A 72,089-nucleotide genomic window follows, 5' to 3' on the forward strand; every position below is an offset into this window, starting at 1 on the left:
CTGCTTTAAATACAATGTACTGAGATGCAAGGCTCATTTTACAACCCATCAAAGCAAATATGAATGTGACTTATGCTAAAATCAATATTTGAGCATATTGTTTGGGATACTGACAGCGTTCCAGTGAATCTGTTACACAACCACCTCTACAATCAATGCTGTCAGCGTGTTGGAAGCAAATGCTACATGAGAGGGGATGGAGGGATGAGGGGGAGCTCTGAAAAAATTGCTAGGTGCTTTGTTGATGTAATTACAACGGATCAGGAAGCTCTTTAGAGCCGTGGAGAATCTTTGGCAGTGCGTGTTTACTACTGGCTGCCATGATTGTTTGTCATGGCTCTTCCAAATACCCATGACAGATGTCTTCAGGCCTCGGCGAGCTTCAGGTGCCGGTATGAATGAAATTTAATGCACAGAATCTCATGTTTGTCAATGAATGTGGTTGAGCTGAGGTTGTTTTAACGGCACCTGCGGGTTAGACTCTCCACTCTGCAGACAGATGTGGCGGGTAGATTCCACTAATCATTTGTGGATGCATCTGCAGATGGGCTGGATGGTCTTTCCCTGCACACTGACGGTGTAGATTGAGAGAGATTCATATTAACGCTTTCTTGTCTGCTCCTGTGGGTTAAAAATATCCAGCTAAAAATCTCAAAGCACAGAGCGTCACATCCATCAGATACTGAACTACTTCAGTCCCTGTGTTGACAATAATTCACCTAACATCCATTCTTTTACCCTGATATGCTTTGCATTGGGTTACCTACCTCATGAAATAATTCTCTGAGTTGTTGTAATGTCATTATTTTCGATATTATTTGCTCAAATACAGTATCACGGCAGCAAAGGCTGAGTGCTCGTGACCTGTTCCTCTAAAATGACCCGTGCCACTGTGCCATTAACACCAAATGTCCTCTAGAGAGCGCAATGGGACAGACAATGAAAGCACCAGTGTTGAGAGGACTCTCACATGAACTCAAAGCCAATGTTTGGGCCACAGTAATGGAAATGATGTGAAAACCAGGCCAGAAGACTTCTCCTGTCCCACATGAGTCTCTTAAACCTGTGACGAGGCTGCTTCTACAGGCCAGATTTCTGTGAGGCTCCCTCTGGAGCTACAAAGACCCTCATCAACGCACTCTTTTAAAGCTCCTGCTAAAAGCCTCCAACTCCTGTTTTTTAGTTTAGTCTCATCTGTTCTCACTGCTCCACTACCATTTCATTATGTTCACCACATTGGTCCAGTTTGAAATATCCCCAGAGGATGAACCCAACTGACTGTACTGATCTTCTGCTGCCACCATGAGGTTGACATTTGTGGTTCTGTGTGAAATATCTCCACAAATATGCATGTATGGCTGTGAAATTTGGTAGAGACAATCAGTAAAAATCCAAACTTGTGCCACCATAAAGTCAAAATGTCTATTTGTCCATCTAATGACATTCCCATCAACCTCACAGTTAGCATGACTACGGTCTCTTGCTCTTATTGGACAGGGTATGTGAAAGTATTTAAAAATGCTGCTCTAATTGCAAGTTTTCCTTTAATGTTGAGCTCTTTAAGATGTGGTTTCTATATGAAAGCTGCTGTTTAAACATCTATTTCTGACTTAAATATCATTAGAGTTCATGAATAGGCTCTGAGAATCTTACCAGTGCACTCAGGTCTATTTCAGGGGATCAATGTGCCTTAATACATTTAACCAAGTCGTGTTGTGAAAAGGAAGTGAGGACCTTACTTTGGATTACTTTGTTTTCATGTCTCTTTTGAGATCTTGATCTCAATGAGACTTCCTGAATAAATAAAGCTTAACACAGGAAAACCACATCAAGAGATTGCAGCGGTCTTTGAAAACTGAGTTGGTGCCACATTTAGCTCATGCTGACAGTGTTCTGTTTTTATGGATGCTATTTTGTCTTACCATTGAGGACAACAGTGGAAATAAACATTTCAACACTTCTACCTTCATGTCTAGCATGGTGAAATCCTTTTTTTCTAACATTGGTTCACCATAAGCATGTCAGTTTATGTTTTACTGCTTTGGCAGAGAACAGTTGGGTTTATCTAAAGTCGCACAAACGAAAATCTCTCCTACTGACTGCTGTTAAAATTGAATGCAGCTTCTGTCAAAGTAACACAAATGAACTTCGGAGACAATATTCTGTGAGAAGATGCTTTTCCACCCTTCAACCTCTGAGGTTATTTGTGGGCATCGAGTAGACTGCCTGTTCACGTTTCCCCGCTAATGTAAATATATATGTAAATACCAGCATGTGTGATCCGGGGACGGGGATAGCCGTGCTACGTCGGGGTGAGATGTCAATCAATGCAGGGATGGAAAAACATGGCTGTGCATTTGATAAGCAGCATACTGCACAGAGCTGGCTGTATTTATGTGTAAATATGAAAACCATCAGCAGAACACACCGTCGGCTGCCACAGATGTAGTGAATTACGAGCCAGCTGAAAAATTCAGGACTTTAATAACTGCTGCCTCAACTATGCATGAGGGGAATAATAAATAAATCCACAGCAAACGTCTTACGAAGATTTAATGTACATTTATTCTTAACACGTGGAACATATAGTATAAAGATTTCATACTGAATAAATGATATTCATTAAGCCAAAAAAAAGGAAAAAAAGAGGAATTTACATCAAGTTTTTAGCTACATCATCTGAAATACAAATATGCAGAATCCGCATCACTGGAAAAAAAATAAACAAAATAAACAAAATTAAAATGGTTTCTTCATCAAGGTCTAGTTTGTCATTTATGAAGGAGCTCAAATGGAACCGCAGACATGATTTTTGTTATATTCTCTACACCCAGACCGGAGACAAACTGAAACTTGAAGTTGTGTTTGTTGGGGGTGGCGTTGGACAGCAGCTAAACACCCCCTGGAGCGCGATACGAGCAGGGTGAGGCGCCTAAGTAACGGAGAGGGTGGGCGTCAAGTAATCACATGGCGTACTTGACGCAGGGAAACTTGTAATCGTCAAAGATTAAAAATGGTGAAGAGCAACAGAAGTTGAGAAAGAGAGAGAAGTGTAATGTACAACATCATATATACACTGCAGCTTGGACTGCATCTAGAGTTGAGGACCAGTCCTAAAGAGGTGACTTTTTAATATAAGGGTCAAGTCATACAATCAAGGGACAAAGAGAAGAGGTCGGGGTGTTGTAGGTTCACCATACTTTGGGGGGAAAGCCGTTTTCTCTCTTGACATTAACTAAAACTGTTTTTAAAAACTACAGTTTGCTGCCAAGCCAGCGTATCTCAGTGTGAAACAGTATTATTACAGTATGTTTACAGTTTTTAAGGTGTACAGTACAGAAAAAAGTCCTACAATCTACTGCACAGGCCTCCCATGACAGATGTCTGTTCACAGCCAATAATGTGGTTCCTGTGGGGCTGAGTATATAGCATCCAAAGTTACAGCAATTATACCACACCACAGTCCGTGAGTCTATGAAGCCTCCAAACATGAACCATAATATTGTTTAGTCCGTGCCCCCTTCCCCCTACCGACCCCCTCAAGGGAGAAAGCGAGCACATGTATCCCCCAAACTCACTGTAAACGAGACAGCAACTTTGGTTACAGTTTTTTCTTTTTTTTTTCTGGAGATTTTTCTTTTCATTAAAAAACAAGTCCTTTCCGCAGGGCAGCGCACTCTGTCCTATGCCTGGGTCCCAATCTGCTCTTCTTTGTCAGTATCTTTCCATTTCAGACGTTTAAAATCCACAGCTACTTCATGATATTCCTTCCTTTAGTGAGAAGCAGGGGTAGAAAGACAGTGGAATCCGAGGTGATTTTGCATAAATTAAAAAACAGGACAGTCAGTTTTACTCTTTTCACTCACACGCAACAGACACGCACACATACAAAAAAAAAAAGGAGGGGGTGACTGGGAACGGAAAGAGGCAGAGCTGAAACCTCCCCACGGCTGTCATGACTGGCCAATCAGAAACAGTACGTCACAGATCACTTGGGACACCAGAGAGTTCATAAGAGGGGACACTGAGATGTCCAGTAGCCGCGACTCATACAAAGTGAACTCCGAGTGGTTTTCCTCCACCTTAGCCAAGGCGTGCAGGGCCCGGGCTGCTCGCCGCATCATGTCCACACTGGTGGGCTCAAACTGAGGTGCGCCCTGCATTTGTAGCAGGGAACTCTGGCTCTGCTGGTACTGTGTGGCAGCTAGGCTGTCCTCCAGGAAGCCCAGCAGGTTACCCACGCTGCCTTTCTGCACAGCAATAGCCCGCGCCGCTAGGCTGTCACCCTGGGCTAAGTTAGCCAACAGGACGACCGCCATTTCCCGGCAAACGGCCACCTTGCGTTCACCGACCAGTCGCACCAGTGAGCCGTACAGCTTCTCCAAGCGGCTGAACGGCGGCGTTGCCAGAATGAGGTCGACGTTGTTGTCCTGGATGCTGAGCTTGCTGAGGGTCTCGAGGACCAGTCTCTGTGGGGAAAGTGAGCCGTGTGGCCCCAGCGTGGGGAAGGGGTCCAGGGCCTCTGCTGAGGGGCAGACGGCCCAGTGGAGCAGGCCATCCAGCAGTGGCAGACATATACTCTCTGGGTAGATAGAAAGGTCCAGCTGGCCCGAGATGTTCGCCAGAGTCACCAGGCAGTTCTCCCTTAACACCTCGAGGCAGTCCCACCACCACTCGTCTCTCTCGCAGCTCACGCCTTCATCTTCCTCTTCCTCCTTCTCGTAGGTGACTGGCGCCTGTTTGCGTTCGGGGTGCCTGTGGTGGAGCAGCACCAGACGGCCCAAAAGCAGCAGGAGCCCTGGGTGTTTCGACATCTCCAGGTCGTTCCCTGGAACGAAGGAGAGGCTGCGCACTATGTTGGAAACGCAGATGCAGCGCCGAGCTAACGAGTCCTGCCAGTCTGACAGAGTGCTGAGCGGCGTTTCGTCCTTGCTGTGAGGCTCGTCCTCCAAGATCTTGACGTTGCGTCGGCTCTGGAGGTCAGGGTTGATGCTGAACAGGTACTTGCCGTTCTCCTTCTGTTCTTCAGCGCCTCCACGAACCGCTTCCTCTGTGACTGACCCTGGCCGGGCAGATAGCACATCATCGATAGTGGCAGTGACAGGTGCACCAATGGGAAGAAGAGGAGGAGGGGTCTTCTCCGCTGGAAACTTCTGAGGTTCAGAAGACTGGGACTGCTGCTGCCGAGCCTTGTCTTCCCCATTGGACTTGGATTTCTCTGGGTTTTCTGTCACAGTCTCAGTCAGCTGGACCTTCTTGCGGCTGTCAGCGGCTGTTGCTGTGCGTTTCCGTTGCTTGAGAAGGTCCATTCGGCTCTCAAAGTGGGTCTGGATGTGTTCGGTCGTGTCGCCACCACCAATGCTCCAGTGTATCAGGCCGCTATCAAAGCTCTGCCGCTGCCCAAGCTTGGACGAGTGGTTCACCAGGAAGGGATTCTTCTTCCGCACCACCTTGATGGGTAGTTTATCAAACTTGCTAGCCTGTTTGGGCTTTTCCGAATGGAGGTTGGGGTCCTGGGAGGACCCTGAGGTAGAGGTATTGGGTTCCTTGATAGAAGACTCCCTTTCCTCCTTCTCTTCCTCATCCTCTGAAGATTTGTGTTTCTGTGAGCTCTCCTCCTCCTGTTTCACCTGGACCAGCGAGGAGGTGTCAGGATTAGCCTTTGTTTCCTCTACCTCCTCATCATCCTCATCCTCTTCGTCCATGTCCACATCCTCGCCCTCAGGCATAGGTATTTCATCATCGGAGTCCTCAGCAGCGTTGGGATCTATGAGGGTGCGCTGGCCGGGATCTCCTACCTCGTACTCCTTTAAGATGCCAAAGATCTCTATGAGGCAGCGTCTGAAGTACTCCACCACCAGCTCCAGGAATCCAGGTAGCTAAGAAGGAGACAAAGAAGAAAGTCACCAAAACAATCCTACATACTCATACACCATGTGACAGGATATGTTAGTTTGTTGTGCTGTGCAGCTTTAGCAGCTATGGCTTACCTGGCACAAGTTAAAAGTAGAAATGCTATTGTCATCATACAGTAAAATGTTTATGGTGTCCAAGGCCCAGGTGCTCTCAGCTAGTAAGCCTGACTTTAGTGACATCATTACTCTCCAAGCCTCAGGAGTGCCTGTGACAAGACAAAAACAGAATGAAAATGAGCCGGCTTGATCATGTTCAGTTATTACAGTTGTGAATGACAGGTAGAAGTTCACTGATCTGTGCCACCAGGATTGGCATCAATCTAAGTCCTAATTACTTATGCCACCTACTCCAAATAAGCAGCTTTTATCTGTTACACAATTCAGTTCAGTTCAGTTTCCCATAGCACAGCCAGGGGTATCAAATGGCAAATTCAGGTCAGGCAGGCAGGCGGTCATTCATTACATATTTAGTGGTGATTAGTACTGGGGCCATTCATTTAGAGAAAAGGTCAAACACAGCCCAGTCTGCTCTGTGTGACACACAGTTCTCAATAAACAGAGTCAATAACCTTATGCCTTAAACAATGTCTTCCCTTCTCATCTCGTCGTTTTACAGCTAATGTTGTATGTCAGTAACTGTACATTGCTCAGTTCATATGCAAATCTATTGAAAGTTCAGAGCAGGGAATGAAATAAAAGTGCTGTACCAATGTCTTTCATGGTGAGCCGTCTGCGGGGCTTCAGGTGGGGTTGAGAGGCCTCCACAGAGCCAGGAGGGAAGGCCACATCTCTCCTGATCATGGGTTGCTGCACGGGGGCCTGGCCGATGTGGGAGGCGGGCACTGGTGGTCCAGCTTTCTGCACCTTAATGCCCGGATGCATGTAGGGTGACTTGCTGGGTGACGTCCTGTTTTCCATGGGCCGGGGCATGGGTGCTGGGCTTGACACCTGAGGAATGTGGTTCTGGGAAGTCTGGTAGGTGGATGGTAGGGGTCTGGTCATTGGAGGTCCAGAACCACCGGGGCCAAACGGCGGCTGCCGCTGGTTTACATGGCTGGGCCATTGGCCCTCATGGTTCATGCGTTGGTCTGACGACATCATCTCCTCTGAGCGGTTCATGCCGTGGTAGCCGGGGCCCTGGCCCGGTACAGGAGGACCCTGTCGGTTGGGATAGTTGGGGTAGCCCATCTCATTGCGGCCCTGCCACATTGGACCCTGGGGGCCATCAGGACCTGAAGGCATGGGGCTCGCCATCATCTGGGGAGGCATTGGAGACTGGGAGTTTGGGCCTGCAGCTGAAGGTCCTCTGTCCCTGCTGAAGGGGAAAGGGAACTGGTTTTGTGGGCCCGGTGGTCTGCGGTCCCCTCCAGGGTATGCGTTATACTGGTTATACATGTCCTGTTGGCCCTGGGGCCCAGAGGACTGGGGTCCTGGCTGCTGCTGACCACTGTAGGGCACGTTGTACATTTCTCCCTCATGGCGCTTGGCTGGAGGACCATACCCTCCATCTACAGGACGCTTGTAGTTCTGTCAGAAGACAAGATTCAGCATTGAGTATCTTTATACAATAATTTTGAGGAAGACCAAAGCTTCCATCTGTTCAGTAGGATCCCACAACAGGTAGGAAAGCTTGCCTTTAATACATAAAAAGTAAACAGACATTATCATGGAAATGCTAAAAAGAGAAGAATCAAGTTGCTGTATGAGCACTGCAAATACCGAACAAATTGTTCTCACCGGTTGCTGCTGTGGATACATTCCTGGCTGTTGATTTGGGTATGGGCCACCAGGGGGAGCTCCTTGGCCAGGGAACTGATTGGTATAGGACTCATGCCTGAAAACAATAACAAAAGTTCACACCACTACATTTCTTCTTTACAGTAAATGCACAGACAGTTGTAGTATGAAACTCCAACGCTGATAATTTTGCAGTTTTTGTAAATGATCATGCTGGCAAAACGCCTTAAAACAACCTCTCTCTTTCTCCTTTAATAAAATCTCAGCATTGAATGGTACTGACCGTTGCTGTGGTGGAGGGCGGCTGGGCGAGTACATCCCTGTGTCGGCTCCAGAAGGCATCATGTTTGGCTGAGGAGCTCCTGGTCCCATACTGCCGTCAGGGCCCATGCCTGGCTCCTGCCTGTAAACCCAATGAACACCCATCAGTTTATCTGACTTTAACTGGATATGCAAGAGGACATTGGAACAGTGCAGGCTGGATCCCAATCTTGTCGACCACTTCGTAACCCTTTTACAATTAATTAGAAAATCATGTTGACAACTGTAGAATAATACAGGATGTTCACCTTCGGTCATATCCGTAAGGGTACTGTTGCCTCTGGCCCATCTGCATGTTGCCCATAGGGCCTGGTGGGCCTCTGTTATACTGTTCTCCCATTCCACTGTTGGGGCCTGGTTGCATGAACTGCTCTCCAGCTTAAAACAGAAAAACAGATCATCGTTAGCTTCAGCTCTTAAGAGAAGTCCCACAGCGTCTTACTTGCTGATTTTGCTGTCGCTCACCTTTCCTCATGCCACCAAAGGGGTCCTTGTTGGACTCATAGGGACCCATTCGACCCATCATCTCTGGGCCACCCATCCCAGGCTGGTAGCCCTGTGAGTTGGGAGTCATGGCGTTCCTTCTTGAAAAGGCTGGGTCACCGCCATCAGCAAAGGGGTCCTGCAGATTAACGCTACTCCTATAGGAGGACAGGAGGCTTGTTAGTGAAATAGAGATTTTTTTGGTTCATAGATCATATTATATTATATATTCCCAATATATTTTGGACTCATACATCGTTTGTTTCAAAATTCTTGTTAATTCCTCGTTCTGAAGGTGTTGATGTCTTACGCTTTCTAACTAGCACCCAAAAAGATACAAATTCATGAAATGAGAGATGCGAATTGAGTTGTATTACTTATATCTGGCATGACAGTTTTTTGTTTGTTTTTTTTTAAGTATTATCAATTTTCTTTTACGATCTCCAGACTTTCAAAACAGTGTGTGAACCATGTGCAGTAGATGCATCTACTGTATTTATTCAGTAGTTTTTTGGGTAACAGTCATATTTCATGTAGTTTTCATTTCTGAGTGTGAAGGATCTCCGTCATCCAGTTCAAGGCTATCCAAGGAAGGCGGAATCAAGGGCAACTGGACTTTGTTGTAGAAACTTATAAACAATTGCCTCTCATCTAAGGGGCTTCTTCATTTCTATGGGACTGGTGGGGAGTCCCAGGTATTTAACCTCTGTGGGGTTTTTATCTGTGGGGGTCACTTGTGTTGTCACAGTGTTTTCCAAACCCCAAATGCATAGTTTTTTTTATACTTTCCTCATAGATTTAGTCCTCTTTAACACTTATTGACAAGCTGGTTGGCTGTGCATATATCTTAACATTATCTACCATGACATTCTTTGAAGCATATTTTCTTGATTGTTCTATTTCTCTATTTGATCCTAATTCTCCAGAGGGATCAGTTTCATTTCATTGTGACGACTCCTGGTATTGTTAAAATCACAGGGACATGACTTTGCTTCTACGTTTTACCTGACACCAGGCATCGGAGGCATTTGCGTGTGCGGGGTGGAGGCTGGGGTGGGGGGCTTCAGGTCTCCCCCCTCTGCCATTGAACTACTTGTGGACTGTGGAGTCTGGGGTCCTTGCAGAGATCCAGAGCCAGCTGCAAAACAAGTATATACACACTCAGAACTGGGAAATGACAATAAAGTCGGTTTGTACAATGTTGTTGTTGTTTTTTATATCAGTGAATTCAAAGCACATCCTCTATTCCTCCCTGTACTGCAGGAATAAAGGCGAGAGTTGATAGTGGATAGGCTGAGCACTGCTGGGGGCTTTCAGGAACACATGCTGCTTTTGGCAATCCTAAATCCCATTAAGAAATTCCTGAGCGCTGCACAGAGGAACACAGTTTGTGTCAAGCTGACTGGCTTTTGAGTGCACAGCCAGCGAAAATGTTGAATCTTCCAGCTCATCACAGCATGCCAATCCCCCACCCACTCAACCCCACTTCCAACCACCCTCCTCCTCAACCACTGACAGCTCTTGGAGTCACCAGAGCTGCCTTCTCATATGAACTCTGAACAATGTCTGGAGAATCGGGTCCGGACATGGTCCAAAGTTGCCCATTCACACATGTAGCACACAAAAGGAAATAGAGTGTTTGAGTTTAGGTGAGGGGTTTGGCACCTTGGTAGAGCGTACAGATGGAAGGAGGAGGAAGGACTCATCTGTAATGTTGGCTTTTTTGAGTTGATATCAATACGACATGCATTTGAACGTATCTGCAATATCCTGGAAAGCAAGATACAGGCAAGCAGAAAAGAGTACAAAACACCTACACTCAATGCAATGTCACCAACATCATCAACACGCCCACTCGCTCGCTGTCAATTCTCCAACGATGACCTGCTCTATTCACACATGGGCTCAATCAGACATTATACTTTGTAATAGGAGAGCTGACAGGCTTAAGTCCAGTTCGTGTCCTGTTCACCTGACTCGGACATTTGCCTTTACACACACATCTCGTCCGGGTGATGTCATGAGAAGTTTAGAGGAACATTACATGTGCGAATGTGGCTCAGGAAGCAATAATCTAAACCTTGACTCTGACAGATTACTGCCTGACCTGTAGAGACAAGAGACGGCAAATTGTGTATCTGTGCATGAGAGTGAGTAATTGTTTGTTTATGGTGTGTGTGTGTGTGTCAGTGAGAGAGACATAGTAGCGCTCATCCTTAACCTCAGCTCAGGACTGCTCACTATTAGCACGCCAGTCTGATGACTCACAGGTTCCCATTCATTAAACTGGCACACACACGCACGCACGCACGCACACACATGCACACAAGGGTCACTGGCAGGTCACATTTATTCACATTTTCTCACATCACCCTCTTGCCTCTCTCGCTCTCAGACAGACACACACATTAATCGCCCCCCCCCCCCCCCCTCCTCCCTCTGGGCAGGGATTTCCCTCTACTAAAGATGAAGGGAGGAAAGGGGAGGGGGGAGGGGGAGGATCTCGTGAGGATGGAAAAAAAAAAGCATGGTAGAAACAGTCAGAGAGGGAGAGAGAGAGAGAGACAGAGAGAGAGAGAGAGGAAAAATCGCGTGATTTTTAAGCACACACATACACACACATTCAAGCCTCTTCCCCCCATTCATCATTTCTGGCTCAGTACTAATCTCCAGGGAGTGTTGCCTTGCCTCTGTAGCCCTGGGCCAGGCACCAGGCGGCGAGGACACGCCACTGACGGGGCATCGCTATCGCCAAATCACCTCCCGCCCTACCCCCCCTCCCCTCGTTCCCATCTCTTCCTTCGTACTAACTAGAGGGCTGATGCCAGCTGACAAGCACCCTGATGTCTCCTGTAACAACACCACGGCGCTGACTCAGTGCCCCATGTCTGACAGCCTGGGTCTCGGCCAGACTGAAGCAACACGTGGTCGCTACTGGTGTGGTTGCTCCTGGCAGCTAAAACCAGAGTCCCTCCAAAACAAACAGCTTCCAGGCGACATCATCCTGAGACCCCCCCCACTGCATCCCCCCATAACCTCTGACTGACTGCCAGTTTACACACTGACTTTTACCCAACATTGAGAGTTCATTGAAAGATTTGGCACGCTGGTGGCATGTCTGTTCGCACAAAAAATGACCGGGGGAGTCTGAAAGGACAAATCTGTCGTCATGTCCCGTGCAAATGCCAAGGAGTATTCCCCCAAGAGGTGTGTTTGTGGAACTGTCCAGAGGATGCAGTGCACTTCTGTGACTTCCAGCTACACCACCGTCATTTACAACTCCTCCAATATATGCCAAAATAGCAGTGATTTATGGGGGATGGCAGCCCTGTACAGGAGATGACAAACGATGGTCTAAGATCGGCTTTTAACACTGCAATTAATAGGATACAATAAAATACACTAGTTTATAGGGCAGATGATGTGAGGCAAATAGAGCAAGGAGGATGTGATGAATTGCATGGAAACCACACTGTCCCCCAGGGAGAAAGGGAAAATGAAATAAGCTTTCGCTCACTGGATACGAGTGTGATTTAACTCAGTGGGGGAAAGACATGGTGATGAGGTGGTGGAGGATGCCGGTGCTCACCTGGGCTGGGAGGCTGGATCTTCGGCTGGTTCTTTTTGGTGTCCGTGTTGAAAAAGTCCGGGGGCGGGTCCTCGCCACGCTCGATCTTGCACTCGAAGGCATACAAACACTGGATGTACTGTTTCTTGAGCGAACTGGCTGCGCTGCTCGACGTGCCCACGTTCAGGTTGGTGGCCAGCTCCCTCCACTTCTTGTTCTTGTTCACCTGGTGGGTGATAGAGGAAGGAGGAGGCTCAGATAACTGCATATAAAAGCCTTATAGGAATTACAGTGCTGTCTGTTCTAATGTGTGATATTCACATCAAGTTCAGGTGGAATCCAGGCATACCTGGGTGAGGCCGCCAATCTCTTTGACGGACACGTAGAGTCTGAAGAGATCGAGAGGCTTGCGCCCCACTGCAGGCAGGTTGTTCATGCCCATGGCCTTCTCCTCAGCAAACGCCAGGTATCGATCTACCCACATCTTCCTCTCTGGCTCTGGGCCAAGCTCGTACAGACGAGTGATCTTCTCGTTGGTGATCGTGGAGGAGCTCGACTTCTGCAATACAGATGATGAGAGGAAATTGCGAGATGGAAAAAAAAAAAAAAAAAGCTTGAGAGAGCAACAAGAATGTCGTGTGGATTTAGCCCTACCTTTTTGGATTCAGGCTTGGGAGTCCCGTCCACTTTGTTGTTCATCTTCTGAGCAGGGTTCATTTTTTCCATGCCAAACTCCGAACTGGGAGCCATTCCTGGGTTTGTAGGGTTAAAAAGAAGAGCATGACAAATAACGATGAGCAGACGAGAACACCATTTTATGGACAAAACGTCCAGGCCACAATAGTTCTACCACCCCATGATCAAGGCTTCTTTTTAGCTTTTACTCACCAGGGGTGTTGTTGGCCATATTTGCTCCCATTGGGTATGGCCCTGGCCCTCCCTGGTTCATCATGCCGTGCATGCTGTTCATGCCAGGGCCATATGGAGAGCCTGCTCCCATCATGCCCTGGGACATGTTGGGGTAGCCAGGCGGCCTAGAGGAGAAAATGCTTGTTTAGAAAAGAAAGAGCACTTGAGAAAACTCAGACACACCTTGTTAATAAACACACACACACACGCATATACTTAAGGGTTTAAATTTTATGTAAGAATCATTCTTTTCATGCCTTTCTGTTTGATTCTGTAACAAGCCTGTGCTTTTTCTCTGTCTTGCATTTACTGAGTTCAGCTTATTCTGTAGGAAACATCAATTTACGTCATACGATTCTAGCAATTGCCAGGCCCACGAGTGCCTCTCTGTAGGCTGAGCTGGCAGCCTCACTGGGGAAAGATGTGATTCACTGATGTCAGAGACCATCTCCTGCTCTCTCATTCTCTCCACTTTCTCCTTTTCTCTCATAGATAAGCATTTGGTCTACTGCCATCTACTCTGCAGCACACTCGGGCACCGAAACACACAACAGACCGGCTTGCACGTGGGAAGAACCAATCATTTTTCATGGTCACACAACCAGCACATATAAGTGAGGAGACACACGCACACACATTCAGCTAAAAGATGAAAAAAAAAAAGAACTCTTCAGGCTCGAGAGCCTCAATACAATGAGTCGAACTGACCTTTGCCAGTCAGCGGCTCCCTTATGTCTCATTGAGACACTGAAGCAGTAAGTAGCTGTAAGCACCCACCTGTTGTGTATAGAGTTTGTGGGTCCGTGGTGCATGGAGGGGCCGCCGTCCTTCCTGTTCATGCCTGGAGGGGGACACATCCCAGACCCCACCTGAGGAGGCATGCCGGCCATGTTTGAGGCAATCCCAGGACCGTAGGGCCGAGCACCCATCTGCCCTGGGCCTATTCTTCCAGGCGGGATGCTTCCATACGGTGCCCCGCTGCCCTGACCAGGCATGGGGTTCATGGTGCCGGCCATGCTGGGACCGCTGGGGTAGTTGGCATTGGGCATCCCTGTGTAGCCGGGCTGCCTGGGGTAACCTGGAAGGGTCACAGATGGACAGCAATTCTGATATTAGCCATCCCACAGAGTTTGTAAACTGTGTTTCAGTATAAAACAGAGAAATTTGTGGAAGGACTTCTACTCATCTCTCCCTGCTGAGATAAAGAGCTTCAGCAGTCCAGCTCTAAATTTACCTCTGTGCTGCCCGTTCTGACAAGCAGCCCTGATGAAGCGGGCTTTATCTGGCCCTCGCTGTTCGCTGCTATGACTCATCGCAGAACTTCTTCAAAGCCCACAGAAACCATCTGAGGCTTCAAAGTGAAGTGATATAATTTCATAAATATATGAAGTGAGAGGAAACTTCAAAGCCTTTTTTAAATCTGGGCTATCTATGAAATTGTGACAGTCGCAGGACGCCAACTGTAAACTCATTCATAATATTTTTAGGATTTGAAAAAAACTGACGAGCAGAGTGCACCACTTAGCACTGTACTCTCCTCTCGGTTTTGTTAATCAGTGCAGAGGGCCTTTTGATGCAACACCGCTTCCACTTCTGCCCTGAGGCCTCACCTTGTGGACCGTACTGGCCACCCTGAGGCCCGTAGTTTCCCATGGAGTTGTTCTGGGGATAGGTTCCCATCCCACTATGCATCTGGCCTCCCGAAGACTGGCGCGGAGATAAGGCGGAGCCGGGTTGTCCAGGGGACCCGTAAGGGGGCATCTGAGGGTTACGCATGTACGCTGGAGAGAATTGGGAGGGAAAATCATCAGAAACACTACTCTTGACACGGAAAACACCAAAATATCACTTAAAAACCACACATAGGCTCAAACAAACAGTTACATAAACACATGATGACACTATATGAGGAACCTAGCTCTTTACTTCCTCACAAGCACACAATGTACAGCGTGTCTTTCTGCTGTTACCCTCATTTGACCTGGCAAGTAGACTACAAGCACATTCTTATTAAGATACAGCCTGAGGGAGTGTTTACAAGAGGAAGGAATGCATACAAATGCAAACAATTCCTCCTAAACGCTGCTGAGGATGTGGCACACACTCTTGCACTGTGGGCCACAGAACTAAGGAGGGGTGAGGCGTTTTAGAGAGACCTCGATTTGAACCTGACATGTTCAAAAAACCTCCTGAAGCACTCACCCCTCTCCTGGCCCATGGCTGACTGGTTCATGGAAGAGTGCATGATGCTGTCCGACTGGACGCTGGGTGGCCGGGGAGGCATCTGATTACCTGCAGGACAGCAGCAACACAAGGGCTCAGGAACTCGAACAGGGAGTAAATACCATCATACCTTTGGAAATCTAACTCTCTTGGCTTAGTCCTTGCTTGTCCTTTAACGTTTAGAATGTTAATCATCAAAAGACAATAAGCCAATCAAATCCAAACAAAAAATAAAATGAAACAAAGCAAGACTATGAGAGTGACGTCTGCCTGTTATAATCTTCCCCACAACGAGTTGTTGGTGGCATCGTAACTTCTGTTTCTCTGGAGTCGGGATGGTTTACTAGCATCATGTGAGGAGAAAATGTTCCCATCTGGCAAGTCACTTCATGAATTACAAATGTGATCCGTTGTATTTGTGGCTGAGCAAGTGTTGAATTAAAACTCTAAATCTTCCTCCTGTCTGTTTATGGATGTTTCACACAGCATCACCTCTATGTATGAAAAATGGATTCAAATTATTTTTCCAGGTTAGGTGTTTCAGCAGGTATAATTTTTGGAATTGAACACTGTTAACGAGTTCTTAACGTGTTTGGTAATGTATTTCAGCTGCATATTGTACTTCTGACACTGCCGCAAACTGCAACAAACATCTGCCAAAATCTGGCCTACATGAGCAAATATCAGATCAACAACATTTCCAAATTTAGATCTTTCACACGCCATCAAGTGCTCTTAGCAGTCTGTCTTTACCTGGCACAGCAGCAGGGGACAGAGGACCAGTGCGGGAGGGGGTGACGCTCGCAGGAGAGCCCACAGGTGATGGCGATGGCCCGCGTATGCCTGGCAGGTGGGGCGAAGTGTGCGGAGAGAAGGGCGACTGGGCAGGATTGCTCTGCTCACCCTGACTGCTGGACACCCCTGAGGTGCTGACACCCGGGCTCAGGGCCCCCTCTGTACCGGTCGGTAGGTCGTCGATGGAGCCCGACAAATCCTGAAACAGGAGGAGCAACGTGAGTTAATGGTGGTTTTTACAGGGAAAATGAAATTTGTCAGTTAATCAGAATTCAGAGGCATTCTAATGAGCTGAAGCTTTGAGTATCACCGAGTACATTCTCTTTCTTCTCTGAGTGAAAGTATGACATTTGGTATTTAGCCGAAGCTAAATACCTTGCATTTTTTAATGGTTTATGTGCTTTAAAACATCTAATTCATGCACTTAAAATCAACTCATGGCAAGTAATTAAAATATTTTATGCACCATTCCAACTGTTTGTAATGGGATGCGTTACATGGGAAGAATGATGGAGGAAAGGAGAAATTAGGTGGAAAAAACTGAAACACGATATCAAAGGCAAATCGGTCTGTGTGTTGGTGTGTGTAAGCAGGGATGTAAATAAAGCCAAGGTTTGGCACAGACTCTGAAATGTGAAAGAAAACATCTGGGGGAATGTGAATCCTATTCAGGCTTTTTCCTCCACATACTTGAATGAGGAGGGTGAGAGCATTTTATTCTAGAGTCAAAGTCAAAGTCAAGCGAAGTCACATCGAGTGAGTGGAAATCCAAATGGCCACTGATGCGTTACAGCAATCTTTGCTTCTGCTGGGGTGTGTCTGTTATTCTCTCATACAACACTGCCAGCCCTATTATGGTACAAACACACACATTCAGGTGCGATCACTTCTTTTTCCACTTTTTTAAAAATACTCCACATCCCTCCTATAATGCTGATAATGATCCATCTTGGCAAGGAGAACTCTGTGTGGCTTGCAAAGAAAAAGTGGGGGGAAAGAAATATCCGAAGCAAGTCATCTCGGGAGGCAGTTGAAATAATTGGTGCTGGGCACAGGCTCTGGTGCCATGTGGTGTTGTTATTGAGCCTCGCTGGCTGTGACACAAAGACAGCCAGGCAGGCAAGAAGGTAGGAAGGCAGCCGGCGATGATTATGTTTGTGGGAAGGTGAATGTTTACACACTGGCCACTCACGTGGAGCCCATGTGCTTGCTCAGAAATGCAAGCTCATCTGCCAGTCACATCGGAGGAGGGAAAAAAATGGGAGGGAGGGAGGAGGAGGGAGGAAAAAAAAAGCACTCATTGGAAGGTGGCCAACTATTCCCATAGAAATCTCACACTCGCAGGCTGGCTGCAGCCCCGAAGCCGGCGGTTTTGCACTTGAAACAGCGCCCGTTGCTATTTTTGGGATGTGACCTGATGGAGGAACCCCAGAGGGAGTGACAGGAGCAGAACGCTGATTCAGAATCCAACCCCCCCTCCCCTTCCAATCCACCCCCACCCTGTTCCCTCTGCCCTCCCTCCATCTCTTCCTCTCACTTCAGTGACTGCACAAACCCAGGCCTTTCTGACCCGCACAGAACATGTGGCAACTACAAAACCTTGCGAAACCTAGCAGGAGGGCTTTATCTATGAGAATCATACTCTAAAGTGTTTCATTGGCTGATGCCCAATTAATGTTCACAAATGTAAAAACAGGCCAGAACAAGGCAGAAGCATGCTGGGCGAAGGCCACAGAGCGGTGAGATCTTAATGCTCTGGAGCAGAGATCAAACAGCGTGACATTCCTTGCTTAAACAACCGTGGCAGGATCCTTTTTCCAGCAGCCAGAATCGTCAGCTGACCTACATCTCCCCCTCTCGCCAACCGGCACTACCCCACCTCCACTCAGACATCATAAGACCGGTCATCTGACAGTGGGCTCGGCCTGGAGGCTCCGGGCCAGAAGCCAAGATGACCACCCTCAGCTGCTGCCACGGTCAAGACGTCAAACTACCGAGCTCATCGCGTCAGAGATCACTACACACAGCCATGTCCCAGCACAGGTCAGAGGTCGATTCCTGGAGTCAGGCCCAGGAGTCACGTCTCAGCGGGAGGTCGCTGCACAAGACGTACACACTTCAGTCACAAGGCAGAGAGACCTTGAAAGTCTGACAAGGCAGGATCCATCCTGAGGATCAGTTCAGTAAAAGTAAACCAGAAACTCGCCAAGAGACGTAACGTCACTGTCACCTCATTAAGTGTAGACTCTGGCTGGGTATTGAACCGCTGAACATTTTTGGTTCTAAGGGTCAACTGCAAAGTATAAAAGACACTTTTTTTATTTAAATCAGAATTTTTTCCAATTGTAGATTACAGATTTTAATTTAGGAAAAGGTTTTTCTGTAGCTGCCTTTGTGGAGACTGTTATCCATCAGCTGTCTCAGTTTTAACACTGCTGTCTACAACAGCAGGGTCATGTCTTGTGTTTCACTCAGCTGTAAACCGACTACTGTCAGTAACGCTCAAAAACTCTTCAGCTCCAGACCAGTTGACTTGGCACACCTCACTTGGAACAAAGACCACCAAGGCTCACATCATGACAACAAACACAGAGGCAGAGGAGCTGCTTTACACGAAATCACATTACATTTAGAGCAGCTACTGCAGAGGCCATTGCTTAAACTGAACACAAGATTTATTGGGTCAGGATTTGGGTGGCTTACTACATCCATAAAACTATTTCCTGGGGAAACGAATGGTACATGACTACCTGACAGAATATGACCTAGACCTGCAAAATCTTTAGCGGTCAGGAAGAATTACATCAAGCCTTAAAACGCAGCCCAGGGTTGATACCTGTTTTTATTAGGGACAGTTTCGCTGGCGTCATTTTGGATCTGGGTCACGTTAGTAAAGTATCAGAATTTGCTAAACACACAGAATGTAATTTCCACCACTAGCGGTCTCTCAATCAAAACAATGAAAACAAAAGAGGGTCTGATGACATCGTGATGTCACGTGGGATGATGGGAGTTGTTGTCTTCATTGTTAAACAACCACCATGACTGATGATCTATTGTGGCTCAGGCTGAAATATATACTAAAGTTTTACGCATGTTGCATTGAGTCACGATTATTGACTTATTTCTTCACTCTCTGAAGTTTTATCTGGTGTGTCCTGTGTTTCCCAGGAACTTCAAGTAACTCGAGGGGGGTTAAGGGGATATGACGTTGTTGACAAGCAACCAAATGAAACGCACCATTATCTTGAATTAAATTATGGATTTCAATTGTAGCAGCTAAAAATAAGCTAAAGCGGTGGTAGTATGATAGTATCTTAGCAGTTAGCATTGGCATCTAGCAGTTAACATTAGCAGTATAGGTGAATCTAGCTGTATTGTCTTCTTCTGTTCCTCTTAGTAGGTAGCGATTAGCATTTAGCATTAGCTAAATGGTAGCTTCGGAACTGTATTGTCTTCTTCTGTTCCTCTTAGCGGTTAGCATTAGCATTAGCTAAATGGTAGCATCGGTACTGGCCACTACCTGGAGCATCTCTGGGTCAGTTGAACGTGGCAGTGCTGTTTGGATTGTGTAGGAGCAGTGTGAACTGGCACTAGGGGGGGTGACTCTGGGATGCCGGAGTTCACTGCCTAACCTCCTGGAGGTGTAGTGGGACTAAGTAGGCAAAACACCGTTGAAGGGAGGTTTCCACCTGATGACCCCCAGAGACGTGTTAGGAATCACTGCTCTTTGGCAGGTATAGAGGCAGATTAGAGCTCCAAGGTTCTTCACTGAGAATGAATCCTCTTTTTGAGCACAAGCATCTTGTGTTTAAATTAACTATGGATTCCAAAATGTCGAACAAACAAAATCTGTTAAACACAATGTTTGTGGGAGAGTACTCATGACAAAGGGGGTTAGTCCAAATTGGAGTCAACGTGACAATTTTTCTTTCTTTGGTCTTGAAGACTTGCAGACCAGAATTTCTCTGGCTTATTTCATTAGGAAAAGGGAGTTTGTATTTTTTGTTTCTGTCACTACAAAGTGTAGACAGTTGTACCATTCAACATTAAACCATGTTTTTTGCTCCTTACACATAATTGCAAAAAAAAAAACACACAAAAGCATTAAAAAAAAAAAAATATTCGTACTTGCACCTGCCATACCAGCACATACGCAGCACAGAGGGCGAGGCCTCCTGTAAATATCTGACAACTGACAGCTCTTATCCCTCAGCCTGGACGGACACACACACACACACACACACACACACACACACACACACACACACACACACACACACACACACACACACACACACACACACACACACACACACACACACACACACACACAGCAGTCATTGATTTTTCCCAGCTCAATACTGCACAGCACCAGCCTGTTCTGCTGACTGCACAAGCCGGACAGCGAGAGGAGAGGAGAGGAGAGGAAGGAGGAGGAGGAAGAGGAGGAGGAGGGGGGAGGGGAGGTTGGTGATACTGATGCTGCTGTGGCCCTGCTATTCAACACGTTCATTATTAGAGGGCAAATGATAAAGTGGACGTGGATCGGGCGTTAGGAGGAGTTGAGGGACAGCAGGGTGGCTAAGTTTGAGCGTGGGGGTTTATGAGCTCGGAGGAAGGTTACTGCACCATCATCTATGACAATAAGAACACTCGATAACATGAAACTCTTTAAGGGCACGCTATTTTTCTACGTGCAGGAAGAGTGGAAGATTTGCGAGCTGTGTTGTGGAGAGAAGCAGAGAGCTGCAGCTCTTTCTGTGGAGCATCAAGCTCCTCTCTATGGCAGCCATTTTGTGTGTTTCCCAGCACTGCCTAACATGGAACTTGAGAGCTGAGAACTGCAGGACAGTGTTTGTAATGTTTGAGGCTTGAAGAGGGGCAAAAAGGCAGATTTAGACAAAGTGTGGTGTTGAGAATTTAATAAAAAAATCGTAAAATAAATTCAAGAAAATTCCTTACACTGCGATTACTGTTGGTGAAAGTGGAAAATGGTCTTTACTATTCCCATACTCTCCACTGCTGCTCTGAGTGTGCCTGTGCTGTCTCTGAGTCATCTGCTCTGCTCTCCTCTCTGCCGTCCTAATGTATTCCATTTGCAGATTACTTCACTGAATCAATCAAGCCCAACCAGAGCCATTAGTCTGCCAAGCCAGCCGATTTCTTCTTACTCGTTTTTTTTTTTTTTTTGTAGGTTATGAGAAACAGAAAGAGGGAGAAGAGAAGAGAAGCAGCGTAGCGGCCCTGGGATAATGAAACATATCTGGATTGTGTGACCCTGGCCAGTAGTGTGTAACTAGATATGGTGGTGGTGGTGGTGGTGAGGAGAGAGAAAGAGGAGGTGTGGGGGTGGGGGCAGAGTTCATCCCTCAGTCACACACTCTCCCTGACCCGCTCTTCTCTGTCATTCTCAGACCTCAGGGTTTCACCAACCGCCTACTTGGCAGGATTCCTTGTTCTCAGGCCTCCAGATGCTAAACACAATATGCAGGGGGAAAAGAAAGCGCTCGCTCACACCAGCACACATGCTCACACATCCTCTGTGGCGAGGCGATAGCTGAGGAGGAGAGAGTAAGTACGGAGGGGGGGGTGGGAGATAGACAAGAGGTTAAAAAAAAGGCTGCATCTGAAGGGCTGCCATGGTTACTATGATCCACGTGGTTGACACATTAGAGCCGACACAGTCCCTCCCCCTGTTGCTGCCGTCCCTCTGACTGTCGCTCTCCCTCCCTCTCCCTCTCTCTCTCTCTCTCTCTCTCAGCGGCCTCCCTGCGTGCCTGGCAGGGTCACGGTGCAGTCAGCTACTACAAAAGAAGCAGCCCGTCATTGTTACAGGAAACGCAGACGCACCAAAGCCGTGTTCCTCCCCCCGCTGCTCCTGCTCCACCACCGCCGCCATCGCTTTAATTACAGACTCAGCCTCCGGGCCTTTTGCGCTGAGGAGGCCTGGGAGACACACGCGCACACACTGACACAGACACAGATACGCACACACATACTGGACAAACACGCAACAGCGAAACCTTGAACTTCTTCGCCGTCTTTCACAAGTCCCTGATGTTTATGTTTATATGCCGGCGACCCCGTCAGTGATAGCGCTGCAGCGTATCGCATTTACCACTTATTCGGGGCGAAGCGGGCTTTTGATATCCAAACGGGGTCATGGGAAAAGTCATCTCTGCCCTTTTAAGCGTAAGATCAAGTGAGAATTTCTCTGCACATTTTCTAAAGGGGTTTCTCTTCTCTTTTTCCCAGCTCAGCCCCTGAACGTGCTGACTTGACTAAGCTTAGAAGCATATCATCTTCAGACCACAATCACGGCGCTTCTATCTGCACACAGATGACAGATAGACTGCAGGCGCTCAGACAAAATAAAATTTAGCTGCCTAGTCTATGGAACCACCTGTACCGACTCTGCGCAGCCGTACCATGGGATGAAAGGAAATGTTCAGGTGTTGCCCAAGAAGACGGACAGACGGGTGCTGCTGACGCCTCAGCCACCCGCCCAGAGGGTCCCACCTGCATCCGGTGGCCGTGCCGAGTTATGGGGAGCTTCTGGGAAGTCCACAGAAGGCTTGGAGAGAGGCAAATCCAGCCCCGGCTCGAGGTTTGCAGGGCTGAGCTCAACCATAAGGGGGCACTCCCATCCCACTATGAGGGAAGAACTGGAGAAAGGAGGAGAAGCAAGGCCCCTGCCTCATACAGCAGCAGCAGCCATTACAGGGTTTCACATACAGCACAGGCTGATGAGAAACTCTCTATACACAGTTGGAGCAACCTATAGGTGCACAATGCAACTCTCACCCAGTCCACACGATAAAGATAGGATCTGTTGAGAAGATGGTTCAAAAACCACTGAGTGGATGAAATGAGCACGCCTGAGCTCTGTTATTTCATTATCCAAGATGTAGGCAAACAACAAACACGGACAGTGAGAACGCCAGTGGGGTGACACAACGCTCGGCGCCTGGGAGTACCCTGCAGGGGTTAGACATCACGTCTGGAGTATCAGTGCCACAGAAACAATGTCTTCTACCTTCACAGACGAGCTACCTCCAGCTCCCCAGAGATTACCATTACACTACCACTTTATCACCAGCAGCCACGTGGGAAGGATAATAACATGGACAACAAAGTACAAGATAAAAGAGTGAACCAGCATAATTCAGAAAAAAAGAGCCTCGTCCTGCTAAGGCATAAAAAATACAACTCATTTGACAGTGATCAATACTGTTCTGCTTTAGCATTCCTGTGTGATGCAGGCTTGCAGTCAAAAAGAAAATAAAGGCCAACTATGAATCTTAATCAATGAGTAGGGAGTTCTTTTTTAAACGCTCCACATTTTCCTAATTGAGCTTCTCTGTGGGGGTAACAAAAAAGGTTGTGTGCAAGGCACACAAACACTGCAGCAGTCTGTGTGTTGCTAACACAGAGTAGATGAAGGGAGGTGGTGTAGGGGAGGAGGGCGAGGGGGGGCGGTCTGATTGCTGTGAATAATGGGGAGATGGTGTGTGCGTGGGGGGCCTTTTGTAGAGATCACAATAGTAGCAGGGAGTCCCAGGGCAGCGCACAGATGCCCAAGTGAGGCAGGCAGCTGCCCAGCCTGAGGTGAGGGGTGCTGGGATACGGAGGGCGAGGGGGCTGGAGGGGCCTTGGGGTGGGGGTGGTGGTGGTGGTGGGGAGGTTCCAGACCCCTTCAGCCAGTCTGCCTGCTCTCCAGAGCAGCAACACCCCTCCCCTCCTACTGTCACACTCACACACAGCGTGTCTAGGGGGCGCTATCAAAGCAACTGACACCACCAGTAAATTAACCGGGGGGGGGGGGGGTAATATAGAGGTTATTTCATAGAGCGAGAGTTAATTTGATTGTGAGGCCGGTTTTCATCCATCCGGGCTCAGCAGCTTGTTCCAGCGAGAGCGGGAGAAAGCAGAGCACAGACAGTGCTGCAGTCAGCCACAGTCTTTGTGCTGCAAAACTAGCTCAGCCCAGCAGAAATGGAGGCAGAGGGGAGGGGCATGGGAGAGTGTGTGTGCGAGTGTGAGAGTGTGTGAGTGAGCGGAGAGAGCAAGAGGGAGAGGGAGAGTGCTCTGTGTGTGTATGTGTGTGTGTGTGTGCGAGCTCACAAGAGCAAAACAGGGCTTGGGTTTTAGCGGGCTAAGAAACAATTCACTGAAGCAACTGCAAAACAACACACTTTGTCAGCAGATTGAATTTTCTCAAGTACATTAATTAAAAATCACATAGAGGAAAGAAAGGAGTGAGACAGAGAGGGAGCAGGGGAGAGAAACAGACAAGCTGGGAGGAGGGAGGGGGGGGGGTGAGAGCGAGTGAGAGGCACCCTGGAATCTGAATAAGACATGTCCACACAGGAAGCAAGGGCCCCAGAATAGCAACAGGAAACTGGCCCCGGACTCTGAATACTGTCAGCGTCAGAGCCTCGCAAAACAAGGCTGCGCTGCACAGCGTTATGAAAGCTGATTTACTGAGAGAAGAGAGAGAACGAGGAAGGGAAGAGGAGGAGGAGGAGGAGGAGGGGGAGGAGGAGGAGGGTGCAGGCGAGGAAAAGAGAAAACGAGAATTTAAAAAGAGGAACAGGAGAGAGGCAGAGAGAGTGAAATTTTATATATATATAAATATATATTTATATAAACAGAATGAAAGAGAGAAATGCAGCAAAAAACAGTGTAATATTGAAAAAAGGCAAGGAGGGGGTTGGGCTGGGTAGGAGAGGAAAAAAGTGGGCCGGCCTTGTCAGGCTGATTGCTCCAGAGCTATGTCGCAAAAACAAGCTTAGCTGCAGGAGGAGAGCAGAGCTGGGCTGGGCTGAACGGGGAATGGGGATTGCAGGAGGGGGACTCAGAGTTGATCAGTACCAAGACTGGAAGATCCCTCAGTTCCAGATCAGGAGGCTTGGCACATAACATTAAAGGTCATTAAGGGAGAGAAGGGGGGTCTGATGTTGTGCTGTGGGTGGTCCCTGAGCTTTGCAAATGCACTGCAGACTGAATTCATGCAAGGGTGGGGTCCTAATAGGCAGTGATGTGGTAATACATTTAAAGGGGGGGAAACTAGGACAAAACTAGAACCTCCAGTTGACATGGCAAGACCACCACCAAATTAAGAAAAAAGAAGTCAACTGATGTATGCCTTTCATCATGAGACAATATGCTCTGGTTAGAGGCCTCATATCAACCGCAGATTATACTAAAGTTGTGCTTTTAAAGTAGGGCTAAACAGTGGTGCTGAGTCTGTTCCATTGCACCTTTGTTAACAGGCGACTATAGATCCCTGACACAAAGTAAACCCTCGGCCCTTCCTTCAAGTAAAACCACTCCAGATGAAGCCTCTTATTTGGAAAGGGAAGAGCAACAGGAAGATGGAGGACAGAAAAAAAACAAACTCAAGCGTTAGTGTGTGACCAACATGTGACCTTCCTCTCAAGTCTTGAGCACATTCAGACACATCAGAAAAGAGGAGCATCACAGTCAGGGGGCGGTCCTGAGTGGGATTAGCCCCACAGTGGAGAAAGGGTGTACAAAAGACATGGGAGCGGACAAGGAGATTCAAAAAAAAAAAAAAAAAAAAAAAAAAAAGAGAGAGAGAGGGGTGTTGGTGGTGGTCCGGGAGTTATTCTCATTCCCACGAGTTGGAGAGGAAGTGTCACTTCCAGAGTAAGAAAGACTTGGGCTTTTGGATTATCTCCTGTGATGATCTTTCACAACATGAGGGATACTATAACTCTCTTCCTTAAATAAAGACACTGGACTCACTATACCAATTTGTACCTAGAACACTTCATCAAAACATGACTGAAAGCACTGAAAACCTGAGCAGCGCTGAATGTGAAAAGCTATTTCGGTCATCAAAGGGGGACCCCTGTGAGTTTGTATTTCATAAAGTTGTGTGATTTGTGCGGGACAGATTAAAAAAACGAATGGTGAGAATTGAAGGAGCAGAAGCTGAGAGACTTTTAGCCTTTAGCGTGAGGCAAGCTCCACAATCACAGGATCCTACATTTCCCATACTGCAACAGTCATCTTTCATTAGACCTTCCCTGCTACCGAAATTCCCACATCTTTCAAACTCAACACCTCCGGTTTTTAAGGCAAGCTTTGCACTATAAATTTTAAGTGTCAAACTCAAACTGAGATTACCCTGGTGACATCATTATGACATCATGTGGTTTTTATTATTATTTTTTTTATTATTTTGAAAGCTCCCTCCAGTGTCACAGGAGACTCTGTGCAACTGTTTTCACAAGTTGTGCAGTACTCCCTGTGAGGAGTAAAATCTTTCATGTGTGTGGGAGTGCCCCTTTAATCTGCAACTGTGGTTATTCATTATGGACAATAATATGACACATCTGCTAGAGAAAAGCACAAAAAAGTCCCTCCCTTCTCTCCCTCGTCTTAGCTCTTAATTCATTTGCTTTAATGACATTAATATCAGGAAAATTTTAAGAGCACAGAGACATCTACGTTCCAGTTGTATTGCTAATTGCGTTGTACTCACTGCAAGTTGTTTTAGATTAGCATCAGCCACATGACTACACTGTAAAGGTTTTAAGAGATTTCCATGAAGACAACAACAGCTCTGGGGAACTGACAGTGTGGTAAATACTCAACAGTTAAACTGTGCATGTGTGTCCTGGAGCCAGAAACCAGCTCAACCTGCTCAGCTGGTTCCACTATGGCTGCCTGTTTTTTTTTTTTTTTCTCTCATTCCTCCTCCACCTCTTATCGACAGGCCTTTTCTCAAACTGACTGTTGCTTTCCTACCTGCGCCTTCCAGCAGGCGCTCAGCCGCCTGTGTTCCTTTATTCCCACCTCAACGGCAGCTTAACAGACGCTGGGTTTTTAGCACCTGGCTCAAACAGACCCATCTGTGCTCTGGATGAGGTGATGTCTGGCTGGCTCTGTGCTGAAGCTATCTAAAGTAGCTAAATGGCGCTTACCCCTCAGCCACTGTTGGATCACGACTCAAACACATTCTGAGGCAGATGAAAACAAATGCGTCTGTACAAATCACTGCAGGTTCTTGCAAAATAAACACAAGTTAAACCTGTAGATCTGTAATCTGTACCTAACATCCTGTCAGGTAAATTTTAATTTGGAAAACATTCTTCTCTGTTTAACATGAGAAAAGTTCGTTAATTTAGGATTCAACAACACTTCCCTTATATGCAGAGAGGCACAGACACGTACGGGCACTGATCACCTCAGTCAATGACAGGAATAACTGCATCTATTAGGTTTATCAATCGACCAAATGAAAATAAGCAGAACAGAAAATACAATATTTTATCAGCCACACAATAAGGTTGTTTTTTTGTGGTGCACTTGCTTTTTAATGGATAAAAAACCTTGACAGGTAGCTAAAAAATAAACAACAACTGCTACTTGCGGCTGGGTATCATTTGAAAATTTTCAATACCACTGCCAATTAAATATCTGTGATACTATTTTGTAATACTCTACTTTGAAAATCCCGATTTTTATTAATAAACAAAATTAGCAAAAGTGTTTAATTCGGCTTTAAAACAAACAAACAAAAAAAGCCAAGTCAATACAAGATAATTGCCTAAAAAATCAAAACCGTGATTTATTATTAATAAACAAACAAGACTAAAGGGCTAACCAAATCACACACATTTTAAAACATTTTTAAAGTATTTTTGACATCCGTCATGGAACAGACTTGCTTCCATCTTAACAAATATAACGCTGACTGATTCCTCACTGACAATGTTAAATGTAACATTTCACACTGACTCCACCACACGTGCGATACTTGCAAATTTACTTGCAAACTTTTTCTTATTTGGGGTGAATTTGGGGTAAACATGGGACCAAGCAGTGCACCTCAGTGCCAAATGACACTGATGCTGCGGCCTACTGCTAATTCAGACCACATAAACAGATAATCAACAACGTTAGGTTTACTATACATTTTGCAAATAGCAGCCTATCAGAAACTCTTGTGTAAGTTTGGTTAATAAAATAACCTACTTTTCCAATACAACAGATAACACTATTGTATATTTACTCTTAACACCTGTAGGAGTCAATTGAACTGTATTAACACAGGTGGTCAGTTAGCATCATCTAACCTGCAAACAGTGTCATGTCCACCCCGCAGGGCTGCAGAGCGAAGAGGGAGATGAAGAGAAAGGGATCAGTTCATCTCTACCGTAGCCAGATTAATGGCTCTCACAGCCAATCACAAAGCACTGAAAGGGAATCCCCAAGAAGTCGGAGGGAAATAAATAAAAATAGCCCTGGCCTGGCCTGCTCGGCCAATGGCTGAGCCCAAAGAGAGATGTATTAATAAATAAGAGAAATAAATAAAAGAGGAGGGAAACACATCCTGAGGGCATCCCCTACTGGCATAGACAGCACTGCTTCTCATCCCTCCCTCCCTCACACTCGCAGCATCTCCCACTCCAACCAATCACTCACACTATTTGAAGTTATTTGCTTGCACTCCCTCAGCCCCCCCCCCTCCCCTCGCCGCCGACTCCGCTCTCTCACTTTCATTCTCTCTCATTAATGATCTCATTTCTCACTCTCCTTCCCCGAGGCCCAGAATGAGGTTAGCTCCGCAGTCTGACCTATAAACACTGCCATGGAAACTGCAACGTGTTACAGCGAGACACCTCTTTAACAGGGAAGATGAGGGGTGGGGGGGGTGGAGGGGGGGAGGGAGTTCTCTCACCTTTATCTTAGCCAGAGGGCTATCAGACGCCAGATTTGCTTCACTTTCAACAATCCTTTTCCCTGGCAGAAATGTTTTTTTGCCCTCTCAGAATTTTGTGTCTAACAAGTCAGGAGAAACCTGCACTGCTTGAACACGCTTTACTCACTCTTGGCATCTGCTTGTTGTTGTGTGCTTTGTGAATGTTAAAGTCAGAGGCAGCAGAGAACGGGTCCAAATTCAAAAGATGTCAGTAGGAACGTGGATTTTTTTTACTCATGTTACCTGTGCCTCAAACGTTTAAAAATCATTTCAGCCCCAAATTTCAGTCATTAATGTCGTTAATATCCAGGTATTGGATCAAAAAACATATACATGCTATATGCTGACTGGAGAAAAAAGTTCATGTTAGGACAAGTTGGAATTTTGAGCAGAGTTCAGTATCTGAATGCCAGTAATTTAGCAGGCATGTCAACAGACAGCAGTAAACAAACCTGGGAATACAACAGTGTCAGCAGTCCAAAGTACTGAATATTGACCTTACTCTAGTAAAGCATGCAATACCCACAGTAGTTATAGGTCTGAAAAAGCATAAAATGTCCATCACGTTGCTCTGAAAAGGTCGGTGTAGCTGAATTTGTGTTTGGTAGTCAATCAGTTGCACAGTGTGCCCAAAAATCTGACATTTATCCCGAATTTCAATGTATTTTCCCTAGTCAGAGTGCCCTGGTCACACTAATACAAAACTTAGGCTTATGGCTGTGCCCACTACGATGGTTAACTCTAACTGCTGCAGGGTGATAATTGCTGGATTATGCAACAAAGTCAGGTTCCAAGTGATGATGGTCACATGACAGCTTTGAAAATGAACTGACTAAACCCAGCTATGTTTACCAGTGTGAGAGATGGAAAAGAAAGGACAGCGGGAGTTCACTGGGGCTGCACCAAATGTCATGTTTTTTGTTCTTCAAGCTTCAAATGTTTGTCGTCACATTTTATGACATCATCACACCCAAAACAATTAAATAAAAAACTAAAAAATCCTTGAACAATAGCCTCAATTTGAATAAAGTGATTCATTGGATTAAATGTGTTTCATTGGATTAAATGTGCTCCCCTTCATATTTATTCAACTGAGAATTGATTTTGAATCAAGAATAGATTGGGATTAAATATTGACATTATTTGAGATTGCCAGCTCTAACAACTGTGTATTTAGTGGTCCTTCACTGTGGTTGAATTTGGACTAGCATGGGAGTGAGTCACAAATGACTAAGTTTGCTTTCACACTGGCAGTTAAGTCCAAATCCACGAGCGGTTTGCCTACGTACATGACAAAATCGACCCTTCAATGAACATGGGTGCAGATCCAGAAAACAGGTGAGTGAGATCTGGTCTAAAATCTGTAATGGCTGTAATGACACTCGCAGTAGGATGATTTTCTATGGTAGTTCTGTCACATGCTGGTTTCTCAATTTTGACAAGCCCAAGCTACTTACAGTACAACATGACTAATTATTGTCTTTTCTGGCCATGGCTGCAGGAGAGTATGATTACCAACTACTGGACTGACTGCTCATAAGATTGAAAACTACTCAAAAATATCTGACTGACATGTGTCCGCTTTAGTGAGATTTTGGTATGGCTGAGGGTTATGAAATATATATTAACGTGGCAAATAATGGAGGTTGTTGGTGCCCATGGAAACCCAGTGGATGGAACCAGCTACAACAAGCACAGGTCAGATGTTACATGAGAAGACAGAGGGCTCACCGGCAGACTGGATGGCCGGCCCTGCATGCTGTCTTCCTGACTGCTCTTGTTGGAAGCCATGGGTTGGTTGGAAGGAGGAGCGCTGGACTGGGAGCTAAAGGAATCCTGGGAGAGTTCCTGATTATGGGGACAAGAAAGAGATAAGACAATGGATTCCACACATTAAAAAAAAGAAATCCCCAAATTAAGCGCCTTGTTACTGCTTATTGACTCTTTGCAATATACAGCAATTCAACTGCTGACATACATTTAAATAACAGTTCTCCACTGGGCTGGATAAATGCAGTGTGCAAGGAGCAACTTGAACAACTTACTGCATGGCATGTCCATGTCTCTAAAGAAGACAAGGCGAAGGATAATTGGTCGCTAACTTTAGAGCTCTTTGCCAGCAGAGCTCACTGGGCTTCATCCTCATTTTATCTGAAGTGTCTTTCCACCAACAACCTATACTGAACAACAAAGCTTTGCTCCTGTGTAATCTAGGAGTTGTGCTGTGTTTTCTAAACCCCACTGCTCTTTTCATTTACTATTCATTTAACAGGCAGAAGCCTATATATTTAAGTAAATAAATCAACTTTAATTGAGCACCAAGTGAACCCTTTATGGCTTAGGTCAAAGGTTCATTCAAAACTTCCAACAGCTTCTTTGCAATTAAAGCCTTCCAGATATTCAACCCATTTTTGGACTAGTTATTCTAAGTTAAGGAAAACTAAATACAAACTAATTATTCAACTGTCTATTACACAGCAAAGTCAAGTATGACCAAAAGGCATGAAACAATGAAAGGTGACTGTGAAGGTGTTTACTGAAAAGCAGCTGCAGACAGTTTTCAGTTTGTATTAACATTGTGAGGGAGACATGGGCTGCATCGACAGAGCGCGGCTAAAGAACAGCAAAGAGTACAGTAAAGACAAACACAGATGGGCCCGACATGGCACATCAAAGTACAGCGTAAGTGTACTAAAAGTTCTGTGCGGTGTTATTACCTGTGGAGGAGGTGGGAACCTCTGATATGGTGACGGTTGTTGTTGTTGTTGCTGTTGTTGTTGTTGTTGCTGTTGCTGTTGCTGCTGCTGTTGTTGCTGTTGTTGTTGTTGTTGCTGCTGCTGTTGCTGTTGTTGTTGTTGTTGTTGTTGTTGTTGCAGGGGGGGTGTCTGAGAGTAAGGTGATGGTTGACCCTGCTGGCCATGACCTGGAGGTTGCTGGGCTTGAGGAGGTGGACCTCCTGGTTGTTGCTGTTGCTGCTGCTGTTGTTGTTGTTGTTGTTGTTGTTGTTGTTGTTGTGGTGGAGGTGGTGGCCCTTGCTGCTGCTGCGGGGTTTGCTGCTGTGGTGGCTGCCCTGGTCCAGGAGGCTGTGGGTAGCCAGGCTGACCCTGAGGGCCCTGCTGACTTTGAGGACCTGGTCCCTGCTGCTGTTGAGGCTGCTGCTGCTGGGGAGGGATGTAGGGTGGCTGTCCCGGCTGTGACTGTGGGGGCTGGCTATAGGGAGGCTGACCCGGAGTAGGGACGTGGGGACCTTGGGACTGTTGGAAGGGTGGTCCTGACTGCCCATGTTGGCCAGGAGGCTGTGTGGGGTGGCCCTGCTGGGGATACGGAGTTCCAGAGGAGCCCTGGGGTTGGCCAGGGTATGGAGGCTGTTGCTGGCCAGGGAGAGGAGGTGCACCGTGCTGGCCGTAGTAGCTCTGACTCTGCTGGCCGTAGCCACCCGGCCCCTGTTGTCCATAGGCTGAAATCTAGACGTGAACACAGAACGATCAGCCAGGTTCAGCAATAGTTCACGTTAAAAAGAAGAACACTCAGGATATGTGAGTAAATATAACCCAGCACAGCTGAACTGCCTGTGAACATAAACAGCTTTCTGCAGTTGAACTAAGATTTTACTACAGCTTTACTATCCTGAGTCCCTCTGTGGAATATCAATCACTACCTGAATACAGTCTGAGCACTGTCAGGATCCTTTCTTAAGCTGCAAAATTCTATAAAAATAACCAAATATCCAGCCACCTCTTTGATTTTTTTGCCATTCATTCTCAGCGGAGTAATCAGAGCATCTCTTCATCTTACTCACAGATTAAAAGGGAAAGACAACTGCTCTCTGTGCCTGTAAGAGAGAGCAGTGTGTTCCTCGCGATAAACTGATCAGTCAAAGCGCATAAGAAAAACCATCTGAGTGTAAGAATTCAGCCGTGTATCGCTTTAAATTATAGCCGTGAAAATAAAAATCGAGTTTTGACTTCATCTCCTTGAACTTCAATATGAGGCTTTTCATATTCTACCCGATCCTGTGTGCGGAAAGCCTTTCAATACAGCGTTTTCGTTTCATTACCCTCAAGGAGCATGGAAGGAGAAAACCCTGACCTTGTGAGGATACACAGTAATAAAAAAGGAGCGAGAGGAAAAAGAGCCACGTGTTGTTTTGGGAGGGTTCTGAGCTACTCCAGAATTCAAAGAAAATAAGAGATAGTAAAGAATTGCCACACATTTAAAACATCATGAAGTGGCTATATTGTATCAGCCTGACAAAGGGAAGGAAGCAGTTTTCTTCTCTGCAGGGCACTTATCGAGTCCACGGTCAGATACCAGGCAGGCCAGTATGAGATAATCACACCACACAATGGGCACAAGACCACAGACAGCGGACGTGGAAGAAAAGGCTTCACTCTACGGGATTCCCTGCATGCATTGCTCTGTTAAGACGGACTGCCTGGCTGAGAGAGTTCAAGAAGGGTCTTATACCTAGCTATGAGTAAGTAGCTATGACAAACTGGATGTTTTCAATTGGGCAACGCTGTCGGAAAATGCTTCCCACTGTGTCCGTACACACAACTTGAATTTTCCACTACTGCTTTTGAGCATGAAAATAAACAAGACATCTAAATATTGATGGATTGCTCTCTTTGATTCAGTATCTCTAAGAGCTTTTTTCTTCAGTCAATCTTTAGGACAAAATTTTAGTCCTGTTGTTGGGATCATCGTTGGTAAATCGGAGTAAAAATCTTTAGGACTGCAACGATTTGATTCAAATCTGGTCCTTGTCATCATTCTCAACTGAATATATAGAAATGGGTGCTATTTTCTCGCTCTTACTGCAATGAAATGTATTAAGAAATATAACTGGCAGTACAACTGGCAGTCGACTACATTAATTAAGTGCTTTGTAAAGCATGTACAGTGTTATGTTGTTATGTTACAGTCTTACACCTGTATAAGATAATGGGGTAGCTCTCTGTTGTGTTGTTATAAACATTATATGTCCACCATTGGAGAATAGCATCCCTGCTGTTAGTAGCATGGAAAGCCAAACAGTTATCCAGTACAGGCGCAGGTCTTTTTAGACTGATGGTTGGAGGTTTTTTTTTTTCATTTGGCGAGAGTTAGCTGGGAATTTTGTTAACAAATCCAACGCTTGTCTTTTTTGAAGACAAACTACAAGGTAACTCTAGCATGTGCTACATTGTCTGGATGCTGCACTGTGCTCTTGAGTTTGAGTTCCAGTTTTTGCTGTTCCACCAAATATCACTTTAATGTTTAATGCCACCACTAAAACACACAGAGCTTTTGGTACCAGTCTTCAATAAACAGTGTATCATTGATGATGCTCTTCTGTCTCTGCTATAGGGTTTTGGAATTTGGAGATACACTTATCTGTTTTCTTGCTGAGCGCTAGATGGGAAAGTAATACCTCTTTCATATCTGTCTGCTAAATATTTGATGACAGCAAGCAGTCACCTGGCTTAGCTTAGCATAATGACTGGGCACAGGCGGAAATAGTTAGCCTGACTCTGTTGGAAGTTGACCAAATACAAATCTTTGTATAATCCACACACAAAAATCGCAAAAAAGAGTCATTTTATTGAGGTTTATGTGCAGAACAATTACTTAGCCATGAGCAATACCTACAGTTAGCTAAATCCATGAGCTCCACCACACATATCCAGATCATGATTACTCACTATAAACAAGTAAATGGCTTTGAACTCCTGCACCTGACATCCAATGAGTCCAATTCATGTTGTCAGTTTATCTACTGTACACGACCATTTCCACCATTCCCTTAACAGTAAGTCAGACCAAATAAACGCTCTAGTGCCTCAACTAACAGGAATGTAAAAAACGTATCAACTTATGGTCCGGACCTCAAACCACGCCCTGCGCCACGACTATGTACTGCAGACACTCAAAATGGCTCTGTTAAATGTCCTCTCCTAACACAGGAGGTCTTGTGTTTTTAGTAATTTAATGGTTTCACCTGGTTTAGACTTTTTACTCAAAACAGAGATGTGGCATGGGTCTGGTGATCCATCGTTTCCTCTGCTCACCCAGCACAACAGGTTGTGATGGTGGTCTTTTTAAAAACAGTGGCACCCTCTCTGACGTGAGCAGGATGATTAATTCATTCACTGTTTATAATATGCTGCCCTAAAACCTTATCTGGGTTCACATCCGAAACAGTGACTTAATATTTGGTGATTTCAACACTCATGTTGATGATTGTTCAGGTTTGACTTTTTGAACATGACACAATCTTTTAACCTTGGCCAGCACGCCAGACATAACACTGGTCACATGATGCACTTTGAACTAGCTCCATTTTGAGGTTGCCCACATCTCTCATTATAAATGCAGTGTCTTAAATGTTCTATTTCAGATAAGGAAATAATCAGTATATTAAACCAGTATATACAAATTTTTTTGCTGAAAGTCAACCTCCAAGAACTTCTGATCGCCATACTGATCTGGTAAATATCATTCAAAGGTTCATCTCATTTTTCCAGGTGGCACAAATATTGAAGGAGTTAAAAATTGATCACTGGGCTGAAGCTTTTATTTGAGACTCTGGGTAGTAATGTCATTTTTGGTCTTTTATGTCAAACTGTAACTTCAAAGAGAGGTTTGGGCAAGGTTACAGTAAAGACGCAGGGAAAATGATCTAAATCAATAGTTACTGACCTGCTGCCCATACTGCATGCTGCCCATTGCGCCAGGTGTACGGCTCTGCATGCCCATCGGATACCTCTGAGGGCCTGGAGGTCCGTAGCCCTGACCCGGGTAAGAGCCTCCCTGCTGGGGTCCAGGCCCTGTGGGTGGCCCTTGCTGCTGCTGGGAATAGGGGTTGGGTCCTCCATACGGCTGGCCGCGCATCTTCCCTACCTGGTCCATTGGGCTTGGAGGCTGGAGGACACACAGAGAGAACGTTTCAATGAGCTGAAACAGTGGATGGAGGGACTGGCAAAACTGTATGAAAAAGGGTTGTCCTCAGAGATAATTGTCTGCCATTCACTCATGGTTTGGGGGTTGATGATTATGGTGTGTCTTCTGCCCCTATTTGACTTTGCAGTCACACACCCTAACAAGCTATAACAAGCTCTATAATGATGCAACTGATTGCTCAGAATCAGTGATGTGACAGGAAAAAATGAGCAAATGTAGTCCACTTCAAATATAGCCTGAGCTATTTTAGAACCTTTTAGTGGCTTTTCTTGAAAAAAGCATTACTCAGCAATGAACACAAATGATAACTCTACCATTGCAGTGTGTCGTGCAAGCATCATCTCATAAACCAGTCACAGTATAATCAAGTAAATATAGAACAAAAAGCAGAAGGGGGAGGGAAAAACAGTAGTGGATTTACTTTCCTACTAGAAAGGGAAAAAATTGGCCATGAATGAATGAATGAGCCCACTATATCCGCCAGGAGCGTTTCCCTGCCCAGGAGATCATTGTGCCAGTGGGTGGATACTGTTTCGGCGGAGACGTCGGGGAGGGTTTCTATGAAAATAAGCTTAAGGAAGTGGAAGTGTCTGCGGTGGCTGGAGCTGCGCCCACCCCTCAGCTGGAGCCTCGTCAGGATGGAGGCTGGGGTGGTGGTGGTAGTCGGGGGCTGACCTTGGCCGGCTTGGACTCAGGGAGATCCACATGGCCCGGGCAGGCAATGTTACAGGGCCAGACGGCCTTTCTGGCTGGAGAGCCGGGGAGGGAAACGGAGAGCAGAGGAGGAAGAGAAGGGGGGCTGATAATGAGGTAGCCTTGCCTGTCAACAGCTGGAGCCAAGGTCATAAAGTGTCTGATGCTGTGTGTGTACATAAGAGATGAGCTTGGTGGATTCCCCCCAAACACAACACTCCTCCAGAGCAACACAAAATAAATACAATTAAAAAATGGCATTCCAATGAACTATAAATGAACTGGTCATCCCCTGGAAATCTGAAAAAACAAAAAACAAAACTCATACCAGGGCTGTGCGGGTTATCTGCCTTGTTGGCGCAATCTAGTGCCATCAACTCATCACACTGCTGGCAGCCCCTGTGTGCTCCCATCAAACCCACCGCAGCTGCATCTGAAAGCACGAGCCGCAATGGGGGCTTTGAAGTAGCAACACCTCCTGGCCTGCTGACCTCGAGCAGCAGACACAAAGCTTTCATTGCTTCCCACGGTTATTAATCTGTGTGTGTGTTTTTTTTTCCTCCCCCAAAAACCTCTTTTCCTTGGTTAAGGGATACAACCACCGGGGCTATTTATAGCCAGCGAGACGGAGAGGGCAGTCTGCCGAAAATGTAACAGGTCCCAGCTGCACTGCTGTTTGAACCTGGGCCAGGCCTTGCTCTTCCTGGGCTTTAATAAAGCAGCAGGCTTTGGCACTCTATGAATGACAGTGCTGCAATGAGAAAGAGGAGGTCGGGTGGGGGGTGTCTCTGCAGGAGACTGGTGTGTGTGAAGATATATGTATGTGAGTGTGTGTATCGTGGGGGTTCCTGTAGGTGTTTCGGGGGGGAATCAACAGGCTGTTAGGATGGTCAACCAACATTATGCAAGATAACATATTCCACTCCAGGTTTTCCCTCTAGCCTCCCGCAGGCCACACTCTCCTGAGCTCCTTCAGGTTCAGGAGAGTATATGTGTGTGTGTTATGTTGTGTGTGTGTGGAAGGAGGAGGGGAAGGGAGGGTTGGGGGGGGGGTGTTACTACGCTCCCCAGGGTCATTACCAACTGCACCTGGGGGGAAGAGGTAACAGGCCCCGGTAGGCACTCTCCAATGACCTCTATTGCACTTTTAACCTCAGTCTGCAAGGAAGGATACCATACCTGCCTCCCCCCACCTGACATCATGCCATGATCCACACAACAGACTGCTCAAGCCTAAAGATGACTGGTAGAAAATAGTAAAACAGGCAGCACCTTGTTTCTGATTTTCGATCCATATCAGACAGATGTATTTGTCCAATTACGGCAAACAACAACAAAAAATTCACCTTCCCACTAACAAAGCTGGAGCGACTTCTTTCACTGGACAGAAATATGCTATCGCTCTCTCCTAATGAGCTGCTTAAGCAGTTAGGCAGAGCCTCTTGTGTCATCCGTAAAGTGTGCCACTGAGGCCTGAATCACCCGCTAACGTCCTCCAATCCACATGAAAAATGACTCGAATGCTAACAAACTACAGAGCAGCAACACTAAAGGTAAAATCTATTTCTCATTTAGACAAAATCTTCTAGCGATGACCGGGGCCATAAAACAATCAACCTTTTTCCTCACCAATTTCGGTCGATATTTCGCCGGCGGTGAGAATATTTCTACACCAGCTTGAGTACCCGCTTTTCCATTAAGAAGCCTGACAGCTCAGGCCCCGGCTCAGCGGGGAGAGAGCTGGAAAGTACAGCTCAACTACAATCAGGGTTTCCAGCTCCCTGAACCACGTGGAGAATCAGTGCCGACGTCCCCCAAACAAAACACGTGTATCTCTCTCTCTCTCCCCTGTGTCTCATTTAACAACCACTATAAATGGATGGAGATATTGGTCATTTGAGCAGGTGATCAGACAGTAGAGATAAGTGTACACTGTGCTCATGAATGTTAGACAAATATACTGTATACTTTGCAGAAAAATAAATTATATATTAAAAAAATCTATATATATATATATATAAAACGATTAGCCAATAGACAGAGAAGTAACAAGCAACCATTTTGATTACGAATAAACTGTCATCATGCCGAACATACCCCAGCTCCAACTTCTCAATTGTGAGGACTTGCCTTTTTAATTTGTTTTACATCTTTGCAAATTAAATAACCGAAGGTTTTGGACTGTTGGTCGGTTAAATATGGAGGTTGAAAGTCACAGCTGTTTTAGAAAAAAAAATCAGCAGGTAATTCAATAATGAAAATACTAATTTTGACCATAAAATAACGGTCCTTATGCAAGCCAGTGGATGTTTCATTGAGGTGGAATTATCCTTTAAGGCATGGTCTGCCTGCTTCATTGCAAGCTTCATCACTGAAACTTCTACAATCCCCAAAATATTAACTGCAAAAAAAATCCAGTCTCCAATAAAAGAATAATGTGTGATAGGGGTGGGTGGTATTCCGGTTTCATCACCGTCAACAGTGTCAAGTTCTGCCATGATATGCCAGTGCAACACCGTCATTACTGTGCTAAACAAAATTTGCATATTAAAAATAATGTGATTTACTGTGACTGCAAAACATGCAGGTAGAGCACTACAAGTGTTCTCACAGAACTGGTGTTACATCCAGTAACTATTATTTTCCTCGCTCCCTCCGACTCCAGTAACAAGATGCGTAATTTCCGTGTTGAGGCTGCAAGAACCAACACAAAAGTCTTCATCTATTCCCGACATCTGAGAAAGTGAAGACTCAGTTGGTTAACTTGATAGAAATGTCCCCATAACGACAACTACAGGAAAACAAATGAAAAAACAAACAAATGCTGTTGAGATGTTAATCCCATCTCTTGCCTAACTATGTGACTCAATCACATAACATTTACTAATTTACCTACATTATGGGGCAGGTTACGCCTCCCAGAAAACACGCAGGCCTATACATCATTTTCATTCCTATTTGGAGCCAGTAAACACATCTGTTATTTGAATATTTTTTTCATTGTTAAAATATGTTCCCTTACATTGCTAATAGAGTGAAAATAGGCAGAATCATGTGAGCAGATATGAGCAGAGAATCCCAGCCAAAATGGCTGTGACTCCAGTCTAAACCATGCTTAATATTATCTAGTAACACTCAGAACATGTCATAATGGCTTTTAGAATATGTGGTCTGCAGTCCAGTATAAATCCAGGATGCTAAACCTGCTCGAGATGTCTTGTTTTTTTACTTGTCGACCTCATTCGATCATCTGAACACATCTGTGCGCTGCACGCTGGGAGATAGCTGTGGCCAGTCTACTACTCGGGCCTTCATTGATCTGTTTACCAGCATTTTCCTCACATTGCTCAAGTTGTTCACATCTAACACACCATTATACATTTTCCAAGATCCTAGAGAGCTTTGTTTGAAGCCTTTGTGAGTGTGTGTGTGCATGTGTGCTTCAACCACACTACACAACCTCTACTGCATCTTGTGTATAGAGGTCAGGGACTGCCTTGGAAGGCTCTGTTCCTCTTTCTCTTAGTTACAGAATGAGTGGCTCTTTTGAAGGGCACTGCCAAGGCTGGAGCACTGCTGCTGTTGAGTAAAGACCTTGAGCATCTGAATTCATTTTCCCACGTTTAAGACTTATGAGTTAAATCACAACCAAACCATGATTGAAAGTAGTACTACTTTAAATATTGCTGCTACAAGGCAGAGAAAAAAAGAGGTTTTTGGTCTATTTAAATCGAGAAAGTATTTGAAGCTGAAGTAACATGCAAACAAATAATAAACACTTAACACCTAGATTCACTAGGTTTTCCCACCTTTGCAAAACCTTCAATAAAATGGTCAAATTTGTTATTTGTTGTCTTGGAAATCTATGACACCATGACCTGACAACTACCACATGCTGGTGAAATTGGCTTGGGAGTTCTCTGGAACATTGACGTAATTCACTTGAATTACAAGTAAAGGGTTGAAAATGTGCAAAACATCATTTAAGCATCAGCACCACTATCTACATGTGTACGTACTCACAGTTCAAAGCATGCATTAGGTTGATTTAGGCTCACCATGGTTCATTAAGTAAACTATTTTATTGCTTAACAGTTGACATAAACTAGCTATTTTTCTGATTTTATATAATACCCTGTTTAAATGACTTTTTAGTTACTGGTGGTTGCACTGCCTTGACTGGACCAAGCGCATCATTCCCAGAGAGACAACACAAGCTAACAAGCACCTGAATTTTTCATGCAATATTAAGGAAACACTATGGCACATTTTTACTGATGAAAAGAGCAATTAAGTGCAATTGTACTAGTCCATTACCTGTCTAATGTTATCAGGGGTTTTGCTGCTATAGCGTTACCTGGTCTGGTACGCCTAGTAATTTTTGCAAACTTTCATATATATTGCTGGATAACTAACATTACTGAATTAGTATGCTGACATTATGACTCCCCTCTATTGTAGCTAGGGTTAGGCAAAGTTTTAGCATGATCCTGCAATGGCCACTTGTGGAATAGTTCAAAGCTGAATTCATAACATTGACATTTTAATTCTAAATCAACACTGGAGTGGTGCACAGTTTTTTCATCCTGTTAAAGCCCAATGATTCTGCACAGTTGCAAATAAGAATTCAGCTACACTAATATAATTAGCAGTATACTACTTGTAGACTTAGATTTCAGTGGTGGCTGTGGAGGATTGTTTCTGACTCTCGGTGCACCATTTTCAATTAATATTGCAAATGCAAATATTGCAGTGCAATTTGTCCTCAATATATATCCCATATCCCTAAATAAAATTATAAATATTTCCTGAATGCTTATTTTGTATATCATTATAAAGCTCAGGTGACTACAAAAATGACAAGCAGGGAGCTTCCCTGATACATAGGGATCAAAAGGCCACTCATTTGTTTCAGGATATTTTCATTCCAAAAGGTCAAGGTATATTTTGATAGATATAAGATAGCCAGATCATCATTCAGGACACAAAATGTAGACTGAAACAAATATTGAACAGATACTGTGTTCTGTGGTTCAGGCTAATATTTGTTTTCTTAGTTTGGCCATCCTGGCAAAATTAAGGAAATAATAAATAAAAATAGTGTGAATATTCTGTATTTCCTCAAGGATTTAAATTCTAAAACAGACTTCAGAGGCAGATAACTAAAACCCTCATTTTTCCTAAAAGGCCAAAATATTCCTGCCACGCTGTTCCCTTCTCCGTGCAGCTTAAAGCCTTAGAACAAACTTTCCACTAACATCACAAAGTGTCAAACATGCACACTCGATGGCAACTCAGCTCACAACGGTGCACTGTCTCTTTTTTTCTGCTCAGTCATCGAATCAATTTCTGGAGGAAACTCTTCCCCTCCCTTTTCTTCTCTCTTCCATAAAAAAAATAAATAAATAACCACAATTAGCACATGGCTAATCTGCATAGAGGAAAGCCAGAGCACTCTTGGCAGAAGAGGTTGCACTGAGTATATTGTGTCATGACTGGGCTGCTGGTGGATATTGCAACTATTCAAAGCTCTGTGTGTGTGTGTGTGTGTGTGTGTGTGTGTGTGTGTACATGGGGATGGGGACAGGGATTTGTAAGGGGTTGGGGAGAGTGGGATAGGTGGGGGGGTTGTGAGTCTGGAGCAGTGCCTGCGAGCAGAGCTGGAGTGTATGGGGCCGAGCGGAGCAGATGGACCGGGGGGGGGGGGGACAGACGATAAACAACTGCTGCTAATTTAATCCGCCACACGGCCACATGGCCTCGGCTCGGCACACACACCATTGTTCTGCGTTAAAGCCATTCGACACGCAACACACCAGCGCAAATACACGCCGGCTAAGGCCGCCCTCATATGGCGGTGGAGTCACACACATCGCATGTCAAAGACAGACAGGATAACCTAGCCTTTAGCAACAATGTCAACTTTAGGGTTGAGATGTGAGTCTAGGAGCAAGCCAAGTGAATCTGCACACTTAGTTTACTCCACTTTAATGCTGTTGTCCACAGTCACAGTGGGAGCTACCCAGTATGACCGCTCTTTCACTATTTAAGCACTGAACACTTCCACTTCAAAGTGCTTAACCCTTCACTTCGCTCCAGGACAAGCCGCTGTGCTCCTCAGCCACTTTCTCCGCTGACATTTTCCCAGCTGTATGAGGAGCATTGTTGACAACACTTCCTCAGACTTAAACATAGGCGAACTTTAAACTGAATGTACAGGTAGATATTCTATAGAGAACTATAACTAGCGCTTGATATTAATCCTCAATGTCTCTTAAGATTTGAACCCTAGAGTGGCAATTAAGGATTATTTCCATTATGAGTTGATCAGAACACCAGAAAAATGCAAAAAAATAGAATTAAAATGGCCATCGCAATTTGTGACATACAAATTGCTTGCTTTGTCCATCCAATTGTCCAGAGTAGCAGAACGCAGGTATTGTGGCAGCACTCGCACTTAATTTTCTTCTAAATGAAAACCAACCATGGCAGGAAGGGAGTGCAAAAATGACCCCTGAATGCTGCATTTAAAACTGTCTAGCCGTCTTAACCAGCATCTATATAAATAACTACCAACACCAGACCACAACAGCAATGTCACCCATAAGATACTGATGATATGAAAAAGGAACATTCACATTTGGACACTGTGTAAACGTGATTGATCATTCTTTTTAGAATTAATGTCATGGGAGTTAAACACAGAGTGAGAACTTCCCTTTTTCATAAACAGTACAGACATCAAAACTAACAAGGAAAACACACGGCTAGGCCCTAGCAGCAACAGCAGCCATAAAGCATTAAAACAAGCTAAAGTATAGCCAACTGGGGTGAGCAAACAGCTGGGGAAAGTACCAGAGAGGCAAACAAGAAGCCAAGAAACTGGGGAAAAAACACAACCAAAATTCCCACTGCATCAACCTGAGAAGTTCTAAGTTCGATCTGACCGTCGCATGACTCTGGATAAAAGCAAGTGGGACCTGGGTAGGGTGGGGGTGGGTGGCAGCCTGTGCCTGCTGGTGCCATCATCACCAAGAAGAGGCAACAGCACCCTACTCACCCAGATGTTCACCCAGCTGTTCCAAGAGATTCAAAAGATGTTCAGGGAGGAGAGGAAGAAGGGAACTAGAATGACAAAATCATCTTTCGCATCTCTGAGAGCTGAGGGGGGGAACGGGGCTATTTGAGGTTGATAAGAACAACAGAAACAGCATAGACAGGAGTTTAAAAACACCTCTCTGCACCTTTATGATTTCAGGATGGAAAACACTGAAATGTTCCCTCGCATTTCTGAGCACCTCATTCCCAAAGAAAAGCAGCCAAAGGTAACGTCACATATATCAGAGACATCCCTGGGTGAGATCAAATGCAGTTTGACAGCTGATGAATCCTTGAACTTTTTACAGACTTGTGGAGTCTGTCTGTAGCTTCTGTTTTACACGGTTACTCCAGCAATCGTACAAGCACTCAGACTGTTGACTCAGTTATGGTAATGTTGTCTGACAAAACAACAACAACATAAAACCCCAAGCTCCACTTATTAGCTTTTTGAGTTTACATCTTACACTATGGTTTGTTGCCTAGTGACTAAAGTTTCATACTCCGCTCATCTCCAATTTTGGCCGTTCTCACTTCCAATGCTAAATCGGTGGATTATCCCTTTAAAATTAAGGTTGACTTTAACGTCTGGAATGTGGATGTAACATCACAGAGAGACGATCGATTCAAGGACGAAGTTGTACATTCAGCAGAAACATATCTGAGCAATCAAAGTGACAGACGGTAATAACACAGTTCAGCTACAGGTATCAGAAACGTTTTTACTCCTCATGAATTGGCTATATAACTTATACCAACAAGAAAAAAGAAATACCTAGAAAATGTATTTTAGACCACTATTTGTATTTTAATTCTTCCTTGAAAAGAAAGTCAGTTGATTAGTTCTTATTTGACTGTGGCCATTAGCGCATGAAAGTGAGAGTTGACTGGTGAGTAACGACATAGCTGCTAGGTGTTAACTGGTTCCCACCGCTGCATTGACAGGCCCAGTGTACTCTGTTAAAAAAAAATCTCTCGTTAGGTAGATCAGAGCAGCTTGCTAAGACCTCCCAGTTATTTCCTGATATAAAAAAAAGAGGTCTGCCTGATGCTGCCTGGCCTGTCAGTGTGATGTTGAGGTTGGAGGTACAAGAGAGTGAACATTCGCCCTGACTGCAGGCTGTCAACCTGTCAGGCCAAACTTATATTTCCAGGTGACACTGGCTGATTCTCGGGAGTGAAACGAGCCGGAGGGGGGTGGGGGGTTGGAGTGGGAGCTCAGGAAGGCTGAAAGCAGGGCCAGTGGGTATGGTGCACATTGTGGTGACAAATGGTAAAGGGCAAAGCACATGTTCATAGTGTTAACAGTGGAGTAGTAGTAAACTCCAAGTGATGTATGCTGCACCTGCAGACACAGTTTTTTCTTCTGTGCTGTCGGTAAAGAAGGTGATGTATGTTTAAACTGAAACTCAAAGAAGAGGAAAAAAATCACCATTATGGAAGGTGGAAAACCTTTTGGAGAAGAAAAAGACACCCTGCCAGTACAGTCAAGGTAAGAATTAGATGCTCTAGATCAGTACTAGTATCAACTTATTCTTGGATAAAACAGTACAAATTTTGGCAATTTCAGACCATACGTGGAGGCAAAGTTCTGTGTGTTGTTTGTGCTAGACAACACTAAAAGTTTTAGTACTTTGACTTTTATCAAATAAAAAAAAGGTTTGAAATAAACTTGTTTTGAATTCTCAAATTGTATACAGCAGAGCAAACTTTTCTTTTTAGTATTGTAATGTTGAAAAATTGCAGATGATACACAGCCCTACGAATGTGACTCATGCATAAATTAATTCTTGAACTATAACCCATAAAACAATGGGAAACGGAATGAAATATAACAGCTGCTCAGTAATACTTAGCAGATCACTGCTAAAGCGCATTACCTTTGCAAAGAGTGTTTACAGTTACGGTCGACTGACATCCCATAATACAAGATAGTGTGGCTTATTTAAGGCCACAATGTGAGTACAGCGCAAGAATGGCAGTGGCGCTCAGGTTACATGAGCACTTCGCCGGGGCCGCTCAGGGAAGAAAAAGCGGCCTCTGCTCTCCGCTGCCGCTCGGAGATAAGCCACTTGATGCGTTAGCGGGCAGCAACTCCTCAGTCAGCATTGGAAGCAAGACAGTGATCGGTTACATCACATTGCCGAGGCTCGGCTCGCGCTGCCGAGAAGGATGCTTATTCAGGCTGACCATTGGCACCCTGGACGACCCATTACGATAAGTGTGTCACTCACTACTATGCCAAAAATACCCTGGCTACTGAATGGGGCGAAGCTACTTAAGGACCTGGCTGGGTCACAGCCTGCCTCATGGTTAGAGTCACAACTCTGACACTGACGTCAGACATGCTTCTCTGCAGACACACACACAAGGCCAGAGGAAAACACGCTCAGTCATAATCTGAATCACAGACTAGTAATTTCATTGGAATATTGAGTTTGTCCACATTTAAATAATAACTTTGAGGGTGCAGCGAAGGACTCTGTCTAATGTGTTTCAGGTCTTGCTCAACAACAAATGAGCGACGGACTGACCGTTGGGATTGTTAATTTGCACTCTTCCGTTGACCAAACAGATGCACTCATTCACGGCCATGCAAATCTTCAGGTCGGGGGGAGGAACGCGGCATCAACAGTTACTGCTTTTTCCACTAGCACACTTTCGAGTATCACAACACGAGTCCAAACTTAGCGTCAGTCAGGCACCAAACACTGTTCAAATGTGTCTCTGGTGTATAAATCACTGTCACTTGCCACACAAGCCAGAAACAATGACATTAAACAGCCTTTCTGCGATCGCTTTTGTCTGTGCAACTATGTCCCTGCTGACCACTGGCTGCTCTTTTTTTTTAACCATGAGCCGATCAAATCAAAACAAAACAATGGCTGTGTATCAAACAGGCTGCTAACTGGCCGCCTGGTACACTGCAGCACAGAAAGAGGTGCTTGTGTAAACATCCCGTTTCTATGAAAAATGTACATTAATTATTTAGGCCAGTTAAAAATAAGAACTAGCATATATATTTTTTTAAGAGCTGAACAGTTTATTTTGGACTGGACATTTTAGAGTCTAAGACAGACTCCAGCTATAAAAATTAGTCTCTGTCTCTTACGGTTTTGTGCCGTACAGCACGATGTGTAGTTAGTGCTTGGGCTGCAACTTAGTATTATGGTCACTGTAAATTACACTACAGACTTGATTATGTGTAAGAAAACTAAGAATAGTAGGCCAACATTCAGATTTTATCTGAACAACACCAGTTCTAAACCCACAAGGGCTTTAATCCAGAGATATTTTCATTATCAATTATAGTGCTGATTATTTTCCTGCTTGACTGATTAATTGTTCGGTCCTGTTAGAATATAATGTAAAAATTGTCACAGAAATTTCCCAGAGCCTGAGCTGTGAGATAAAGACATTTAATTTACTACCATAGAAGACTAAGAAAACCAGCAAATATGAAGTGATCCCCAAACCTCAGATTGACATATTCAAATCACTTGATTTATCCATCCAACAGTCCAAGACTCAATGATATCTCATTTAATATCATTGAAGATGAAGAAAACCAGCAAATTTTGACCGGTTCCAGCTTTTGAACAGCTGGAAAGTAGTAAATATTCATATTTAAGAAGCTGGAAGCAGCAAAAATGTGTCATTTTTGCTTCAACGATTATCAACATTGTTAGCACTAGATACTACCTCCCTATTCTTGTGGTATAAATATCTGAAGGGCAAGGCTTGCATAGGATTCAAGATTTGGGTATTGATCCATCACTGGTTTGCTAAGATTACTTCAATCTGCTCTGATGCTTAAACTTAAGTTAAAACTTACTAGACTGGTCAACTAGTCTTAAAGTCTGAAAACACTCAAATTGAGCAAAATTTAATCTACAAGGCTAAACACTGTCAGACAAATATTGCACATACGATAAGATCCATTTTAAACACATTCTTAAGTAACCAAATTGTACTTTAAATGTGTGAGACTTGGCACATTGTACATTATCCTGTAAGTAGATCCTTATATTAATAACAGAATAGAGTGGAAATCGCTTACAGTGATCGCATATGTCCGGGCCAAATTCATCACTGTAAGCGGAAGATTATAATAACCAAATTTTTGTGAGTAAGTACAAAATGAGCACAACTGGACTACCTGACTTTATCACTATAAGCCTATTTTTTAAACTGACTTGTCCCTAGCTTTTTGAAGCGGTTGATCACGGTAACCATGATTATTATAAGCTGTTTCCACTGTAGCATTAAGTTCAACTAACTAGTATTTCGGGTGCAGACAAAAACAGACAGGCAAAGCAGAAAGCAAAGCTAAGACCAGAGGGCACAATCCACAAAAACACCTCATGATTGAGAACCACGGAAGACAGTTATGTTGCCTTTTTCCCCATTTTATGTAAGATATATACGATACTGTATATATGAGCCATTGGCTTTTTTCTGCAGAGAGCAAAGGTGAGAGCTGGGAGGAAGTATCATTCTCTACCTTCTAGCATCAACAACTGCACCAATTTAAAGGTTAACCACTTTATTCCATAAAAACACACACACCATACGTCATGTAAATGAAGTCTGTAGTCTCACACAGACTCGGAGAAGGATATTACTATGCTAATCTGGAACATTTTAGAAGGTAAATGTCAAAAGAAATGAATTACGTTTACATTCCAGCATGCCCTGATGCAGCAGCCCAAGTCTGACATTTGTCCATACAGGAATTTTCCTCTAGCAGTGTTTTCAATGTGCAATATTGGGTGTCCAATTATTCTGATTAATAATATTCACTGTCAGGGATGGCCAGTAAACTTTCCACATCTTGTTGAGGTCAATAAACCTGGAAGTGTTCAGTCAAACCTATAAGCATTTAAATGATGACCAGTTTCAAACCCTGCTGCTCTGTTGTTGTTGTTTTTTTTCTTGAAGTACCCCCTATCAAAAAATCATAGAGATTAGGAAGGGGTCTTAAGGATGAAAGCAACAATTAACGCCAGAAAAAGGCTGAGTTTGAAAATGTAAAACTGTCTGTTGTTGTCAGCGGGATGGAAAAAAAGCCCATGCTGCTTAAGAACGACGGATGGCTGGTGACACGTGGAGTAAGAGCAGGTCAGAGAGGCTCCTGAGGCAGCGGCACACACACATCCACACTCCCGACGACCACCAAGTAACTGCCGCACTTTAGACACAAATACACACAGCTGTCAGGGGCAGACGAAGATCATTCACAAAACACCCACCCCCTCCTCCCCTGGGTATCACTGACACCGTTTCTCCCTCATGCGCACACACCATCCAGTCTCACACACACACACGGGCGCGCACGCACACACACGCCGGGAGGCAGCATGCTGTCCATGTGGCCTGTGGAGAATCATTACTCAGCAGTGCAGACTAAAGAGCCGAGAGTGAACTTCCTTTTTGAATGCTCGGGCTTCCTCTTCTCCACGGCACCACCCCCAACAAAACGGAGTTGACACAGTAGCTGGAAGTAGTTCTGTATGTTTTCTTAGAAACGTGCATTGTGTTGTGTGAATAGGAACAATTCAGAAAGTGTAGGGCCAGCAGTCACAGAACAGTATATCACTTTCTAGTGATTGTGCACAGGCTGATACTTGGCATACCGTCCAGTGGTAATAATGCCATGTACATTCTGTTCTACAGTGTTGAATTCTATTGTATACATGTAAATATTTCAAGATTAATGTCAGTGAGGACATATTTTGTGAAGTTATGATAAAGCATTTGTTCAATCAAAAAACTTCTGTTTCCATTCCTTTAAGGGACACTATAACTGATAATAATAAAAATAATCATTGTGCTATACCGTATGCTATGATATGGTGAAAGTGTGACTTTTTTCTCAGACAGTTACCATAACGTGAAAATCGTGTACTGCTGCAACCCTATTTCAAATACAACAAATGCCAGGGCTGCAGTTAATAAATATTTTCATTCATGACTAAAGGGCTGTCAAAAATGATGATTCCTTTTACCAAAAAAACACAAAAGGTGGGAATCATTCAAATGTATATTATTTCAACATGAACATGTCTTTTATACATAATCATTACAAAATAAACAAGTAAAATAATGTCCTATACTGTGTTGTTGAATTATTCGCTCATTTCAGCTTGACCAACAATTTCAGTCAGTGAAATCAACGTGCAGAGCTGATTTTGTACCCTATTTTAATATGTTTTTGTTTCTAAGTGACTAATGGAAACAACAACTTTTACGTTTTTCCAGTACTGAGTGAGAGCACTGCAGCCAGTACGGGCTGCAATGTAATCTGTCCAGGTGTTTGCGCACCCTCGATGCACGTCCACTGAAACTCAGATTGCAACTTTGTGTGACGATGTTGTGACGATGTGCAGAGAGAGACCTTTTTGTTAAAGAGTTGTGGTCCTTTCTGTTTAACTAGAATCGGCTGTTAGAGCGCTTACGCCAAAGCCACCAGACTGCATTCACAGAAACACTCATTTTATCATCATAAAACACTCGACTAAAACAAAATAAAACTCACCAAAACCTTCTTTGTTCTTCTTTCGTTTTCCAACAATCAACATTAACCCTGGTTTGGTTGAAATAAAACCTTATTTCACTGATTCAGGTGATGAGCGAGGGCGGACATAAGAGAAGCGCCGGGGGAAACGGCGTGTAGAGCTGGAATATTTCCACACCTAACTCAGGAATTCTTTGCAACAGATATTATGATTGGAGAAATTTAAATGTGTTGGACTTTAACAGATTCTCACAGCAGAGCTGCTGTTATTTCCACAATCAAATATCAATCTTCAAAATCAAATGCCTGGATTTTTTGTACAATTTGATTATTCTATTCTACTAGTCGATCAAACGAATAAAAGCAAGAGAATTTGCTAGTTTATAGTTTTTCATAAACAATGATAATGTCTTCTAAATGCTTGATCTGTCTGATAAAAAGTCTGCATCTCAGTGGTATGCAATTTACAGTTAGAGAAAACAGAAGAAAAGCTGCATTTGAGAGGCTGGAACCAGTGAAAGTTTGGTAACTTACGTTGGGCTTCAACTAACAGTTACTGGCTGACTGACAGATTATTTTGAAAGAGTCCCAGGTGACACCGTAAAATGTCCTGTGCTGTCTGACATTTCAGTCTTTCGATGCTCAGTTTAGTTTCATACGTAGGTCAAGAAAAAGCACCAAATCTGCATATTTTAGAAGGTAAAACCAGCAGATGCTTGATGTTTTACCTGAAAATGACTGAATCAATTCTTGAATTGAATCAGCACCTACTTGAAGAATTGACTAATAGTTTCAGCTCCGTTAACCCTCTACAAAAAGTGTTGGTGAATGCCTGCTTTTTTCATCATTATTAGGGCTTTAACATTATTATAATTATCGATTAATCTGACAATTATTTTCTTGATTAATCAACAAATCATCTGTCGTCTATAAAAATGTCCAAAGATTTCAGATTCAGTCTCATAAAAGACTAAAAAGAAGCTGGAATAAGTGAATTTTTGGCACTTTTGCTTTAACAATGACATAAATTAAAAATCTATTAACAAAATAGTTGCCAATAGAGCTGAAACAATTGGTTAACCATGTCAAAAAACAAAATTTAATGATTTTTAAACTCCTGTTTTCATGTGAATGACGGCCCCTCGGCCATATGGCCATGTTCCTGTGTATTTTCAAATTCCCAGTATGATCTCAAATAAGATTTCCAGTATATCCTCGAACAAATGACGCACTTAGCACAGCTCTAGTGTGCTAAATGAGAGCGCACTGGTCTGTTTAATGCTTTAATTAGTTTTATTTTGGAATAACAATGCAGAGCCAGGCAAGACATTTGCACTGTTTAATATTAAATATATTCCATCTTCATTTCTTGAGAGAGCTTTTGACACAGTAAAGCTGCCATGAAACTGTTTATTTGTACGCTGCTTTCCAATTTGCAGTGGGGCTTCCCTTGTACATCAGCAGCAGAGCTGTGCGTCTATTAGCAGCAGTCAATTTAACACCCCTGCTTTGGTGTTTTTCATTACGTTTTCAACTGTGGGGCTTTCTCAAAGAAATATTTACAAAGTGTCTTCGATTATGATTTAATTCAAACTCAATTTGGGAAGTCAGCCTTGCAGAGCTGAGAGGGCATCCCCGATGGCTCGCTCCCATGTGTTAGGCGGAGGGAAACACCTGGCGTTACACCATCCAAAACAACCCTGCTGCGGTCCACTTCTGAGTATTTGTGTGCGAGGCATAATGAAAAGCAATACGAGCCCTCATCCACCATTCAATTAACACATTAACTCATCTTCAGCAGGTGGGCAGGAGCAGGTGGAGTGGCCCCATTTAGATACATAATAATAATAAATAAATAAATAAATAACAATAATAATCAGCCATTGAATGATTACCGGCGAGGAATGCACAAATTAAAAAGCGAACAGTGCCACTGTTAATGAATGGAGAGTTGAAGCATTTCATAAACTCTGCTGAAGTACAGCCAACAGCACTTATCACGGACAGCTCTTCAGGATGGTCTGCAAAAAACTCTCCAAGTCAACTTACGTCTGCTGGCTGCCACATCAGTCCGTGCAATCAAACGTCAAACACACGAGTTCTCTGACCTAACGTGATGTGCACAGAGTGGTGGGCTCCATGTCCCATCTCCGTGCCCTGATTTGACAACAGTTCATGTCCCGAAAGTGGAATCTTTCTGTCCGTCTGGCCCGTGAAAAGTACTGTCCTCCAGGTATCATGTCTGAGATCATATCCAGTGAGGTAATGTGCTCTGCACGTGCACCACTGACACCAAGACAAAAAAAAAAAAACACTCCTACAAACACTGATTCCAACTCTTGCTAATTCAGTGACACTAATGAGATTGTGACACAGCCTGTTGGCCTGCGCTAAAATACAGTTCTGCCACCTTCACATGTGCTTAACAACAAAAATGTTCAATTAACTTCCCAGAGACTCTTCTTTGACTCGCTCAATAATAATGAACCTTCTTTAACAAAGAACAGCTCTGAAAGCACATTAGCCCATGTGAAAAACCTGCATGGGTGGCTATATAGTGATGACAAGGTGTTGAGCGTTGGGACAGAAAGTCATCAGTCATTTTGGTTAAAATGTGGAGAGGATATAGTTTTATGCATATGATCACAAACAAAGCTTAGTACTCTAGTAGCACCATATTCACTTTAACTTTGTGTGTGTGTGTGTGTGTGTGCTTTAGTGGGAATATAGTGCTGTCACTTGCATAATCTAACTGTCACCTACAGCAAGTAATATACACATAAATTCAAGAGAAGTGGCAGTGGATTTCTTTGCACGCTGTTCTCTGGGACATTGAGACGTTACAGCAAAGATAAGACAGTTATTCCGATTATTCCTCAGTTTGAGCTCTCAAATACAAAGACGATTTTCAGTCTTTCCTTTGACTACAATACAACAAGAAATAAACGATTCAAACTAGGCAGAGCTGATGAACTTAACTGAACGATTCTGGTCCGAATCCAGAACTGACAGTTAACAAATTGCGTAAACTAAAGATTATATGTGCAGTTTAGAAACACTGATTCTTTTCTAATCTGAAATATGACAACATTCATTATTAGCAGAATGAAATGTAGAACTAAAGTGAGCCAACATAGAATATGGCATGTACTAAATGTGCAATGCCAACAAATAACAGCACAGCCCATGTGGTCTTCTCAGTAGTCCCACTTAAAACAAAAACAAAAATGTTCAATATAGACTTCAGCGATGTAACAAAGGCCACGCTACAGCATGATAATGAATGTTTAGCTCAGCTCACCTAAACACTTGACTGTAAAAACTCCAACAGAGAAAAGCGCCTCATACACACCAACTAACCAACCTCCATTCAAAGCTGGCCTTGGGTACGGACACTCCTCTGTACACAGGAAGTGACAAACTGAAATGAAAAAGGGAAATCCAAACTTTCCCCAAAACAGCAGTGAGCAGCACTAAAGAAAACGTCAGACTCCTCAGCATGACATTTCTGATGTCTTTACATACATTTTTATAAAAGAATCACAGATCGGCCCAGTTGGTGAGTAAGACCATGCTGTCTACAGCCGCTGACGTCAAGAACATCTGAACATTTGGGTTAAAACATTTTGAACCCAAACCTTCTGCTGACAGGACTATGATGTGCCAATATTGCACCGTGCACCTTTCAGTGTCCACAATTAACCCTGTTGTGGTATCGCAGAGTGGCAATCAAAATGTGTGAAAGGCGTGCACCTTAAAGTTTCAAGCAACAAGTGGCGGAGGTATCACTTCTCCAGACGAGCAGTCGGTCCTGAATGACCACTCTATCGCTGGAAATAAAGTAGGTAAACACAGCACATCCACCTTCTTGTAGACATAAAACAATGTACCAACACACAAACAAGAGTGAGCTTTGTGTATTTGATTAGTAGCTACCTCAAGTAAAAAAAAAAAGGAAAGCGGGAGCATGCAGCGTCCAAAATTAAATTAAATCAATTTGAAGACTTGGAGAGAATACAAACAATATTATAATTTGTGGAAACATGCAATAAAAATGGAGAGCAGAGATAACTAGTCTTTTGTTGTGACATATAACAGGAGCATAAAAACACTGCACATGTGGCTGTCATCACAGGACGGTGACATGTAGGCAGGCTCTGAAATCAACTTTTTTTTCCTCACCTGCCACTGTAGCAGGTCACTGAACACTTCAGCCTGACACTCACTTTAATTTCTCTGCCGCTTCACAAATCTATATGGAATGCTTCAGAACTGTAACCCCTGAGTCAGTTGTACCTGACGTTACAAATATATTGTGTAACCTTAATATCTGATTATTCCGAATAATTGTTTGTTTTAAATAACATTTCTTAATAAAAGAAAAACCTACCTGCCGTGGTGGCAGGTGACCTGAAATTGTCACCTGCTACAGCTAACATTTACCTTTTGTTTGGCAGGTGCTAATGTCATTCCCTGGATGTAGGTAAGGTAAGCACTGTTGACATGGTGACACTCTTTGCATGTGGAAGTAAATTAGACTATTTTAAACCTGCTGAAAAAAAAAAAACTGTGACGGCTAACACCTTTGGTTGCTTGTAAACACAACTGCAGCCAGTCCAACCCTCTCACGTGGCCGCCAGACGTTCTGGCACGCAAGTCTCCTCAACTCCAGATCTGGAAGCAGTGGAAAACACAGTCGTACAACGGGGCTACATGACCACACCTACTCTATCTGCTGTACCAGAGTCAGCCGATTTGAACGAGCAGCGCACACCGTGTACCCAGCAGCAAAAAACTTCAGGTGTATGTCTGAGGTCAACAGCTAAAAATGACAGTAGAGACGTGACTCAGCACAAGACAGCTTAAGATTTGATCAAACAAATAAAAACAATGGGAGAGGGAGGGGGGGGCTACATGAGTACAGTGATCATGCAAATTACTGCAGCGGGAGGAACTGAACAAAATGTGTACTCAAAATGCTTTCAATAAATATAACCAATGAGAAAGTTAGCATTCTGAAATGGATATTGTGGTTTCTGGTGTAAAATCATGTTGTTTGGACAGAATGATCAGATACATTTACATGAACAAAAAATATTAATATATTTTAGAATTGCACAAATGCGTGAAATATTGTTCGATATGAATAAAAGCAGAGAAAAGACAGCGGCACTGTGATGTCTTGACACGGCGGAGGATACGAGCGGGCAGAGGGGGCTGTTTTTCTGCAGCCTTCCATTAGATGCAATTATAAATGGCCGAGAGCGGAGGGATGGGGAGCCAATCAGATCTCGGCTCGCATGTCAACCTAAGACCAACTGTCTCCTGGCTCTGACAGCAGGATTTTACCTCCATAATTCAAATCCCAAAGCAAAGGCAATCTGCACTTTGCCAACTCCGAGCAGCGGGGCCGTGTTTACAAGGCGGCACACGGAGGAGAAACGCAGGCAAAAAAAAAAAAAAAAAAAGAAAAGGCGAACGGAGTCGGACCGAACCGCAATGAATGAAACCCTCCGTCAAGATGAATCAAACGCGGTCACAATCACACTTTGATCCGAGTAAACACTTAGGGGACGCGATTGTTGCCATTCACCGGACGGTGAGACGCATCTCCACTTGACTGTGCGGCGGCTTTTTAACCGACAGAGAAGGGGGTCTTTCCTTAATGATTATGCAAATGTTATTTAACGGATATCGCCGTCATTTGCATCGTGTTTATTGCCCTGACAGCCGCTGACACAACTTTGATCGCACCGGCGGGAGCACAACGCCAAAAAGAGGCCGTTTCGCCGCGGATTCTCGCAGAAATAAGAGCGGTTACAGCACTTAAATCTACGATGAGGCTGAAGAAGCACTGCGAAGAAACACCACCTTATCTCCCTCTGCACGCACACACACTTTCTCCTGACAAACTCTTGCTCTACTTAGTCAAACTCTTGCCCTGTACCCAGCAGGGATACACACCGACACCCGCAACTCAGAAAGTTGTTTCTAACAGAATATGCGGCTTCTTTCTCAGTCTAAACACTATTGCAGGGGGTGGTATTGGGAGAAACAGAGAGGCAGCCATTTTAGAGCTCTTGCTACATAGACAATGGCTGGTCCAATGCAATATGCAACTCTACAGTGCTTTCCCTGAGCTGCTGGGTGACTTAAACTCTGTCAAAGTGTGTCCGAGCAGTAAGTGAAGTTTACCTGATTTCTGTTTGGAGGCTGTCCAGTGTTTCCCGGGCTCATGGGAGGCGGATGGTGGGTCCTTTGTTGCCAACCCGGATGGACCCCACCATACTGACTGCTGCCCATGTCTCCTGGTCCCTTATTGGCTCCTTCCTGATTGTTATAGTCTCCTTGGGGGTAATTCGGGTAGCTCCTGGCAGAGCTGGGGGATGTCAAAAGCTGATTTAAAGTTGGCGTAGACGTAGGTTGTTGGTTTCCCATGTTATACCTCTGATTATTGTAAGAGGCAGCCATAGCTGTGGTTCCTCCTGCTGGCTGTTGCTTGCCTGGCTGCCCCCCAGCCGCCGGAGGCTGGTTGTTACGCGGGGAATTCATGGCCCCGTATCCTTGGCCCTGATAAGAAGTCCTGTTCTGGAACGGGCTGTAGTTGTTATAATGGTTAGGGTAGCCGTGTTCGTGTGAATTAGGGGGGTAAGGGTCCATCATGCCCGGCCCCGATGCAGCTGCCATGCCAGGGCTTTGTTGTCCGCCATGTTGATGAAAAGGGGCCCGGCTGTAGTGCTGGTTGTAACCGTAAGGAGGTGGAGGAAAGGGGCCCGGGTGGTGGTGTCCCATCCCGGGATGGTTATTCCCTTCGGGCCCGCCTGTATCATTCTGATTACTGCTATTATTATTTACCCTGGGCAAATTCCCGTTGCCGTTCTTCATGTCAGGATCCCCTCCTCCCCCAGCATTTCCAGCATCGGTCCCGTCCTGCAGCTCCTTCTGGCCAGGAGATCCGCCGTCAGGTCCCGGTTCCTTATTTTCATGCTGTTTCTCTCCCGGTACCGACTCCTCCTGTGGGTCCCGATCCGGCTTTTTGAGTTCGGATGGCGGGCTAGTGTTGAGAGTGGCGACGCTGGCGACCTGAGCGGCCATGATATCCCTCTCTCTCTCTCCCCCACTCTTTCTCTACCGCTCTCTCTCTCAGCACGGCGACTCACTCACAATCAAACTCCGAATAACCATTGAATATAAATACAATTATATTTATAACAACGTACCCGTTGTCCCGGTTCATTCCCCCTTTGCCCTCCGCCCGGACCGGTATCCGGTAATCCACCGCGACTCCGTTTAAAGTTAAAACAGAGGGGAAAGTTTGTGAAAGAAAAAATATATAAATACAGAGCCAGGGAAATGAATTTCACCGACACAAGTGAGTGTGTGTGTGTTGGAGGGGGGGCTTCTGTTACAGAACGAGAGCGCGAGCTAGAAATCAACCAAACCAGCACGAGGCTCCGCGAGACACAGCCATCTTACCGACCTGTCGCGAGAAAATAAAAACCCGGAGCGGAACTCACAGCGAAAACTGGATCCGGACTGCGCTGACTGTCTAATAACAACATTGTTTATACCCAAGAAGAGCCATTATTGCAGGTCTAATGCGCTTTAAACTGCGCTCATACATAAAAATGTCGACGTATTCGAAAAGCCTTGTTTGTTAGCATAAAAGACCGGTCAGTCTGAGACTAATTAAGTGTTGCATATAGGTGAAAAGCTTATGCTAATGAAGATGCACAGCAATAGGCTGTCTGACATAGTAAGTGAGGGAGATTTAGATTTGTAGATTTATATATTTAATGCATTTTTACAAAATGTGGTATTTATCAACTACTTCATTTTATTTTATTTGGAGGACCTCTACAGTTATACAGGACTAGTGGCTATAATATATGCTTATATGCTACTACATCTTATTGATGCTATTTGCTGTGGTATAAAGCAAGAATGTTCCAACCCTAAATAGCTGTCTGCCCTAATAAGTAAACACAATTTCAGTGGTGCTGCACCCGTGGCCCCAACAACGACCAGTCTGTCTTATTTAACTTTAGTTCAAATATGATTTCAGCAACTTTCATATGCAAGGCTTCTGTCTAACACTGCCAAAAGCCAGACTTTGTGTCTGCCATTTCATGGTGTTTAACAATTGAAGTGCCCCTTCCTTTACCATGCTACTCTGCCTTGAAGTCAACCATAACTATTCAACCATTCTGATTACAAAAATTGCTTCATGCATGAGCTGTGTGTCGCTCTTTACATTCATTTGCGCACTTTATCATATTAGCTCGTTAAAGGAGTGGAGCAAAATAGGCTCCTTCTGTTAGAGTGGGCTAATGGGTGGAAGTGACTATCTCCATACTGCTTCCATGTGTCAACAACAGCGAATGAGAGGAGTGAGTTTACAGTGGAGAGTAGAGGAAAGGATGAAATCACAACCTGTGCATGTCTGTGCATCGTGTGTGTGTGTGTGTGTGTGTGTGTGCCAGAGAGAGAGAGAGAGAGAGAGAGAGAGAGAAGGAAGGAGGATGGGGGATGGACTGAGCCCAGTCACAGAGCAGGAAGTGAAGATACAAAAAGAGAAACAGTGGTGGTGGAAAAGTGACAGTGTATGTGCCACTGATATTCAGCACATCACATGCTATCTGTTAAAAGTCAAATCTCACGCCAACACACACGAGAACGAGAAGAGATTTGGGGAAAGCATAAAGTCACCCTATACAATTAATGGGAACAGACATGCTATGTCTCTCCACCACTCTCTCTCTCCCCACCCCCTTTCTTCGTGCTCGCTGCCTGCCTGCCTCGCGCTCTCCTAGCAGCAGCAGCCTTCATGCTGCCTTACCGTACAGTCGGAATTTTGGCAATCACAGCCTGAGCAGAAGCGAGCCACTATCACAGTGTAAAATTATAAGCACCAACGTCGAGGCAAAGTGTGAAGTGTCCTATCATAGCCTACTTTAGTTGCCGTCACAATGTGTGAAAGCTCTGTGATAGGCCTATATATATATACCAAAACACATACATTACACCAGGCACAGTGGTGGATTGGGTTATTATCTATTTCACAAGCAAACGATCATGGAATAATTAAGATAATAAACAACTGACATTACAATATATGTGTACATGTGGATGGTTGTAGAGTGTAGTAAAACAGTGTCATAGTAACAACTGGTTTGTTCCACATGCATGTGAATATATAGTCTACAAAAGTATTTGGCCTAAATATCTTCTGTGTTCATAGATAATAAAAACATATTCACCACGTTCTCGACAGATCAGAGGAAATAGAAATATAACCCGTTGTTTGTGTTTGTTCAAATGGAAAGACAGTGTAATATTTATTTTTTCTGTTTCGTTCTTCAGGGCATTGGACGTATTGTCTGCTTTTAATTTCGTACAGTAGCTCTGAGGTACACAAAACATTAAGCAACAAGCCGAGGAAGCAAATACCCACTTATGTAACAGCATAAAGTATATTATTTCAAACCAGGGAGCGCTTGAATGCTGCGACATTGTGCTTTCACGAGCCTCGGGTGGAGCACGTGAAGGCAGCATCGCCGCTTGCAAAAGCAGCAGAACTTTGCTATGTGAATGTGGGGGATGGGAAGCAGCAGCTCTCTGCTCTGCTCAGCCCTTTCTCTCTACAATGCGGGGCTTTCTGCTCACATTGCTCGCTCTGTCCGTGGAAAAGAGATCCTCCTTTACTTGAAGTTTTACTAAGAAACCAACACAAACATCCACATGTATTTCAGAGCCGCAAATACAGCTTTTGTGTGTTTAATAAAGGAGAGTATGCGGGGTGGAGGGGGTCAGTTCAGCTGCTGTCTGCTTATATAGGCTAAGGGAGGTGTGTGCGTGCGTGCGTGTGCGCGCGCGTGTGTGTTAGCAGAAAGCGCAGAGACTGGGCTGGAAGGGAGGAGGGGGTAGGGAGCTTCTTTTTCTTTCTAGCATAAACTTGCTGCTCAGTATCAGCATGTGCAGTCTTTCTTCTCTGCTTCACATGTTTAAAAAGGGGGCACTATAATCTGCTTTCTATGCTCTGTTTTCCTGGTCTTAATTTAGAAGTGGCTTCAAAATGTGCTGTATTTTCAGCGCTCACCTTGAAAAATATTTATCTGTTGTTCAGCCGCCTCGGTGGCTCCGTGAAGCTGCAAAGTGACTTAAAAGCACTAAGATCATATGGTATGTTAAATCTCTGTGGGAGAGCAACAACATGATGCTAAAGACCTCCTGTGCAGCTAAGTGTCATGCATTTATTCATGTGATTCTTGTTTTACAAGGGTATGGTGTTCTCTAAAATGTCATGCTGCCTGTCCAGACAAGCTCAACAACAAGCATGAGGACCTCCTTAACGCAGAATTAACAGGGCCAATATGATTGTTGAAACTGATGTGACTTGGACAGCAGAGTCTTTTATTCTGAAATTCTGAAGCTGAACCAGAAAGAGGCTGTGGACTGTAGTTCAGCCTACATTGGATGTTACAACTGTTGTTCATATGAAGTCACTGTACTATAACTGTTGCCACCCACGGACAAAGAATGACTTGACGAAAAGGTGTTACCACAAAAACCTCTCACTGTAACTCTGTCATAATCTTGTCTGGCTCATATAGAATAACATTCGCACCTCCCACACGATCACTTAGTGCTGTGCCCCATGTCTTGTCTTTTTGTCTAATTGAGAGTCATTCAAACAAAAGAAGAAAATCTGAACTTTTTTGAGATACTTTCTGGAGTACGTCAACATTTGTCTCTTTACTCTTACTGTTGATAGTGTGTGTAGAGGGAGAGGCAAGGGGGCTGGCGAGCGGGGCCATGTGACACCCCCCATCTGCCCCAGGATGATGATTTAAGAGTGTTTACTTGTGCCCCACCACCGCCTCCCTGTGAGGATGACCATGATGCATCACCTCAGGCCCGATGCTGCGGCTTCCCCGGCTGTCACCAAGACAGCAGCTTGGACTTCATCCAGTGGCTTTTTCTCTCATAATCATTATTAAAGTGATATCAGGGGTTGATTAGAGGGAAGGAAAATACAGTAACAATAAAAGCTGCGGTGAAAGGCTGCATTCAAAAATGCAAAGAGTTACAGAGAGAGTCCATTATTCATGTCATCAAATCTAGTTATGAATGCAAAACACAAATTTCAGTGGACAGGCTAGGGTCATAAATATTTTACTAACTTAACTAAGCCAAAATATTCTATTTCTGTTAATTTATGGAAGCCTTTGATATTCTTAAATATGCATTTTTAATGTTGTAACTTTCTTCAATTAATCTCAGCTTTGAACAATAAATGTGTCACTCTTGTTGAGCGAGTTAACTGATGACTGATCATTCAGGAGGTTTTCTTTTAGTCCTACTTTAATCCCTCGGGATCCAGTCTGGGAATGGAGCCATACAATCACCAAGACAACCCAATAATGTGGCGTGGAATTTCCTAACAAGAGTGGAGTTGAATTCAAAGGCACACACACGGATGCATGGTACACACCCACGTGTGCAACAGCCAAACACAACTCATACCTGACAATCATGTGCACGCTGAGAATTTATGGCCATCAAGAGTCCTTCATTAATGCATACCTGTGCCAAACATCAGCGGCAATCCCACAGTGACGTTGTCCTGGCCACACACACACACACACACACACACACACAATCACAACAGTTGGGTCCTGTCCAGATGGTTGCCAGGCAGCAGTTCAACGCATAGTCTGGAGTGTGTAGAGGAAGGAAGTGCCACTTTGCGAAGTGCAGTGGGCATCCGGCTCGTTCCCAGACGCTGTGTGTGCGTGTGTGGAACCTGCCGCTTAAACTTACACCTGACAAACACACACCCACCGCTTTGTAAACAGTGCAGGAATAAGGAATGTGCACTAAAAAGCGCCGCACGGTTTCCTCCAGGGTGCCTTAATTAACGCAGAGGATCAGTTTCATTTTGGCTATAAAAAACACAGTCTCTCCTCAGGGCCTCAGTATACATTTAATCCAAACATACAGCTTTGATAGATGAGAGGATATTAAAAAGCACTTGTGGAATTATTCCACTGCCTTATAAGGTCATATTTCAGATTAATCTTTCAACCGTTGTTCTTTCCTGATTTGATCAAGTGGGATCAAACTTTTCAGGAGCCACAGCTGACCGTGAACTGCTCATCTCTCCTTGTATTATTTTCTCCCGAGCAGTGAAATCCTCTGTGTTCCTCAGGTGAAAATGGACTGGGGGACCTCAATGCCCCCTGACAGGCTTTCAAATCAAAGCTAGCAGGACATATTCAGCTTGCGCTGGGGCACTTTTATCTACCTCTTTTTGTGTGTGGGGTGACAATTTGCTAGGAGGCATTTTTTCGGAAAATCTCTGAATTCATAAAATCCATACAGTCGCACGGGCACCGGCGCCGAATTCCAAACAAACTATGAGTGAAGTGAAGGAACCCTGATCTCAACAAAGCCAGGCGAGGTTAAGAGCACTCAAGATTACGGTGTCCACTCTGCAAGGACATAGAAGTGTTCGCTCTCTTTTCAGCGGGGATGAAAAGAAACTGTGCAGGGAATCATCTGTGAAGTAAGGGAACCCATCACCGCGAGCATACTGGGAACTGCTCGTGGGTCACGGAGCCCAGTATGTGAGCTTCTACTCGACTGACAAACGCTCCCATTCCTATAAATCACACGGAGCATCCTGTCAGAGGCAGGAGCAGAAAAAGAAAAAGACGGTGATGGTACAAAAACCTAACCAGCGCTTCTCAAAAACACAAATGTTGGCAACTTTTAGTGCTATAAAACTATCATTATTGTTCCTGTAGCAGTGTTAAGGGCCGCTCACACCAGGAAAAGATAAAGTCCTATGTACGTCTAAGCAAAAGGGACGACTGCTTTCAAGCTAACGGCTAACATTTTAGCAAGCTGGAGGCATGCTGGCACTCGGTCGCAGCAGCTTTTCACGCGTCTTTCCGCTGTTCTGTGCTGTTTACTCACCCCTTTCTTCTCAGGATTGTGTCTATTTCATTTAATAAAGCGTTCGGCTGTTGAGGTGGGGGAGAAAGCTCTCTGGGATAGCTAGCTTGCTAATCGTCAACTAGCTAGCTCGGCCGCTAATGAGGGAATAAGCTGTATTTGTGCCCAAAGATTGAATAGAAATGTGCCTCATACCATATTAAAGACATATCTATGTTGTGGGGCAGTTTGTATTCCGGCAGAGGAGGATTACATAAAACTGCATGGTGGCACTTAGCTAATATGCTATATTAGCTTCCTTCATTTTGGGCTCATAGGTCAGCACTGTCAAGACAGATTGCTACTGCCCACCAGTACAATTTTGTATGTTAAATTTTATCAAAAGTGGAATATGACACAAAAGCGTTAGCTCACTTTCATGCACGATGTTTTAAATGCTGGTGTTGCAACGGCTTCACTCAGAGCTTTGCAAGAATATCATTTTGCATAAGGCACATCATTTAGTATAAACACGAAATAGTCAAACAATCTAATGAACCTCTTCCAAACTCTGCTATTATTTCACAAGTACTTTCTCTGTGTTTTTATTTCATGACGTCACTTTTTTCAAAGTCTTCAATCTGTCTGTCAGCCAGGTGTCAGGTGAAAATAAATGAAAATGTTCCATGTCGATGTTTTTGACACCACCCTCCTTTTTATGTGTGGACGATAGGCCGGGCCTTTTGATTCCGCTCATGCACTATATTCAAGATAGAAAGATAGACGAGGCTATGAATATTTAAAACTCTAATTGAACCAAATATGCATGTTTGAATTAGTTATTCAGAAGCCATAGGTTTGCAATCAATGGTGGCAGTCAGGGGACCCGCGTTTGTTTTGAGGTGAAATAGCTAACTGTAATGTGGACATGATGAACAGCGGCGGGCCGGCAGAGAGATGGACGAAATTGACACGTTGAAAATGGAGTGATTAAGTTACCTGTTACAGAACAGCCCCTGAGCATATATCAATATGAACTGTGGCAGGGTGAGAAGACGAATTGGACGCGAATGAATGGACGTGAAGAAAAAAGAATTGCAGGCAGCTGTACTTATCCAGCACAGAAAATAGACTCTATGTAGAAACCAAAGGAGCATTTATGGAGAAACCATTCTCTGTGTGTAATATCAGTATGTTGATACAAGGCATTACATTGAAAAACGGCTGATGTAATTCACTCCCTGCGCCCCTGAGATGCTCAAGAGACCAATCTTCTCATATATTTAAATTGGACGTATTTCAGCTGTTGCCTGCTGAATCATTTTCTTGTCCCACTCCTTTAGCCTATTGTTTACAGATGCGCTTTTTGTTGTGCCTGAACTCTTCCCTCGTATGGGGGCTGATGTTTGTGCTGTTTCAAGCATGAGTGCCTTAACTTACAAAGGGCAATGATGAAAAAAAAAAAAGGAATACATTAGCATAGCAGTTTGATATGAGATAGGTGCTGGAGTCGATTTTGAAACAGCGAGAGAGTTCTGTTTGAAGTGGGATAAACTCAAACAGAGACTGTCTGGGAAAATGGCATGTAAGTTTTGACATGTAATCTTAGGTTGGTGACGGCGTCAGGATAGAATGGGTTTGATGGGAAGGCAGCTATACGGCCAGACAGGGCCCGCAAGCGAAGGCGCCTAAATGGGCATGATGACGACCTAAGGGCCCCTCCGTTGTGATGGGAATTGTCTCCATGTGGGGCGGCACACTTCAGGAATGACCTTTTGCTACCATGCTAGGACAGCAGATGGGGGGGGTGAAGAAGGCCCAGCACCACCCACCAGTCAACTGTGAAAACAAAACTTTATCTTGACTCTGTGGGGAGGCTGCAAGATAGGGGACTACAAGGCTTTTCAGGCCAGAAACTATTCTTTGGGGCTGATTATCGGCCTGAGGCTGCGGGGCAAGGTTGAAGATAGGGGTGGTACCGGCTGGGGGTCGGATCTCAAATCTTTGCATTGAAATGCTGATGAAAGAGAGGACATTCAGCTGTAATTGCTCTTTTGCAGCAATTCTGGGTGACACACCTCCAAGCAGAAAACCAAGAAAACAAACCATGAACGCTGATGTGCTGCAGCTGCCACCCTTTTCTCCATGCATGGAGAGGGAGGAGGATGCTGAGATTAACGAACAAAATCTACTATAATGTGTGACAATAAAGAAAAACGAGGCTGTGCATGACTTTCCAGTTTTTCTCCATCTGTTGCCAGTCGAGTTGATAAAACATAATCCACGGTTTCCTCTGAATATGATATGAGAGCTTACAATTTGGAACGCATAATTTGGATCATTTAGGATTTGGATCAGGTTCACATTTGAAGAGGGTATTTGAACCAGAACCTTAAGAGACACTGCTGGGCACAGCTCTTGCCAAATAGGGCATTTATAAAAGGTTGGCACAGGCCCTACAGAGTGAAGGCTGGCAAAGGCATGATGCCCGCATCATAGTGCCAACCAAGGGTTTTGTTTGGCATGTGTCTCTGTAGTATGGCTTGTCTCCTCCAGACAACTGGCCCAAACACAACTTAGCATTAGGTTACAGAAGCATTACAAACTGAAAGTGATTCATTAAAAAGCTCTCAGTCTCTCGGTGGGATGAGAGGTGCAAGAATGAGGATCAATTTAAAATGCACGGCAAAGGTGCGAAACAATCGTGGACACGTTCCGTATGTGTTTTAGACCCGTTTAGCCTTCTCTGTCTGTTTGTATTGGATTTTAATAAGAAAAATCAATAAGTAATAACAGCTTTTAGCTTATGGATTCACAGCATCTGTGAATAAAAAAAAACAAGTGTATGCCATTTTTATTGTTTTTTTATTTTAATACGCGCTATTGCTTGTCAAACAAGTGAGAAAGACTAAATGAAATACACGATACTGCCTCAGCGTCTTTACCATGGACCTTCTTACGAAAGGATTTGGCTGGATGCCTCTCCAAGAGATTTTGATATCCCTCGTTTGATAGCAGTAGGCGCCACATACGCAATCCTCACAGAGACTGTTACAATAAAAAAGGCTCTAGGAACATAGTCAGGGACAACAGCAATGTTTAATTTCAGGCACCGAGGAGAGCAATTTCTGTCCTGCAACTGTACAAATCAAAACAGTCGGGAAAGAAGGGCAAAATATAGCTGAAGTAATTTATTCTGCCTCATTTTAACCTGCAAGAGAGGCCTATTTTAAGAGAAAATAAAAAAAGGAGGGAGGAGGTGCTGAAGACAATGCATTTTAAAAGAGGCTCTTCCCCCAGTGTGCCTTTATCTGTCAATCAAACCCAGCAACGTAAACACATATTAAGGGGGACGACAGAGGGGTTTCCATAGCCACAGTTTTAACTGGCACTTTTGTGCCGTACACAGTAACCTGCCCCCCCGCCTCTTTTTGCAACACTGTTTATTTGCTGTTGCGTTGGAAGAATTCAGGTTGTGCAGAAAGCGCTGATAGCGAGGCACTGGGAGGCTTGGCTTGCGCTATTTCCACTGCAATGGAAACAGGAGAGAGACAGAAGAGGGCCCAGCAGACTGAGAAAAAAACATACAAGGCCGGTTATGCAGAAACACAGATTTAATGTAAGGCTTGGCTCTGTTATAAGCAGCGGAGAGAGGAAAAAGCTGGTCTGGACTGCCAGGAAGGGGGAGACGGAGAGAAGAGGAGGAAGAGGCAGAGTCTCACCGAGCGGCCTGAGGGATGCCGGTTAGCCCGCTGATGGAGCACTCAGAGGAGCTTTTGAAAGGGTTCAGTCCAGCAGAAATCACCGGACATGGGCCGACCGGACGGTCTCCCTGGGAGGCGACTTCTCAGAGAGGATGGTACCCCTTTTGAAGCAGCTCCTGCCCCCTCTTTGGATAAACAGTGCTATAATGCACTGAATTAACAACACAAGCCCTGGGGAAATCAGGTCCCTCTGCAATAAATTGGAAACCACCCCCGTATACCCCCACCAACCTACCACTATCCATGATTTTTATGGTTTCAAGCTCAATAACACATTTATTATTAAATCATGTTTACTGGAATCATGTGCATGTCCTTGTCCTGGCTGTATAGCTATTGGGTTGGGATTTCAAATGTGCCCTCTTTCCTTTTGGGTGAATTCATTACATTGCATGATATTTCATAAGCAGTTATTGATTGTAGCTGTGGGCTACAGGAATTCAGCACAGCCTTTGGTTTTTGAATCTGTGCAGAGGAATTATATTACAGCTTTAAATCCACGTAAAAAATAGCATTTGGTTAATGTCATTTGTTCAAATATATCACTTCTGGTTAATCGGCCGCCCATGGAGCTGAGCTTCTCCCTTGCAGGTCTTTACTTAGGCAATGCATAAAAGCATGTAAGCAAGAAGCGCTGTTCATCAACACAATGCGTGGTGTGAAAAAGGGATACGATTCTTGCTGAGCCACATTAAAGCACTCTCCAAAACCTCTGATTCTGTTTGTTCTGTCGTCTCTGCTGGAGATCAGGTAGGAACCCCTTAACTGTGGCTTCTCACCCGCCGCTTAATCTTACCCACAATCACATTCACTGACAGGTGCACAAAGCAGTCCGGCGAGGCCAACAAGGCTCTGCTATTATGTAACCACTGACAGCTGGGCTTTCAAGGGATGGGTGAACCCCCATCCGTGTGGCAGCACTTTGTGTCAACCAGACGTGACAGTCGAGAAAGGGCCTGGGTAGAGAAAGGGTATTATCAGGCCAGGCAGAGGCATACAGTCCCAATAACAAATGCACTGAGTGATGGAGTACAAATCATACAGCAACATTTCCTCCAGATCCTTTATCAAATGTCATGTAGCATGCTGCTTCTGTGTGACACTTGATAACGAGTGCTGGGCCATCAGTACGCTATAAAATTAATGTGATGTAGAAAATAATATACACCCCAACAGTATATTTTCTTATGCCACAATTCACCCCAGGGGGTAACAGAAATTATGGCTTTCTATGATGCAGAAACGGATGAGAGGATTTTTCTCTTTCAAGTGCACCCAACAATGTTCTTGGTTGCAGTTCAACCAAATGCATCTCAATGCAGATTCCTGGGTCTTAAAAAAAAAAAAAAAGAAGAAGAAGAAGTGGGAATGGGCACACGCGCATAGATTTGAAGTCTCCTCGCTCCAAAGGGGGTGATTTCTCTCCATTGTTTTTCTTAATATGTCATTTCTTTGAGACGGTGGCACATGACACTGAACACAGAGGCACCCAAATGTTTGATTAAACTGTGCATCGCCTCCCTTTAGGCCGACATCTCTGACGGGTCTTTGATGCTCTGAACACACAGCGGAGCCAAAGGACCCAGAATAGCAGGGGGATAATCGACAGACGGTGTGTTGATTTTGCCACCCTTTCCAAATAATTCCCTGTTGTTCCAGGGAAGAATCGCTGTCAGTGGCGGCATTCCAGGGCAGACAGACTGCAGAGATTGTACAGGATGAGGGCCGCCGGCTAGATACAGTAGATCTAAACATGTCTGTGGTCACACAGACCTGGCCTTCAACACGCTCTTTAGCCAAACTGGCTGCGGTTTTGTTATACGCCTCCCTGAGTGGCTCAGCATGCACATAAACTTGTTAATATCATGCAAAATTAATACCTTTTTGTCCATAAAACACTTAAAATGAAAGCAGATTGCTGCAGCAGCATGATTCTCATTCAAATGAAGGGCAAAGGCGAATATTGAAAGATACACAAACCACAGTAACAAGTGTTATGTAGAGCGAGGGCAAAGTTAAAAATAACATTAAAATATGAAACAAATTCATTAAACTGAAAATCATTAGGAATAACTATATATCATAGGTCAATAGTTTTTAAAGTTTGTCACATTTTTTTTTTAAAAAGAAAATCATTTAGACCATGAATTGTGATATGGAAAGATGAAGAAAGCACCACACAAGCGAGAGAAAGAAATGTACAATATCAGCTATGTTTAAAAAGATAACGTATAGATACCCTCCCTGCATCTTGAGGCAAGAAAGTTTTGATAAGAAACTAGCCATAAAGTTTACAGACTGCATGGAGGCTAAAGTCATGCTAACTTTTCCACAACGTTCCAACATGTCTGCCCTGGTGCAGAGGCTTCAGAGGTGTGTTGAACAGTTAAGGCCAGAAAAAAAAAAAACCCTCTCCATTTTATATCTGTGGGACATTTTGTGGACTGCCGTGATCTTCGGGGCCATTCTTGACACCAGGATGTTCCAGTTTGCCCACCACCAGAAAACCAGTTCCACTCCCTGTGCAGCTAGTGTCTAGCGCTCTCACAGTTGAGCCACAGATAGTCAAGTCTAGATAGAGGTCATAGTACAGCAACCGCTCCCTCCAGCACACAGGCACTTCATCAGCAAACACAGGCCAAAAACACAACAATGCATTAGAATATGACACATTTGACGGTCACACTTCGATATAACACATTTGTTAAGCACTGTAAAACGCTGTTGCAGTTCCCTCTTCTAGTTTTCCACTTTTAAAATGTGTTTTTGCGTCAGATTAAAATCATACTCCAGTCCGGGTTTTCCGCAAAGCCGAAGCCTCAATTTACTGTGTGTGCTTTCAGTGCCGCTGCACTCACTGGCAACCTTAAGGATTCCTCCGCGGCTCACTTGTGTGTGCGTGTATGTGACTCTTGTTTTACAGCACAAAACGACACAGGGCGCAGCACGTAACGCCACGTTAAGCAGAGTGTAATAGTTCATTCTGACTGTCTTTTCACGGGATAGCAAATACAATGCGTTTCCACGTCCGCAGGCCAGATTTAGGGAACTTGGTGCACTATTTTGCCCCAGCTGTCCTGTCTTTCTAACGCATACAATACATTCCTGTGTTGGTCCGCGGTGTGACAAGGCCCTGCCTGCCTGCTGTTCCTGTAAACTCCCGCCTTGACTCGATGAGCGAGAGAGGCAGAGAGACATAGAGGGAGAACAGAGAGAGCGAGTGGAAAAGCCCTATAAAACAACCAGTCCCACAGCAACCACACTGGAGTTCATATTCCATTATAGAGCACACATCAAGTTTGCTGGGTATAATGAACACAAAATGAAATAATGATTCACACGTATCAGAGTGGAGAAATATCAATTTACTCAACAAAACGGCCTACATACCAAATGATTCAGTACTCATAGCCCACTACAGTAAGTACTGACGGACAACAAATGAGTGGCTACTTCATATTCAAGTATGAATAACACCTCCCTCTTTATTAACAGGGAATAGTAACCTTTCATAGCCTCAAAATGATAAGACATTATGTAATATAGTGGAAATGCAATAGAATATATCTTAATTCTCATTTTTACAAAGTCAACATGTCCTTCAGCTGACATTTAAACCTAAACCGTAGCTATTTGGTCTTTAAATCAGTTCATTCCTGACTAGTTTGATCAATGTGGGAAAGTAAACCCTGAGTATAGTAGGCAGGCTATCTAAAATAAGGCTCTCCAATAAAAAGACGCTCCATTATATCATGGTCCTGTAGGGACTTTAAATCACATATGTGCCACTCAAATGTGTGTCTGCAGTGCTTTTATCTTCTATTTTATCACCTCTCATGTCACTAAAATATTCTCATAAGTTGGGTGTTTGAAGCTAGTTGTGCTGCTGTGTGGCTGTGAATTGTGAATTTGTCACAGCCTTACTTTTGCAGTTTTTCTTGGGAGCCACCCAAAAGAGGCAGCTCCTTATCGGCTCCGCATCTTAACTATCAATTAATTTCTGACCAGGTTCTGCGTAGCGTGATGTGGTTGTATGATGACTGATGCTCTCGCAGTCAGATTGCGTGCAAAACCAGATTCCACTGCCCCTAAGCGACAGTTTATGGTCTTTGATTTGGTTGGGTTGATTGCCAGGCAACAAAACTACCCTGAGTCCTGAATGAAACAGCCATCTGTTCCGTAGCCCGGTAAAACTGAATTAATTTGACACAGGGCCTAATCCTGGAATTCAGCTGTAGATTCATTTTTTGAACCAGAATTACAAATAAAGTAGGTTACATCAAAGAACGCGGTGACCACGGCGCGACCTGATGTGCACGCTCACGCATTACTGCTTGGTCACATCTTCGCTGTACTCATGTTGCAGAAAACGGTGGGATGCACGAAACTTTGAGATGATGAATGGAAAACAAAGGAGAGACTATTGTTTGTGCTGACTGTAAAGCAGGTCATAGCATACTAATCCCCTTGTCTGCGCTGTTACCCACTGAATGCTGGCCATTCCTTGCTATTCATATAGACACAGCTATTTATAAATAGAAAACTTTATGAAACTGGATTAGAAGAAGTTGGACAACAAATTTAAAAGAGTGAGATTAGGCTAGAAGCTGCACATGTGATCGTAGTTGATTCAGGTGACCCAGCTCCTGTCTACTTGTCAGTGACCTTTTCCCCTCCAGATTACCCGAACATCCTTGACCTGCGGCACACGGAGGCCAAGGCCCTTTGGCTGGGACGACATCCTCTCCTTTCCATCGTCCCCCAGCTTTATCCGTCCTGCTTCATGCCTGTTAAACCTATATGGATTGTTTTACCCTGCCATCCACGGGGCCACACAATACCCATTGAGAGGGAGAGGTCAGAGGCTCACCGCTGCGACCCGAGCGCGGGGGCTTTTGTATGGAGCCAAGCTTGTATCCCATTCTCCACCCCGGCTCAAATCATGTAGCCGCGCACAAGACACACTTCTGGGCTCACACTAAATCAGCTTCATAAAGGGTGCGACGACAATGGAAACAGAGCTGATCATCCGGCTGCTGTTGTTTCCTTCCCGCACGGTTGTAGGGTTAACTCGGACGGATCCTGCTTTTTTTCCTCTGTGATATTAAACTGATGCTGAGGGAGTGGGCCTGACACTGACAAATCTACTAATACTGCCTCGGTGTCAGACACACTTCCAGGCTATCTCTCTGTCACAGCTTGTGAAAGTGCCTGATAACCTACATGCTCCCTTTTCGGCTCAGATGTTGTCTAGTGTTCATGCGGGTCAAAAGGTGTAGCAGCAGCCGCCACCCCCGCGTGGTGATTATGACACCTCTGGTTTACCTGAACAACTTAGGTGCCATCCTGGCCCTGGTGTGGGGACTGAGAGCTAATCAAGAGCTGTTGTATTCAACTGGCAAAACCAGCCGAGATATGTTTGATTTTCTCTTTCTCTTTCATTCCT

The 72,089-nt window shown here is 44.5% G+C and overlaps 1 protein-coding gene across 1 annotated transcript; it reads right to left on the bottom strand.

Moving 5' to 3' along the window:
* Positions 1–2,542: 2,542 nt before the first annotated feature.
* On the bottom strand, positions 2,543–57,407 carry arid1ab (AT rich interactive domain 1Ab (SWI-like)). Its single transcript, XM_041954923.1, has 20 exons — positions 56,136–57,407; positions 35,372–35,593; positions 31,408–32,154; positions 30,422–30,538; positions 15,910–16,150; positions 15,136–15,225; positions 14,544–14,714; positions 13,711–14,011; positions 12,913–13,058; positions 12,679–12,776; positions 12,374–12,583; positions 12,046–12,250; positions 9,462–9,594; positions 8,439–8,614; positions 8,222–8,351; positions 7,936–8,055; positions 7,653–7,749; positions 6,623–7,442; positions 5,991–6,121; positions 2,543–5,879 (listed from the first exon to the last, which is right to left on the bottom strand). Exons 1-20 carry the CDS (start codon positions 57,033–57,035, stop codon positions 3,954–3,956), a joined length of 6,981 nt encoding a protein of 2,326 aa, XP_041810857.1. The 5' UTR covers positions 57,036–57,407; the 3' UTR covers positions 2,543–3,953.
* Between the last annotated feature and the right edge of the window lie 14,682 nt (positions 57,408–72,089).

This window comes from Chelmon rostratus, chromosome 16 (genome assembly GCF_017976325.1).
Source record: "Chelmon rostratus isolate fCheRos1 chromosome 16, fCheRos1.pri, whole genome shotgun sequence".
In the NCBI taxonomy this organism is placed as follows: domain Eukaryota; kingdom Metazoa; phylum Chordata; class Actinopteri; order Chaetodontiformes; family Chaetodontidae; genus Chelmon; species Chelmon rostratus.

Bases quoted from the DNA above. Each gene is read 5' to 3' on its own strand.
- arid1ab (XM_041954923.1), bottom strand. From the start codon at position 57,035: ATGGCCGCTCAGGTCGCCAGCGTCGCCACTCTCAACACTAGCCCGCCA. The intron at 35,594-56,135 runs GTAAACTTCACT...TGTGTCCTCCAG, and splicing joins AGCCTCCAAACAGAAATCAG to CCTCCAAGCCCAATGGACCA. The intron at 14,012-14,543 runs GTGAGGCCTCAG...TGACCCTTCCAG, and splicing joins TGGCCAGTACGGTCCACAAG to GTTACCCCAGGCAGCCCGGC.